General features: G+C 39.6%; 4 protein-coding genes across 5 annotated transcripts in view; 3 read left to right on the top strand and 1 right to left on the bottom strand.

Annotated features, from left to right (window-relative positions):
- Dad (Daughters against dpp) overlaps positions 1-8,926 on the top strand; it is a 154,323-nt gene extending 145,397 nt beyond the window's left edge. For both annotated transcript variants that reach the window (XM_071662948.1, XM_071662949.1), the window contains exons 4-5: positions 3,637-3,834; positions 5,000-8,926. In XM_071662948.1, the coding sequence (XP_071519049.1) occupies positions 3,637-3,834; positions 5,000-5,337 (536 nt within the window). In that variant the 3' untranslated portion in view covers positions 5,338-8,926. The remainder of the gene's footprint in view (positions 1-3,636; positions 3,835-4,999) is intronic.
- On the bottom strand, positions 8,892-36,044 carry LOC139748923 (proteasome assembly chaperone 2). The gene is made up of 6 exons (XM_071662285.1): positions 35,876-36,044; positions 31,868-31,939; positions 22,905-22,975; positions 17,806-17,934; positions 15,167-15,272; positions 8,892-9,405 (listed from the first exon to the last, which is right to left on the bottom strand). Exons 1-6 carry the CDS (start codon positions 35,936-35,938, stop codon positions 9,328-9,330), a joined length of 519 nt encoding a protein of 172 aa, XP_071518386.1. The 5' UTR covers positions 35,939-36,044; the 3' UTR covers positions 8,892-9,327.
- A 7,802-nt stretch (positions 36,045-43,846) lies between these two features.
- On the top strand, positions 43,847-48,144 carry LOC139749234 (uncharacterized). The gene is made up of 3 exons (XM_071662947.1): positions 43,847-43,946; positions 45,206-45,425; positions 45,984-48,144. Exons 1-3 carry the CDS (start codon positions 43,935-43,937, stop codon positions 46,310-46,312), a joined length of 561 nt encoding a protein of 186 aa, XP_071519048.1. The 5' UTR covers positions 43,847-43,934; the 3' UTR covers positions 46,313-48,144.
- Positions 48,145-60,986: 12,842 nt separating this feature from the next.
- On the top strand, positions 60,987-62,732 carry LOC139748956 (uncharacterized). The gene is made up of 2 exons (XM_071662306.1): positions 60,987-61,109; positions 62,040-62,732. The coding sequence occupies exons 1-2, from the start codon at positions 61,098-61,100 to the stop codon at positions 62,634-62,636; spliced, it is 609 nt and encodes a 202-aa protein (XP_071518407.1). The 5' UTR covers positions 60,987-61,097; the 3' UTR covers positions 62,637-62,732.
- The last annotated feature ends 9,357 nt before the right edge of the window (positions 62,733-72,089 follow it).

Raw genomic sequence — 72,089 nt, 5'->3', positions numbered from 1 at the left:
CTCTTAGAAGGTTGGCCTTGATGGGTTGGGGATTGGCTGAAGAGGGCGGGGTTTGCAGGAAGGATAAAGTGTCGGAGTTGACCCGGGGGGCGGTGCTAGGAAGGTGATTGGGAGCGAAGCAGGTGAGTGATACCTGCCAGGGGATGAGGGTGGAAGTTTGTGGCCATGGGGAGAAAAGGAGGATTACAGCAAGATAGGGGGCGCGGCAGAGGTTAGGACGGGGTTGACTTTAGAGTTTGGGGTGCTATATTGGTCTAGGGGTACAGGGTTAGGTATACCAGTTCCGGGGGGAGGGGTTGGCAGGGTGAGGCGACTCATTCATTAGGCCTTGAGTGAGCGGCGCCAGGGTGTCGGGGGAGGGAGATGGGGGGGGGGGGAGCTTGAGGCCGCCCCCTCCCCCGCCATTACAAAAGGTAGGTGGTTGTGGCAGCGGCTCTATCATTTGACGCTCGCCGACAGCCGGCGGCGGCCGCGGCGGCCGAGACAACACGGATCTGGTGTAGTTTTTGTTATCTTGGCTTTGCAATACCTGAAGCGAGCGCGCGCGCGCGCACACACATTATATATATATATATATATATATATATATATATATATATGGATAGGAATGCACAACGAAATATACTCTTGCGGCAAAAATCTCTCTGGAATCGGTTAACATGGCTGTCTCATCGACAAACAGAAATTGCTTTGCCTCCCACAACCCCTAACATATTGTAGACCCTCCCGTTCCTCGTTCTAAATACCATCGCATTGATCCACTTCACTAACCCGTACATGAATGAAATAGATAACCGAGATTACATCAATTTTTCAATGCAGGCCCGCATTCACCGGAAAGTCCCCCCCCCCCCCCCCCACCTCCTCTCTCTCTCGATCTACTGTTACAATTGCCTTATTCAGCTGGTAGAAGCTCCTCAGCATTCAGAAACTTTTTCATAATGCCTCATATGTTCCAAGCACTTTCCACAAGACATCTGTCATCTCTATCGTATACTTTTTCCACATCCATTGATAACTCTTACAAATCACTTTCTCTAAGTATTTCTAGCGCAAATAATATAAACATATGGTCCACGCACTCTTTACCTCTCTTGTAGCCACATCTCTCCTGTTTTATCAGATGCTCTGTGCTTGTCAGCGCCCTCTCAATTGCCACATTCTCGTATATCTTACCAAGTTTACTCAACAGTTTTATGCCTTTGTAATTCGAGCGTTCACAGTAGTCCCTTTTGCCTAATAGTGGCTCTGCACATACATTCTGCCAGTCCTTCGGCACCTTACCTTGGATCAAGCACAGGACGAACAGCGTAATTAGCCAATCAGGAATGCAGTCGTCTATATACAGGAGAAACTCAATTGTAATCCTATCCACTCCTTCCTCTTTGCCTCACTAAATGTTGCAAAAGGTTTACACTACCCTCTCTCTTTTCTCCATATCGTTCGTCATGGCTCGCTACCATGCCACCCCCACATCTGTATCCCTGTGTGTGTATAACCACAAGGATCCCTTATGTCTCTCTCTCTCTCTCTCTCTCTCTCTCTCTCTCTCTCTCTCTCTCTATATATATATATATATATATATATATATATATATATATATATATATATATATATATATATTCATTTATTTATTTAGTGTTATCGGCCAGCGACAGCTCAGGTTATTTGGCGAGGCAGTATCATTGAGAGTACAGTCTCGTCAAGGAACTTCTTACTCGAAAGGAGTCCCTCATCTATTTAAAAGGGGTCCCGTTATAATTAGAGATGAATAAAGATAACATAACTACATGCAAGGGGGTATATTCAGAGTAAGGTTGTAAGGACCGGTGGAGGATCATATAGACGAACAGGGGGGGAGGGGCTCCAGCACTCTTTTCATTCCCCTGGCCCTTAACTCTTTTCTATTTATGCAGTCATTGCTAAGCGTATACTATTTCTTTTTTAAAGGATAAGCTTGTTGAATGGATCGGCAGTATTGTAAAACCTCGTCGAGTGTTGTTGGCAGGACGAAAGTTTTGTTGTGACCGTAAAGTATGTCATAAGTGAAATCTTTTGAGACATGTAGTGATATCCTCGATAATGCTGTCTTTACTCATGCATATAGACGTTAATGAAAATGATAGTTTAGCAGTTTTCTTAATCTTGCATAATATTCTATGAGTGGTAGCAGTGAAGAGTTAAAGTTCCCATCAGGTTCTGTGAAGGATGTGGAGGGAGGCGAACAGGCGCTGGTTGCGTAGCGGCGACCTGTCTAGACCCCGCATGATTGACGCCTTGTTGATGGCGGGGCGACGCGGTGCATCCCGCCGGTGACTTACCCTGAGCAGCTTCCTGGCGGGTGATGTTGGTCCGCCCGGCAAGTTGGGAGGTGCAACGCTGGGCGGCGTTGGTCAGGCCGCTCATTAGGCCTTGAGGCGCGGCGCCGCTCAGGCGGGTGAGGAGGGCGTCGGGCCCGCCCCTCGGCCACCCGCTACACCAACATGTGGCAAGAGGCGCCCTGCCGGGTACACTGTCTGCACCTCCCGTACCGCCCTCTCTGGCGTCATACCTCGCTTTCTCTACCTCTTGTTTGTCAGTCAGTGCCCTTTCGTGGTCCTTATCGATGCCCTTGACCATTCTATCGGGTTCCTGTTGCTCCTGTGTATAATCGCATTCTCTCTCTCTCTCTTTCACCCCCCCCCCCCCCCCCACTGTGGAATACATAGACTACGGTTCTTGGTGGCGTCACACACCATTCTCAGTGGCTGTTGTCGGTGTCATTCACCGCGCTGGATCCTGCTGGAGTCAAACTTTGCCGGAGCCTAGGTGGCGTCATACACCGCTCACTTTTGCCATTGTTGCCGTCACCCACCGCTCACTCAAGACTCCTACTGACGTCATCATGGCTCTTCCATGAGCAGGACACCATCGTCACTTTCATTAGTACATGACTTGTATGAAGAAGTGATTACCAGGGTATTGCAGTGTTAGTACCGTAGAGTGAGCATGATATTCATGGTTGGTGTTTGATGTTTGCCTTGAGGGTAGGACGGCGATATGTTTAAGTGGTATACTCGGGATTGGTGCTTAAGAATTGCTTATGTGATGTTTATGGATTAAGAGTAATATGTATTAAAGATACATATTACTTCCGAATTAGGAATATCCCGTAAATTCATGTGAAATATAATCATCAAAACTAGAAATTTAAATGAACAAAGCACACATCTTTGCTAACCATTTTTCTTGAGTTATGGTTTGATATGAAGGGAAAAGGGCTTTATTAGAATAATTCAGTTTGAAGTCTGGGATAGTTATTCCTTTATAGTATACTGTTAAATTAATACAATTCATTCTTTATGAATAATGTATACGAAAAAGATATTACATATTGCACTGCAATGAAAGACCATATTTCCATGTTTTAATTGATTGGTTTTAAAGTTTTTGTCATAGTAATGGAATTTATAAGATTCACTGCCGTTAATGAATATATATTCACCTTATACAATTTTTTGTACATAGCTAAGGACAAAGATTATACATTTCCTTGCGAACTTGAAAAATGCTTTTGAATTTATTGAGGCTAGACTTTTAACAAGTTGAAAATCCTAGTGTGCACGGGTTTCTAATGGTACTCATTCTTCGTTGCAGGTTCAATTCCTTGGTGCCAAGTAGCATACTGGGAGGGGCGAGAACGGGTGGGTCGCCTTTTCCCAGTATGCACCCCTTCCCTCAACATTATGGGTGACACTCCCCATGGGGACGGCCTTTCTTTAGCTTCCCTTGCTGCCCATTCCCACACCTCTCCTTCTGAACAAGTCAAAAGAACCAGGGAAAAAATTGGCCTTGGTAAGTATAAATGATGGCAAATGCAAGGGAGATACGTACCTTACCTTCTTTTATTATCATTCCTGAAGGAATGCACTTGAAATGAATGTATTGTAGCTTAAAAGTTGGTTGGGCCATTAAAGAGAAAAAAGGAATTGCTGTTCGTGTATATATATATATATATATATATATATATATATATATATATATATATATATATATATAATATAAAACGAGAGGGGAGGATTTCCAGCCCCCCGCTCCCCCCCTTTTTTTTTTTCCCAAGGGAAGGAACAGAGAAGGGGGCCAGGTGAGGATATTCCCTCAAAGGCCCAGTCCTGTTCTTAACACTACCTTGCTAATGCGGTAAATGGCGAATAGTAAGAAAAAAAAAAAAAAAAAAAAATATATATATATATATATATATATATATATATATATATATATAATTTTTTTCTCATAATATCCAACTGTGCATATGATATTCATTTGCATTTTGTGGTTACAAAACTTTTGATGTATGTCTCGGTCACTGCAGATGCTTGAATTGTTGAATGCCTTAAATTTTTTTCATTAGTCTTAAGGGAAAAATGCTAAAACAAAAGTGTCACCTATCTGCTTAAGCTTTTTGTTCAGTAAAGCAAGTGATGCTGTAAAAAGGATAACAAAATTAAATGGCTTCACGAGGGGGGTCATTATTTGTGAAGGGATCCCAGGTTTTTGTAGGTTTTGCCAGGGGATCTAAAAGTAGTATCAAGGCCAGTCAACATGTAGCATGATGTTGCAGATAATTATCATAACATATGGTTGTAGCAGTCTGTGTACTTTAAGTACTTGCAAGATTGTTTGCATATACTCTGCATGAGGATAATCGTCATGAAGTCAAAAGGATGCAAAATGAGGCATATTTCTGTTTAAGTATATAATAATATGAACCAGTTATACTATTTGCATTGGTCAGCCGAATGCCTGTATGTGTATGATATTCCCAGGTGAGTGGAGGGTTAAAATATTGGATAGATAGATGGCAAATCTATTGTTTTCAGGTTATTAGAAATCACTGAGATTGAAGAACTCCAGTGCTAGGTTAAAAAGCCTAAATTTTATCATCCAATCCAAACCAATCTGATGAATAATCATGTGCTTTGTCAAAAAAGACCCACTTAATTCCTGTTCATGCTTTCAGGTTTGGTGCTGTATCAGGAGGGGGACAGAGTGTGGGTGTACAATCGGGCAGAAGTGCCACTCTTCATAAACTCTCCCACGTTAGATGGAGGACTTCACTCACGTTCACATTTCATCGTCCACAAGCTTCCTCCGGGACACATTCTTAACATCTTTGACTACGATAAAGCCCGTCTCTATCAGAAACTTCCTGTTCCCCCGGACTTATTGCACGAGGGGCCCATTGATCAGAACTCTGTGCGGGTGTCCTTTGCAAAAGGTTGGGGGCCTAACTACCACCGCCAAGTGATTACAGAGTGCCCCTGCTGGCTCGAAATCCTCTTAGTGCCTGCAAGATGATGGCATCACTGCCTGGTGCTCTCTCACTGCCCACTCAGTCTTGCCTACCTGCAGTTAGCTGCTGGCCGGTCCAGCAGTACTGATAGGGGGTACATGCAGCTCAGTCTGTAGGAGCAGCGGAAGCAACCCTCACATTGAATATGTGTTGTGGATGTGCTAAACCCACTTGTTGAAGCAGCAGGAAATAGCAGCAGCACAAAAATGGGCAGCTTAGATGTAGTGTTGACCCAGCCAAGGCTAGTGTGTAAAGTGTATGAAGACTGCTGTAACCCATATGGTGCACTACAGTCCTGAAAAATAAGCAATGGTAACAGGTCCTGTGCACTAGGAACTGCTTGACAGTGTTATGTTACAGTGCAAGATATTCAGTAATTCAGGGGTTGAGAGTTATTGCAACTGTCAGTGTGCAGAACAATGTAGGTGGGTGTGAATAATTAGTGCGAGATTATTTCAGATTGCTTTTAACGGGTCACAGTTTTGTTGGACATTTTTCTGTGGTTATCTTGCCAGTGAATTGGGGCACCATGTGGTAAAAGATTTTTCATGTAATGAAATCTAGTCTTTGTTATTTTTGTTACTGTCTCTTATCACTGTCTTTTAAATTTACTAATACAATATCCTCAATATCTGTTAAATATGCAAAATTTCAAAATGAAAGGTTGCCTTTGCAAAAGCTAGAATGCTTAGACGAAACAGAATGTCATGTTCAAATATTCCAATATTATGTAATGAGAAATTCTTTAAATATAGAGCATTACCTCTCTACCTTTTGTGAATGTGACCAGAATGGCTTTTGTCCCTCTTTACGACAGAAGATGGCGGCATCTTGCATAATGTGTAGGTGTACAGGCAAATGCTGAAATTATTTTTATATGAACAAAGTGTGACTGCGAAACACACTTTTTTGAAGTGTCTGACGCTTAGCATATATAATCCTGCCTCTTCTATGCATAAAGTTCTCTGTATGCAGTGTGTTCCAAGAGGCATTTGATGCTTTTAAGAATTGTAAACAGAAAGGTCAGACAAAACATTAAATGCTTGCCCTTTGGATCCAGTTCCATTTGCAGCAAAGTAATATGCTAGCTAGTCTGTGCTGACTGCATGTGGCATTACAGCCACACATGGACCTTAGCACACAAGAGTCCATGTCCTGAAGGTGCTACTTAGGAAAAAGGATCTTTCACTCTATTGAAGTACAAATGGCTTCCTTGCAAACCCTGGTGCCCTCATTTAGTGTTTTATACCAAACCCATTCTTTGGCATCCTGAAGCTTCACATCTTGGATAATTTCAGGAATATGGACTTTCTTAAAACTTTCTTTGCTTAGTTTCAACATTATTCAGCCTTTTCCTTTACGTACAATATTTACTGTGATGTGGACGAAGCAGACATGCAGTAATTCAAACTCCTCAAAGTGCCATTTAGTTTAACTATATTAATTAAGTACTTGGTTACAATTCCCATAAGTGTAAACTTTATCCTTAACAGCAGCACTTCTTACATTGTTTCTTTATTTATAAGCAAGTGTCTGTTGTCATTATCTTCAAATTTCCTTCATGTATATCATGATACTTAAGTGAACATGGTTTTCTATTTATACATTATTACCCTGAAGTCCTTTAATAGTTATCATGATACTTAATTTATATATTAAAATTTCAAGTGTTATCTTATAAGTACTGGCAGTAATTCCTTGTAATAATGTCATAAACAATAAAATGTACTATAATTTGAGGGTACCAAAGTTGGCCTAATATCAGTAAACTGTCTTTGCCAGGAAGTGCCTAAGCGTTTAGCAGGTTTTCAAATATGATTAATTAAAAGCCCTCCATTATTTTATATTAGAATAAATTTTGGGTGAAGTCAGATACAGCAATGGAAATATTTGCTTATTAGTGATATTTGTTTTCTCTAAATCAAGTTACATGACAATCAAAAGTCTTAATTGTTTTCTAAATAAATTTAAAGAAGTCTGGAATACAAACTAAGGATCTTAGTATTAGCAAACACCTACGTTTTCAGGTGATATATACTGTTATGAGAGAGTTGAACAAAACTCCTACAGTTTTGCAAGTAAATTTATGGTGTGACAGGAAGGCTTTTCAGAGTTGTGAGGAATGTTCTACTAAGATCAGCAAAGTTCAGTAAGCCTTAGCTGGAACATTAATGAGCCTTAATTTCCTCCTTTTGGAGTGGAAACGAATCTTTGAATGCTCTCACCAGGTGGGAAAATGGCTGACCCAGGACTGAATTCTCTTTGTACCATTTCTGTGATTTTTTTTGGTTGAATATTTGGTGTATGAGTAATATGATTTTTCCATAAGTTAAACATTATGTTTTCTTTCAAAATTTTGTTGGAAATTTCAACCATGTCAGAAAGCGAGTCCAGGTTGCTTGAGAATTTGGAGCCGGGTTACAGATAAATATTATGGGAAGGGATGGGACCAAAACATGCAGAAGTGCCTCATAAGGGATAATACAGGGTTATTTGAGGTAAGCTTTTGACCTTTAGCATGTAAAGTTTAACCTTAAATGTGAGTATAATGTGATACACTTCCAATGGTTATCTAGAGTTAAGCCATGGGAAAAAAGGAGTGTGTGATAGCTGATGGCATGGTTGTTATGAATGTTGTTTGGAAATTCAGTTAGTGTTATAGGGTAGAAGATAGGCAGATTTAGTGACACGACAAGTCTAGTGTGACTAGTAAATGTGAATATATTTCATGAGTTTGTATAGTTACAGTAAGACTCTTCCTTTTGCTATGAGGAAATGAGCCTTTTGTAAACTTATCTTCATGACTTCATATCACATTTGCAGTACTTCCTGCAAATGGAAGCAGGGGTAGAATCATCACATAGTTAACAAGGTATTTACAGAAAGGAAATTAGTGTGAACTATAGAATGATTCTGTCATTTAAGTTAATAGTATAAATGTGTTGGCATAGAATGACTGAAATGGGATTTGTATTTTTTTTTCAATATACTCCAGAGACAGAAGCAATTGCTTTTATTACGTGCCAGATTTCCTGGTTATCTGTGAGACTACTGCAGTGGCAAGCTTTACTCTTGAACTCCAATATGGCTCCTTTTTTAATAATGCGTGCAAGCTTGCAAAGAGAACCGTATTGAAGTGTGCCATTTGAGGCTATAAACGTGGTTGATCACATAATGCATTGTTTCTGTCTTTTGTCAGGATATTGTGCATTTACATGTGAACATCCCCTCTTGCTATCACAGCAGACTCCAGGATGGGCCAAACACATTTTGGCTAGCTGGTGTAGGCAAGAGGCAATACATGTCAGTTATTTACCGTGGCAACCTGACCCTTTAACCCACCTGAGAGTTTTGACTGGCTGTACAATGTATCCACGACTGTACATAATGTATATAAGAGGTTACTAAAGTTAATTTGGAGAAGCATAGGGTGGTTGCTATTTTAGAGGAAAGAACTTTCCTGCCTTATATTTTTGTTAACCTGGCAATGCTACCTACCACTGCTTCACCATAGCATACTATGTAATAAATACTATGGGTCGACCATGTTAAGAACATGTACATTTGATTTTTATTAAAAACTTTTAGATTACATTTGTGTCTCCTCATTTCCCGTTTGAATTTATTTGACATGTTTGTTGCCATTTCTTGCAGAAGTATTAGAAAAAAGGAAAAAAGCCAAAGGATATGTGTATACCATCTCAACACCTTCACATGGTGATGTCTTTAAATGTACCTGCTTTACAAATATGCTGATTACTTTTTTTTTTTAATTGTTGACAAATGAAGCAGCCACCATTTAACAAAAATGTCCTGAAGCAAAGAATGTGCTCTGCAACGAACAAAAGTCCTTTTTTTCACATGAACAAAATCCCTTGATAATTTTCAGCAAAGTGATATTTCAGTGAAATTCATTTTCCATTAACATTTTATGGCCACTAAAATAAAGGTAAACAAAATGTTACTTTCAAAAGAACCTGAATGCATGCAAACCATTAATATATAGTGTTGGGTGCTGGTCCTCCAAACATGTTCCTCCAAGAAAATGGTGCCTTCCAAGTGGGATTTGCACTCTGAAACAGAAAAAGAAAAATTTATTTTTGTTATTTGTTGTTGTTATTATTTTTTTATTTTGCTTTGTCGCTGTCTCCTGCGTTTGTGAGGTAGCGCAAGGAAACAGACGAAAGAAATGGCCCAACCCAACCCCACACACATGTATATACATACACGTCCACACACGCAAATATACATACCCATACATCTCAATGTACACATATATATACACACACAGACACATACATATACACACATGCACACAATTCACACTGTCTGCCTTTATTCATTCCTATCGCCACCTCACCACACATGGAATAACATCCTTCTCCCCCTCATGTGTGCGAGGTAGCGCTAGGAAAAGACAACAAAGGCCCCATTCGTTCACACTCAGTCTCTAGCTGTCATGCAATAATGCCCGAAACCACAGCTCCCTTTCCACATCCAGGCCCCACAGAACTTTCCATGGTTTACCCCAGATGCTTCATATGCCCTGATTCAATCCATTGACAGCACGTCGACCCTGGTATACCACATCGATCCAATTCACTCTATTCCTTGCCCGCCTTTCACCCTCCTGCATGTTCAGGCCCCGATCACTCAAAATCTTTTTCACTCCATCTTTCCACCTCCAATTTGGTCTCCCACTTCTCCTCGTTCCCTCCACCTCCGACACATATATCCTCTTGGTCAATCTTTCCTCACTCATTCTCTCCATATGCCCAAACCATTTCAAAACACCCTCTTCTGCTCTCTCAACCACGCTCTTTTTATTTCCACACATCTCTCTTACCCTTACATTACTTACTCGATCAAACCACCTCACACCACGTACTGTCCTCAAACATCTCATTTCCAGCACATCCACCCTCCTGCGCACAACTCTATCCATAGCCCACGCCTCGCAACCATACAACATTGTTGGAACCACTATTCCTTCAAACATAGCCATTTTTGCTAAAAAATTTGAGCATATATCCTGTACTTAATGGACTCATTATATAGCAACTAGATGATTATGCCCAAAATGGTCAATCAACTACTAGCTTGACACCAAGAATTTTGTGGATGAATACAGTATAAAACAAATTATACAACTCCACAAAAAAGAAAAGCAATTATAAGGATAATACATGCAGCTCCACTTAAGGGCTTCACTAACCTGAACGACTGTGTGATGTGTAATGCAGAAATCATCTTATATGAGAAAATGAGGTTGCATGACATGAAAAAATTAACTTATTAAATTTTTAACTATTTTGTAATGAAATATAATACTTACCACACATGCACAGTTAATAATATATACATAAGACTTTTAACAAAAGGATGCAACAACTTAGACATTAATCAGCACTGTTGCACTGTGACAAGATGGTGTGCTTCCTCAAAAAACAACCCCTCTCATTTTTAATGTGATACCAGAGAAAGTATGAGCAATGGAATGCCCTAATCATAGCCCCCTCATGTTCATTCCACATTATTATTAGTATACAATCCCTATATCTAAAGGGACTTTTGCAGGTTTAAGGCTATGCTAATTCCAGTTGTTGGGTAGTAAGGGATTCGTATGAAGTGATGAGACTGAACTCCTTTTCATCAGCAGACAATCATACACTCTTGCCAAAGATGAATTTTCACTTGTATAAATATAAACAGGTGGAGTCTAGAAACCATATACACAACACATACATACATAAATATACCCAATATTGGTCCAGTTACCTAATGATCTGACAGCAACAAGAGGGGGAGGAGGAAAAGCTTTGGCAAACCAACTGCCTTTCCCAGAATTCAAATCCGAATGGGCTCTTGTATATTTCATGGTCAGTAATGCTACCAACTATATTGGACTATGCTTATATACAACACATACTTTTTTTTATATTTTTTTAAAACTAGTTTGCTGTTTCCTGCCTTAAAGTCACATCAGGAACAGATGTTGCAGCCTTCAACAAAAAATCCCCTTTTAGTTCTTTCCTCAGTTCCTATCAGTCTACTTATCTTTCTCATGCCTGTTCCCTCTGGGAGCACCTATCAATGGGGTGGACATTGTAAAAGAGTCTCCACTTATCTATGTCCTTACATGCCTCCCTTGCATACACCATCCCATGCATTCTTCCCCAACTTCTTTCCCTCCAGTGCTCTTCCACTCTATTTCCAAAGGTCACAGGTGATCTCACACCAACCCTGTAACCATACTATCATACACTCTTCTTGTAAACTTCCTGTCTTGCATTCTTTCCACATGCCCAAACGACCTCAAAATATTGTTTCACCCACTCTACCACTCCACAGTTCATTTCCTTTGCATTACCTGCTATACCAAATCTTTCATATGCCCCCTCATTACTTTCTTCATTCCATCTAGTCTACCACTCCGCAGTTCATTCCCTTTGCATTACTGCTCTCCCAAATCTTTCATATACCCCCTCATTACTATATTCATTCCATCTAGTCATACCACATGCAACTCTCAAATACACCATTTTTACAAGCCTGGATTCTTGACCTTTGTGAATCATCCCATGCATAGGTTAAGGTCAGGAAGACTATGCGATCCCCTAATCCTTTCTTCACTTCCATTCTTACACCTCTACCCTTCATCTTTCTATTAAGGGCCCTCAGTCCTGCTTTTGGAAAGTAATAATTAAGGAAGGGGGGAATTTTATGGCCTCCCTCAACCCCTGCCACTTAGTTGCCTTTCTAGATATGTTGGTAGTATTCTTTCTCCTCTATCCCCAGGGATACTTGCAATTTATGATATATCTTAATGTGATAAATACTTCATCAACATAAGACAAAGTGAAAATGAGAGTATTTGTATATCAAGAGTTTTGATGCAGTAACTTTCAAATGGGAAAGCTATTGTCAAGACCAGAAGAATGTCTTCACTTACTGCCATACACACAAGACAAGAAAGCCTTTAACATACATTACTTTTACCATATCTAGTTGTGGATACATTACTAAAGAAATGTATTATGGAAGGCAAAGAGCTGAAACACCACTATAACACTGCACAAGCTAGGCTAAGAAGCAAATAACTATGTGAGCAGCTTTTCAATGTCTACCAAGATTGCTGGAAGGTATTTTTGATGTTATGCTACAAATGGCATAGCATTAGGTAGTAAGGTGTTGACAGCACCTGCCCAGGATGGTACCACCGTCCTGACTGAAGAGTGTTAAAGTGGTGCCCGGAACCATTTTACACTCTCCATGTCAGGCTTGCTGGTCTTACTTTCTGTCTAATCAAAATGGGACTACCAAACTAATGTAACCTTCTCCCTACACATACCATGCCCCTCCCATGACCTTTCCTTCTCTGTCAGACCTTCCTCTTTTACTATTCACAATACCAACATTCGCAGTTTCTCTAATAACCTCTCTTCTGTAGAACACCATTAGCCTAGTACCTCTCCTAATATCTACACTTTTCTCCAAGACACAGTTGTCCAATGATATTCTCACAAGTTCCTTTTTCATATCCAACAATAATCTCCACAAGCCAAAATTCTCTGCTTAAGGGATTTCAAAATTCAACGTAGAGAATGAATGAATTCCTCCAACTCAGATGGTGGATGGATTGAAGCCCTCACATTCTCCATCCTCAAAGATTTAGAGCAAATTATCTCCCACTCTACCCATAGTTCTAACCAATGTGACCACTTTCCTAATATTCTGGATCTGTTTTTCACCTCTAGTCCATCTGGCTGTATCTACACAATCTCATCCCAATTGGTTAATTTGATCATGCTCTTAAAACTGTATCTATTTTAATAGCACCCGTCCCTCCAGCAACCCCTTCTAAGTGTAAATATTGGCATCTCAACAAAGATGACTGGATTAACTTATGCAACTTTTTTCTGACTTTCCTTAGGTAAATTACTGTCTCTTATGGGGTGATGTTTCTGTCTCCGCCAAACCCATAGCAGAGGTTATTCTCGCAGGAATGGAAACATTTATCTTCTCTTCCACCAAAATGACCTCTTCTTCCAGTCCATTGGTGCAACCATTCCTGTGTTCAGGCCATTCAGGCGAGTGATCAGGCATATTAGGATTGGAAAATTCTCCTTACTCTGACTCCCATTTCTGTCGCTACCTGCAGTCACTGTAAGTACACTATCCATGAGGCAAAGCATTCCTTTATTCAAAAGAAGTGCAATAACCTATTCTTGTCAACCACTGATAGGTCAATTCGGTCTTTAGCTAAGGGTATTGTTAGCAACTTCTGTTGCTCTACCTTTCCTTCACTTTTCAGTTCTATCAGTACTATAACAGTCTCTCACATAGACAAAGCAACTATCTCTGGTTCCTGTTTCTCTTCTAACTCCATCTTGGATGACTCTAACACTCCTTTATCCTCACTCCTTTATCCTAAGTTTTTAAATTCCTCCCAAATTTGTAAATACTTTCTCATTTCTTTTTCCCTTCCATGATCCTCTATTAATTTTTTATCTTTAAAGGTGACTTTGATAAAAATTTTACTGATCTATGTGTTTTTTGTATTCTAAAACTTCTGATTGACACAAGCATGATGCAAGAATTTGAGATTTGTGATACAAGAGTACAGTATACTGTAATGGAGTATATTACCCAAGATTTTTTTCATCATTGTCAAAGTAGCCTCAACATGCAAGAAATAATGTGTAAGAAAGGACACCTTTAAAGTATCACCTACAACTGGTCAAGTTATGGCTTAGGAGCAGAGGTTATCTAGTCATTATGAAAGACAAACTTTGACAGGAGAGGTACTTTTAGGTTAACTCAGTAAACAACCAGCAGGTAATAAGCTGCCAGTTGTCAAGAAGGTAAATGCTCAATCCGGTCATGGGACTCCTGCTTTATGGGGTCCATACTGCCTAAAATAAATTTGATTATAGGCACTGGCTCCCTAGATACTGTCAAGCACAGAAAGGAAACCATACACAAAAACAAGAGAAACAGTAAACTAGGGTTTGCCTGTGATGCAAATCTATATTACATTCATATCCCTACCCAGCAATATGGATACCCATTTCTTAAGATCCTGCTAATATCAAAAAAAACATAAAACACTACACTGTCCACATCTCTGCCGAAGTTAACCCATGTTTACTAGATTGGCAAAAGTGAAACATACCCTATGTCACTGAAAAATATTTTAGTAAAGAACAAGTAATAATTCAAAACAAGGATAATGTCAGGTTCACTATATACTTACTTCTGAAAACAAAACCTTTAACAAAGGTACAATCTTGAATGAATCAACATAGCTTCTCAATCACTTTTACATACCAAGGGATGAAATTTTCTTAAAAAAAAAGGAAATTGGTAGAATGTAAGCACAAATACAGCTTCATGCAGTAGTAGATTATGACAATGCGGTGGTTTAACTATTCATCAAATGAGAACAAGGTGGGTGAAGTAAATGATATATCAAGAGCATAGTGAAGAGGATTTGGCAAGATTTTTAGATGTTACATGCAATGTAACAGTTAAATTTATAGGCATCTCCAGGAAAAACAAATCTCCATATGGAAAAACTATGGCCAAAGAGACATGGTTAGAACTGATGCAATTAGCAGTAAAGCCTATTCAGTTCTATATCTGCCAAACATGAATCTTTCTAAGTGGAGGAACTGTGTAAGGAAGCATGGTTCTGAAGCAAACAACAATACTAAAATAAATGCAATGTGCAGTGGGACTGGTTTCATGGAATTCTGGAATACTTAAAATACAAATGACAAAATAATGCAGGATTAATCTGCAATAAAAAGCATCAGTATATTAAAATCATACCTGTATGAGTTTCTTCCAGGCATTGAGGTAATTAACAAGGGCAACAGCATCTTGAGTATTGTCTCCCTCGTCAACAAACTTGAAGAGAGCAATCACTGGTAGGTCACTATGAAGGATTAAGAAAAAAAAATCATCAATCAACGAATTCTGGTGAAAAGTTCTGCACAGCAATACAGGCCACAACATATTTGATTTAATTCTATGTCAAACAAAGGCACATATCTGTCTTCAAAATGTTACATACCGAAAACCCAGCATAAATACTTTTGGACATTTTTTGGTAAATACTTCATGTGCTGTCAATGGACTGAACCAGGGCATGTGAAATCTTCAGTGTAAATCATGGAAAGGTCTCTGGGGCCCGGATGTAGATAGGGAGTTGTGGTATTTTGTTTTTTAGCTCGAAAAATTTTTTGTTTCAAAACTGAAACATGATATTCAAACGCTTCTATACATGAATTAATCATGGAAAATATATCATAATTCTCTAAATCACTTCAAAAAACAGCATAATTAAAGGTCATAAAGAGAACCAAATGACACATTAAGCCTAGATTTACATTCAGCTTGAAAAAATAATCCTTACAATGAGTTTTTAAAGGAAATCTATTTTTCTGAGAAAAATACCAAAAACTGCAAGGTATTTTTTGGCTCAAAAAATTTTTTGTGTCAAAATTGAATCATATGATATTCAAAAAATTCTATACTGGAATAAATCATGAAAAATATATCATAATGCTCTCAGTTACTGATAGATACCCAGGAAAAACGATGCAAATGATCAGAAAATACTTTAAAATTGATTTCACTAAACAGCATAATAAACTGTCATCAAGACAACCAAAAGATATTTTAAGCATAGATTTGTATTTAGCTTGAAAAATCTATCTAAAGAAAATCTATTTTTTTGAGAAAAATGCCAAACATGGCAGGTGACAGTTCAGGGTATTTTTTAGCTCAAAAACTTTTTGTTTCAAAATTGAATCAGATGATATTCAAACAATTCTACATTTGAATAAATTATGGAAAATAATTTTAGCTCAAAAAACTTTTTGTTTCAAAATTGAACCATTTGATGGTCAAACAGTTCTATACTTGAATAAATCATGGAAAATATACGATAATGCTCTCAGTTCCATGCAGCTAGAGAATGGATCTGAGCAGATGCAGCCTTCTTTCATCTGTTCTTGTCGCTACGTTGCTAACTTGGGAAATGGCGACTGAGTATGCAACTCCCCGTACCCATTGCTTTTTCAGAAGGAAAGATGCTGTTAACTATATAAAAAGAGCAGTAAAGAAAAATGAGGGATGTTAGATAAAATAAACACAAAATGGAAAGCTAAATGAGAGAAGCAAAAACACCTTGTCTTAACTTACCCCCTAATAAGGGGTATGTAGTGCTCAAGAAGACAAGCCACTGATTTCCCATGTAAGTCTTCATGGGGTGAGGGTTGGACAAATAGGTAAGTGTTTAACGTTTTCAGCAAATAAGTAAAATTTTAAGTATGAGAGGTCTTGTGATATATGGGAGGGCAAAAATAGGTATGTTTGAAGGAATAGTAGTCTCAATGATATTATATGGATGCGAGGCACAGGCTATAGACAAGGCTGTGCAGAGGAGAGTGGATGTGTTGGGAATAAAATGTCTGAGGACAATATGCAGTGTGAGGTGGTCAGAAGAGGGTTGGCTGAAATGGTTTAGACATATGGAGAGAATAACTGAGGAAATGTTAACAAAGAGGATATATATGACAGAAGTGGAGGAAACAAGAAGAGAGAGACCAAACTGGAGATGAAGGATGGAGTGAAAAAGATTTTGAGCTATCAGCACCTAAATATGCAGGAGGGTGAAAGGTGTGCACAGGATAGAGTAAATGGGAACAATGTGGTATACTCTGGCTGATGTGCAGTAAATGGACTGAACTAGGGCATGTGAAGCATCAGGGGTAAACCATGGAAAGTTCTGTGGAGCCTGGTTGTGGGTAGGGAGCTGTGGCTTGAGTGCATTACACATAGCAGCTGAAGAATGGATGTGAGCAGATGTGGCCTTTCTTCATCTGTTCCCAGTGCTATCTCACTAGTGAGGGAAACAACAATCAAGTAAAAAAAAAAATGCAAACTAGGGTGAGTTTTCAGATTAAATTACACCTCAGTCTGTCATGTTCAATCACTCATACAATAAAATTTCACTGAATACAATCTTCAGTCATTTCCTTATTATCGCCTCATATACTTTTATCCCCTATTCAATTTCTTATGATGTGTGTCTAGTCCTTTATTCCTTTAACAAAACTAAACTTTCTTTGTCAAACTATTTCTGCTGAAAATTCCTCAAGGTCTTACCATCTTCACTGGTTTTCGTCCATCTGCCTAATGATTTTTACCATTATACATTTTCCCCACATTCATTCTTTCCTATCAATTTTTCCTAATTCCTACGACATGAAACAAGTTATTCTTCTCTAGAAATTCAATTTTATAAGTTATTAAGTATCTGTACCAAAAATCTATGGTTTCATATTTATACAGAACAGAAGGTAAAAGAATTTCATCATGCAAGCTTTCTGCACACACCAAATTCGACTTCTACCAGCCACACAGATAAAAATGGACTTCCAAAACTCAGTCTTATGACTCACCAAACATCCATGAAATGTTTCACAAATCCTGCTCCAGATAGGAAACGATGTTTATTCCCAAAGTCATCAATGCGTTCCTCCAGTTCTGAGGATCCAATGGATCTGAAAGATATGATCTCTTTATACTCACTTTACATATCAAATCTTGATAAAAAAGAAAACAAGTATGCTTGAATTCTAAATACTATGTTAGCTAGGAGGCCATTCATTTGTCTCTACTCCAGGCACTAATTTGCTGATGCAAGAAATGGCAAACATGTATTATAAAAGAATGGAATGCCTATTGTGCATGACATAAGTGGGACTGAAATAAAGGTGCCTACCAAGGGTGTTCTTTTTCTTAGGTGTAGGCTCCAATTCTGATACAGTATACAAGACAGCCAAAAAGTGTATATGTGCAACTGATGTTTGTTTGTGGAAACGGAAATCAGGTACAGAAAAGAAAATAATTGCCATTTCTTTTTAATACGTTTACCTTTCTCTGCCTTTGCAAGGGAGTGTCAGGAACATATGACAGTTCTGTCTAGTGACGGTTTAGGAGAGTGCACAAATGAAGACAGCTGAGAGTATAAGTAAACAAAAGTGACATAATAAAGTGCAGTAGAGTAGAATGGAAGGCAAGACAGCTGAAGAGTAACTGTAAATAAGGTGGGTCTGGAGGAAGTGGAGTGTTTTGTTTACCTAGGACAGGAATGGCAGTGGATGTAACCATGGGGGATGAAGTGCACTGAAAGTACAGTAATCCCAACAATATCATATGGATAAGTCTCTGGCCTTGAATGTAAAACATGACAAGAGGATACATGTACATGGGAAGAGGGTGCATGTGCTTTAAATGAAATGTTTGAGGATATGTGGTGTGAGGCGAGTTGACTGTGTAAGGAGTGGCATTGTCAGAGTCATGGTAGTGCAGTCTGACTATAAGGGCCAAGCAAGGTATGGTGAAATGGTTCAAGCATAATGAGAGGATGAGTGAAAAAAGACTGACAAAGAGAATTTATATGTCAGAGGAAGTGGAAGCAAAAGAGAAGCAGAGACTGAGAAGGGATCGAAAGATGAACTGGAAGAGGCTTTCATGTATCATGGCCTGAACATTAAGGAGAGCGAGATGAATGCTGATTGATGTGGCATATGAATGATGTGCTGTTAATGGGCTGAACCAGCAAAAATAGAATGGTCTATGGAGCTTGGCTTTGGATGGTGGGCTCTAATCTTAAAGCATTATGCACACCTAGAGACTGGATATGCTCAAGTGAAGCCACTGTTCCTTTGTTCTCGTTAAGGTAGGAAGGAAAATTAGGAATAAAGAAGGTTACTTATTACAATTATCATTCTTTCATACTTGATTGCCATTTCCAGAGCTGGCAATGTAGTGCTAAGAACAAATGAAGAAAGGCCACCTCCACTCACATCCATTCTCTAGCTGTCACGTGTAATGAACTGAAACCACAGCTCTCTACTTACAACTAGGCCCCCCAGGTTTACCCCAGAAGCTTCACATGCCCTGGTTCAGCCCAATGACAACACATCAACTCAGGTGGTATGTGCATGCCTTTCAACCTCCTGCATGTTCAGGCTCTGATCACTCAATTTTTTTTTCTACTCCATCTTTCCGTCTCCAATTTGGTCTCCCCATTCTCCTTGTTCCCTCCACTTCTGACACATTTATCATCTTGGTCAATCTTTCCTCACTCATTCATTCCAAGCCATTTCAACACACCCTCTTCTGCTCTCTCAACTATACTCTTTTTATTACCCAACATCTCCCTTACTTTTTCATTACTTACTCATCAAACCAACTCAGACCACATACTGTCCTCAAACATTTCATTTGCAACACATCCACTCTCCTCCACAAAGCCTTCCCTATAGCAAATGCCTCATATCCATATAACAATGCTGGGGCTACTATTACTTCAAACATACCGGTTGTTACCCTTCCAGATAACGTTCTCTCTTTCTGCCTATTCTTCACCGCTCCCAGAACCTTTGCCCCCTCACCCACCTTAAGACTCACCCACTTACATGGTTCACTTCCTATTTTTCTCCATTCAAACACATGTCCCTCAACCCACTAAACCTAATAACCTTGATTCTATTCACATTCACTCACACCTTTCTCCTTACATACACTCTTCCAAACTCAGTCACTAATTTCTGCAGTTTCTCACTTGAATTAGCCACCAGTGCTGTATCATCAGCAAACAAGAACTAACTCCCTTCTTATGCCCTCTCATTCACCACAGACTGCATACTTGCCCCTCTCTCCAAAGTAAAAAGACAAAGGGGATAGAGGTGAGTGTTCAAACGACAGAGGCATAAGTGTATTGAGTATTCCTGGGAAATTACATGAGAAGGTATTGATTGAGAGGGTGAAGGTATGTACAAGGTGTTAGACTGGGGAGGAGCAGTGTGGTTTCAGAAGTGATAGAGGATGTGTGAAGCAGGTGTTTGCTTCGAAGAATGTGTGTGAGAAATACTCAGAAAAACAAATCGATTTGTATATAGCATTCATGGATGTGGAGATGGCATATGATAGGGTTGATATAGATGCTTTGTGGAAGGTGTTAAGAGTATATGGTGTGGGAGATAAGCTGCTAGAAGCAGTGAAAAGTTTTTATCAAGGAGGTAAGGCAGTGTGCAAGTAGGAAGAGAGGAGAGTGATTGGTTCTCAGTGAAGGTCGGTCTGCAGTAGGGGTGTGTGATGTCCCCATGGTTGTTTATTTTGTTTATGGATGAGGTGGTTAGGGAGGTAAGTGCTAGACTTTTGGAGAAGGGGGGGGGAGGCAATTATACAGTCTGTTGGGGATGAGAGGGCCTGAGAAGTGAGTCAGTTGTTGTCCGCTAATCATACAGGTCTGGTGGCTGATTCGAGTGAGAAACAGCAGAGGTTGGTGACTGAATTTGGAAAAGTGTGTGAAAGGAGAGAGTTGAGAGTAAATGTGAATAAGGGAAAGGTTATTAGGTTTAGCAGAGTTGAGGGACAAGTTAATTAGGAGGTAAGTTTGCATGGAGAAAAATTGGAGGAAGTGAAGTCTTTTAGATATTTAGATATTTAGCAGTGAATGGAAACATGGAAGTGGAAGTAAGTCACAGTGTGGGGAAGGGTGCAAAGATTCTGGAAGCAATGAAGAATGTGTGGAAGGAGAGAACATTATCTTGGAGAGCAAAAATGGATATGTTTGAAGGAGTAATAGTTCCAACAATTCATATGGTTGTGAGGCATGGGCTATAGATAGGGTCGTAGAGAGGAGGGTGGATGTGTTGGAAATGAAATGTTTGAGGACAATATGTGGTGTGAGGTGGTTTGATTAAGTAATGAAAGGGTAAGAGAGATGTGAGGAAATAAAAAGTGTGGCTGAGAGAGCAGAAGAGGGTATGTTAAGTTATTTGGACATATGGAGAGAATGAGTGAGGAAAGATTAACAAAGAGGATATATGTGTCAGAGGTAGAGGAAACAAGGAGAGGCCGGAGACCATATTGGAGGTGGAAGGATGGAGTGAATAAGATTTTGAGTGACTGGGGCCTGAACATAAAGGAGGGTGAGAAGCATGCATGGAATAGAGTGAATTGGAATGATGTGGTATACCAGGGTCAATGTGCTGTCAGTGGACTGAACCAAGGCCTGTGAAGTGTCTAGGGTAAACCTTGGAAAGGTTTGTGGGGCCTGGATGTGCATAGGGAGCTGTAGTTTCGGTGGACTGCACATGGCAGCTAGAGACTGAGTGTGAGTGAATGTGTCCTTTTTTGTCTGTTTTCCTGGTGCTACCTTGCTGAAGCAGGGGGTAGCAATTGCTGTTTCCTGTGGGGTAGGGTAGTGCCAGGAATGGATGAAGGCAAGCAAGTAAGAATATATACATGGGTATATATGTATGTCTGTGTATGTTTATGTATATGCGTGTGTGGTGGCATCTATGTACATACATGTATATGAGTGGATAGGCCATTCTTCGTCTGTTTCCTGGAGCTACCTCGCTGATGCTGGGGACGGTGATCACATATAATAATAAAAAACAAAATTATTACCATCATTCTAAAGAGAGGCAGAGGGTGGTGAAGGCCCGTGAAAATTTGTAGTTATTTAAGAAAAGAGGAAATGACATACATGTGAGAGAATTCAAGCAGCACCAGACCAATGAATGTCATGATCAACTTTGGTGGTGGAAGAAATCAGAAACTCATGAGTGTGTTGAGAGTGGAAAGACATACAGATGTTTCAGTGAGAAAAACCTGAAAACGTTTCTGCAGCTCAATAGAATTCATATTATAGCTTGCCTTCTCCTTTCTACTACTGACATATAAAACTCTGCACTTTCAGACATTAAACTTCATTTGCCACCAGTGAGTCTAGCCCATCATTTTGTATATGTCAGCATGAAACTGCAGCCATTCAATTTCTGTTCTACATATTTTTCCCAATTTAATATCATCTGCAAATTTTGATAATCTACAATGCAGCCCATCATCAATATCATTTACAAGTGGAATGTATGGCTGAATGGCGACAGAGGGGTTGGCATGCAGAAGAGTGTGGACCAGGTGTTTGCTCTGAAGCTTTAGAGTGAGAAAAACTTGGAGAAAGAGTAAGGAAGGTATATGGCACTTATGAATTTGGAAAAAGCATAAGATTCAGCTGAAAGAGGGGCCTTTTGGAAGGTGCTAAAAATATAAGGTAAATGGAGTTACTAAATGTAGTGAGGAATTTTACCAGAAGAGTAAGAGAAGTGTGCAAACAGTAAGAGATATGGGTGAGAAGTTTCTGGTGAACATGGGTCATGTTAAGAATGTGCAGTCACTATGATTGTTTAATATATTTAAAGATGGTGTTGTGAAGGAGGTAAATGCAAGGATCTTAGAGTAAAGGGCAGGTCTGTGGTATATTGGGAAAGAGCTGCATGGAAGATGAATCAGTTGCTGTTTGCTTATGACATACCTTTGGTGGCAGACTCCAGATACTGGTGATGGTGAAAAGAGAAAGATGAGGTACACATGAACAAAAGTAAGGTAATAAGATTCAACAAAGAGATGAGACACAATGGTATGTGTGTAAAGTAAGTTTGAAATGGAAGAACCTGGAAAAGTTGAGTGCTTTAGGTACCTGGGGATGGACTTAGCTTCCTTTTCCACCTTGATCCTTTCAATTTCCATGATTCCATACAATGCCAAGTCCTGGGTGCATTAAGGTGCATGTGGAGGTAGATTTTACAAATCATACAAAGATGGGTAGTCTCAACAGCATTGTACATATGCTATTCTTGGGTCTTGAATGCATTACAAAGGAAGAGAGTCAAAACATAAGGACTGACAGTGTCAGAGAAAGGTGAGGTAATAATTGCATTTTAATTGAGACAGCAGGGTGTGCTAAAATGGTTTAGACACAGTGTGAGGATGAACAATATGAACTGTTTATGGGGATCTATATGTCAAGATGGAGGTTACAAGAAAGAAAGGAAAACTGGGAAGGGGATGGAAGGACATAGTTCAGAAGATCTGAACCCTAAATATTCAAGGCAGTGAGAAACTGGTATAAGATAGAATGAAGTGGACTGATGTGATATATGAGGGCGCTATGCTATCAATGGGCACATGAAGCATGCAAGGTAATCCATGAAGCAGTCAGTGTGGCTTGGCTGTTGGATGAACAGTAAGCACTGGCTTCACTCCAAGTACAATATTCAATACAGCTAAAAAGTTCCAGGTTCCTCTCTTCAATCATACTACTTATCTTTCCTTCTCATCCTGCTTACTAACACACACATTCAGACACACCAGCCTGAGCCTAAAGGGTGGATGAGCACACCTTGTTCCTACGTTTAGAAACTGAAATGCAAGAGGGGGAGGCTCTAATTTCAGTGCAACAAACATGAAATGAGTGGATGTGAACAAATGAAGCTGTTCTTTGTTTGCTCCTCACACTACATCACTATGCAGAATTGGCAAATGAGTATAATAACAAAAAACAGTATCTGTAATATGGAATATGAAAATGTATGAAATAATAATTACCAGGGCATGTGAAGTGTCTGGGGTAAACCATGGAAAGGTCTGTTGGAAAGGGAGCTGTGGTTTTGGTGCATTACACATGACAGCTAGAGACTGAGTGTGAATGAATGTGGCCCTTTTTGTCTGTTTTCCAGGCACTACCTCGCTGAAGCAGAGGGTAGTGATGCTGTTTCCTATAGGGTGGGGTAGTGACAGGAATAGATGAAGGCAAGCAAGTATGAACATATACAAGTGTATGTATGTATATGTTTGTGTATGTGTACGTATATGTATGTATATGTGCGTATGTGGGCGTTTATACATATATACAAGTATATGAGTGGATGGGTCATTCTTCATCTGTTTCCTGGTGCTACATCCCTGATGCAGGAAATGGCGATTATGTATAATAAATGATTAATGAAATAATAATAATAATGACAATTAAAATAATAATATCCCTGGGGATAGGGGAGAAAGCATACATATTTCCTGCACGTCATAGAAGGTGACTACGAGGGGTGGAAGTGGGTGGCTGGAAATCTTCCCTTACTGTATTGCTTTCCAAAAGAACAAAGCAAAGAGCCATGTGAGGAATTTCCCTCTCAGGCTAATTTGTCTGTTCTTGATGCTACCGCACTCAAGTGGGAGTCCTCTATTCTTAACGCTACCTTGCTAAACCGGGAAATGGCAAATATGTATGAAAAAAGTAATAATCAGTGGTACCTCACGGAAGCAGGGGGTAGCACTGCTATTTCCTGTGGGGTGGGGTAGTGCCAGGAATGGATGAAGGCTAGCAAGTTTGAATATGTACATGTCTACATAAGTATATATCTATGTACGTCTATGTATGTGTATGCACATGTATGTATATGTGTATATGTTGATATGTATATGTATGTATAAGTGTATATGTTGATATGTATATGTATGTATAAGTGTATATGTTGATATGTATATGTATGTATAAGTGTATATGTTGATATGTATATGTATGTATAAGTGTATATGTTGATATGTATATGTATGTATAAGTGTATATGTTGATATGTATATGTATGTATAAGTGTATATGTTGATATGTATATGTATGTATAAGTGTATATGTTGATATGTATATGTATGTATAAGTGTATATGTTGATATGTATATGTATGTATAAGTGTATATGTTGATATGTATATGTATGTATAAGTGTATATGTTGATATGTATATGTATGTATAAGTGTATATGTTGATATGTATATGTATGTATAAGTGTATATGTTGATATGTATATGTATGTATAAGTGTATATGTTGATATGTATATGTATGTATAAGTGTATATGTTGATATGTATATGTATGTATAAGTGTATATGTTGATATGTATATGTATGTATAAGTGTATATGTTGATATGTATATGTATGTATAAGTGTATATGTTGATATGTATATGTATGTATAAGTGTATATGTTGATATGTATATGTATGTATAAGTGTATATGTTGATATGTATATGTATGTATAAGTGTATATGTTGATATGTATATGTATGTATAAGTGTATATGTTGATATGTATATGTATGTATAAGTGTATATGTTGATATGTATATGTATGTATAAGTGTATATGTTGATATGTATATGTATGTATAAGTGTATATGTTGATATGTATATGTATGTATAAGTGTATATGTTGATATGTATATGTATGTATAAGTGTATATGTTGATATGTATATGTATGTATAAGTGTATATGTTGATATGTATATGTATGTATAAGTGTATATGTTGATATGTATATGTATGTATAAGTGTATATGTTGATATGTATATGTATGTATAAGTGTATATGTTGATATGTATATGTATGTATAAGTGTATATGTTGATATGTATATGTATGTATAAGTGTATATGTTGATATGTATATGTATGTATAAGTGTATATGTTGATATGTATATGTATGTATAAGTGTATATGTTGATATGTATATGTATGTATAAGTGTATATGTTGATATGTATATGTATGTATAAGTGTATATGTTGATATGTATATGTATGTATAAGTGTATATGTTGATATGTATATGTATGTATAAGTGTATATGTTGATATGTATATGTATGTATAAGTGTATATGTTGATATGTATATGTATGTATAAGTGTATATGTTGATATGTATATGTATGTATAAGTGTATATGTTGATATGTATATGTATGTATAAGTGTATATGTTGATATGTATATGTATGTATAAGTGTATATGTTGATATGTATATGTATGTATAAGTGTATATGTTGATATGTATATGTATGTATAAGTGTATATGTTGATATGTATATGTATGTATAAGTGTATATGTTGATATGTATATGTATGTATAAGTGTATATGTTGATATGTATATGTATGTATAAGTGTATATGTTGATATGTATATGTATGTATAAGTGTATATGTTGATATGTATATGTATGTATAAGTGTATATGTTGATATGTATATGTATGTATAAGTGTATATGTTGATATGTATATGTATGTATAAGTGTATATGTTGATATGTATATGTATGTATAAGTGTATATGTTGATATGTATATGTATGTATAAGTGTATATGTTGATATGTATATGTATGTATAAGTGTATATGTTGATATGTATATGTATGTATAAGTGTATATGTTGATATGTATATGTATGTATAAGTGTATATGTTGATATGTATATGTATGTATAAGTGTATATGTTGATATGTATATGTATGTATAAGTGTATATGTTGATATGTATATGTATGTATAAGTGTATATGTTGATATGTATATGTATGTATAAGTGTATATGTTGATATGTATATGTATGTATAAGTGTATATGTTGATATGTATATGTATGTATAAGTGTATATGTTGATATGTATATGTATGTATAAGTGTATATGTTGATATGTATATGTATGTATAAGTGTATATGTTGATATGTATATGTATGTATAAGTGTATATGTTGATATGTATATGTATGTATAAGTGTATATGTTGATATGTATATGTATGTATAAGTGTATATGTTGATATGTATATGTATGTATAAGTGTATATGTTGATATGTATATGTATGTATATGTGTATATGTTGATATGTATATGTATGTATAAGTGTATATGTTGATATGTATATGTATGTATAAGTGTATATGTTGATATGTATATGTATGTATAAGTGTATATGTTGATATGTATATGTATGTATAAGTGTATATGTTGATATGTATATGTATGTATAAGTGTATATGTTGATATGTATATGTATGTATAAGTGTATATGTTGATATGTATATGTATGTATAAGTGTATATGTTGATATGTATATGTATGTATAAGTGTATATGTTGATATGTATATGTATGTATAAGTGTATATGTTGATATGTATATGTATGTATAAGTGTATATGTTGATATGTATATGTATGTATAAGTGTATATGTTGATATGTATATGTATGTATAAGTGTATATGTTGATATGTATATGTATGTATAAGTGTATATGTTGATATGTATATGTATGTATAAGTGTATATGTTGATATGTATATGTATGTATAAGTGTATATGTTGATATGTATATGTATGTATAAGTGTATATGTTGATATGTATATGTATGTATAAGTGTATATGTTGATATGTATATGTATGTATATGTTTGTGTATGTGTACGTATATGTATGTATAAGTGTATATGTTGATATGTATATGTATGTATAAGTGTATATGTTGATATGTATATGTATGTATAAGTGTATATGTTGATATGTATATGTATGTATAAGTGTATATGTTGATATGTATATGTATGTATAAGTGTATATGTTGATATGTATATGTATGTATAAGTGTATATGTTGATATGTATATGTATGTATAAGTGTATATGTTGATATGTATATGTATGTATAAGTGTATATGTTGATATGTATATGTATGTATAAGTGTATATGTTGATATGTATATGTATGTATAAGTGTATATGTTGATATGTATATGTATGTATAAGTGTATATGTTGATATGTATATGTATGTATAAGTGTATATGTTGATATGTATATGTATGTATAAGTGTATATGTTGATATGTATATGTATGTATAAGTGTATATGTTGATATGTATATGTATGTATAAGTGTATATGTTGATATGTATATGTATGTATAAGTGTATATGTTGATATGTATATGTATGTATAAGTGTATATGTTGATATGTATATGTATGTATAAGTGTATATGTTGATATGTATATGTATGTATAAGTGTATATGTTGATATGTATATGTATGTATAAGTGTATATGTTGATATGTATATGTATGTATAAGTGTATATGTTGATATGTATATGTATGTATAAGTGTATATGTTGATATGTATATGTATGTATAAGTGTATATGTTGATATGTATATGTATGTATAAGTGTATATGTTGATATGTATATGTATGTATATGTGTATATGTTGATATGTATATGTATGTATAAGTGTATATGTTGATATGTATATGTATGTATAAGTGTATATGTTGATATGTATATGTATGTATAAGTGTATATGTTGATATGTATATGTATGTATAAGTGTATATGTTGATATGTATATGTATGTATAAGTGTATATGTTGATATGTATATGTATGTATAAGTGTATATGTTGATATGTATATGTATGTATAAGTGTATATGTTGATATGTATATGTATGTATAAGTGTATATGTTGATATGTATATGTATGTATAAGTGTATATGTTGATATGTATATGTATGTATAAGTGTATATGTTGATATGTATATGTATGTATAAGTGTATATGTTGATATGTATATGTATGTATAAGTGTATATGTTGATATGTATATGTATGTATAAGTGTATATGTTGATATGTATATGTATGTATAAGTGTATATGTTGATATGTATATGTATGTATAAGTGTATATGTTGATATGTATATGTATGTATAAGTGTATATGTTGATATGTATATGTATGTATAAGTGTATATGTTGATATGTATATGTATGTATAAGTGTATATGTTGATATGTATATGTATGTATAAGTGTATATGTTGATATGTATATGTATGTATAAGTGTATATGTTGATATGTATATGTATGTATAAGTGTATATGTTGATATGTATATGTATGTATAAGTGTATATGTTGATATGTATATGTATGTATAAGTGTATATGTTGATATGTATATGTATGTATAAGTGTATATGTTGATATGTATATGTATGTATAAGTGTATATGTTGATATGTATATGTATGTATAAGTGTATATGTTGATATGTATATGTATGTATAAGTGTATATGTTGATATGTATATGTATGTATAAGTGTATATGTTGATATGTATATGTATGTATAAGTGTATATGTTGATATGTATATGTATGTATAAGTGTATATGTTGATATGTATATGTATGTATAAGTGTATATGTTGATATGTATATGTATGTATAAGTGTATATGTTGATATGTATATGTATGTATAAGTGTATATGTTGATATGTATATGTATGTATAAGTGTATATGTTGATATGTATATGTATGTATAAGTGTATATGTTGATATGTATATGTATGTATAAGTGTATATGTTGATATGTATATGTATGTATAAGTGTATATGTTGATATGTATATGTATGTATAAGTGTATATGTTGATATGTATATGTATGTACATATGCGTGTATGGGTATTTATGTATATATATGTGTATGTGAGTGGATGGGCCATTCTTCATCTGTTTCCTGGCACTACCTTGCTGACGTGGGAAATGGCAATCAAGTGTAATACATAAAATTATCAATAAATAATGATAATAATAATCATAATAATAATAATAACAACAATAATGATTTACTTCCAAATTTCTGGCATAAAACACAAAATGATCTCATATTCGAATAATCATAAGACAAGTCTCTTACAATCAAATGGGTTACTGTCAACTAAGACTGTAAATAAATGATAATAAACCATCATTCACAAATGGGATATTATTGGCACAATGCCTTTACCTAGGTACACTGGACTAACAAACATTACAAACTACTTAACAGTCCAGTATTAACCTAACATATTTCAGACTTGGAGAACCATAAATACAAAATCTAGTTAACCCTCCAACCTCACAAACAAGGTTTTGCTCCAAGCATGTACAATGCCTTTGCTTCTAGATGAAAAACGTTTTTAATCCTAAAAGTTAAACAATATATAAGTAAATTCAGCCTAGCAAAATCCACACATAAATAGCCGTGCCACAAGTATTACAGATAAAAGTGGACATTGTTGCCACCACACTTGTTTTAACAATCAAATTTTTGGGAGTGTCCAATGGCGGGCAACAAAAAGTGTACACCTGACATATAGGAGATCAGCTACGAGAAGCAAACACCCATAAAACTGCTCACATCTGAAGAAGGAAGAATAAGGGAAGGCATGACTACATATCTTAAGTTTCTGATTGAATGTGACAATTTCAGCATGAAGCAACTCCTTGAAACAAGGAGAAACCAAATAGCTTTAGGACACACAACAGAAAAGTGAAGGAAAGAATACTATAATCAAAAGATATAAACAAAACTTTCTACAGATATCAAGAAAGCATTAAACTGAAGCAGCTAAGTGAAGTAGTGAATGTGGTGAACGTATAGAAAATCAACAATCTGTAAAACTTCCTCCCTATACCGGTATGTGCAAATTGGTAATTCAAACAAATTCATTATTATTACTATTTTGCTTTGTCGCTGTCTCCCACTCCTACGAGGTAGCGCAAGGAAACAGACGAAAGAAATGGCCCAACCCACCCCCACACACATGCACACACACACACATCCACACATGCAAACATACACACCCACACATCCCAACGTACACACATATATACACACAGAGACACACACATATACACACATGCACACAATTCACACTGTCTGCCCCTACTCACCCCCACTGCCACCCAGCCACACACGAAATAACATCCCCCTCCCCCCTCATGTGCGCGAGGCAGCGCTAGGAAAAGACAACAAAGGCCCCATTCGCTCACACTCAGTCTCTAGCTGTCATGCAATAATGCCCGAAACCACAGCTCCCTTTCCACATCCAGGCCCCACAGAACTTTCCATGGTTTACCCCAGATGCTTCACATGCCCTGATTCAATCCACTGACAGCACATCGAACCCGGTATACCACATTGATCCAATTCACTCTATTCCTTGCCTGCCTTTCACCCTCCTGCATGTTCAGGCCCCGATCACTCAAAATCTTTTTCACTCCATCTTTCCACCTCCAATTTGGTCTCCCACTTCTCCTCATTCCCTCCACCTCCGACACATATATCCTCTTGGTCAATCTTTCCTCACTCATTCTCTCCATGTGCCCAAACCATTTCAAAACACCCTCTTCTGCTCTCTCAACCACGCTCTTTTTATTTCCACACATCTCTCTTACACTTACATTACTTACTCGATCAAACCACCTCACACCACATATTGTCCTCAAACATCTCATTTCCAGCACATCCACCCTCCTGCACACAACTCTATCCATAGCCCACGCCTCGCAACCATACAACATTGTTGGAACCACCATTCCTTCAAACATAGCCATTTTTGCTTTCGGAGATAATGTTCTCGACTTCCAAACATTCTTCAAGGCTCCAGGGATTTTCGCCCCCTCCGCCACCCTATGATTTACTTCCGCTTCCATGGTTCCATCTGCTGCCAGATCCACTCCCAGATATCTAAAACACTTTACTTCCTCCAGTTTTTCAAACAAATACGTATACATAAACACAATGAAAAATCACAGTTCTGGGCAGAGTAATCTGAACAAGAAACCACAAATGAAGTTGGAAAATATTTCTTAAACCATGTCATGAATGGCTGAAATACTGTACATCAAATATGGACAAACTGCATGTACTGAATTTTTGAAAATATATAAAATGCAAGATTCAGGTGTGGCATCAACAGTTAAACTCATATCTCGCACATGCAAACAGTTCAATAAATGAACATACCTTTTCTGTGGTTAAATTTGTGATGAGGAGGTCTACAGCAAGTTGACCCACATTTCCTACACTTACAGATGGCTGAAAAAATCAATTATTCTAAATCAATGACAATCCGAAAATAAGTTCTGGATGAATTGCTACTTAATAAATATCATGTCATAACATTCATTTGGCTGTTCATACTTTTGTTACTTCAGAACACTCAGTGAACATACTTGGCATTACTGTAACATTCACTCTATCTTGGAAACCCCACATTACAGACATAGCAAAGTCTGCCCCTAAGAAACTGGGAGTCTTGGTTAGCTGTCAAAATTTCCTATCTTCTAGACAGCTGCTCCATTTATGCAAAGAAATGATCTATCCCTGTATGGAGTAGTTCAAGCTCTACATCCTTACTTGCCAGAGTTGAGTCAGAAAGAGTCTAACATATAAACTCTCCCATGATAACTTCAAAACTTGACCTGCATACCGTACACCAAAATGTCGATTCAACTTCCCTCCTCCATAGGTATCAATTTGGTTTTTGCTCCTGAGAGTTGGCTGCTAGTGTGCTCGCACCACTAGCTAGACCAAGCAATATTCAACAAGCTATTGCACCATAAGATTACTGTGTGGCTATTGGCATATCAGGAGTGGCCTGTTTTGATAACTGCTTCTTTTCCTATATCACAAAGTTTTGGATCTCTATTCTCTAATGTTTTCCCAATAACTATGACCTGGCACACAAAAAAAAATAGGTCTTTCACTTCCTTCAAAATTCATAAATACTTTGCCTTACCTCTTCTTTTTCCCTTTCATTAACCTCTCTGTATCTCAGTTCTGGCCTAGCCTTGATGAGGACCTTCGTCCATGACCAGAGCCCCCAATGTAAAAATAAAAAGGGGAGAGGGGGTTCACACACTATTTCTTGTTGCAAACTAGCACTCTTCTTACTATAGTAAGTGTCTGCATCTCAAACAATTACTAGGGTTAGGTATGTTTGGTTGGGATTGTTTATCTTTTTGTGTGATTCTTCATACTATCCAATATCTACCTTTAGCTTCAGAGCTCTTCCAACTTTAGAGGGACTTACCCCTCAGTGGATAAACCTTGTTTTACATGATCAAGACACGTCTAACACAATTGCATTATGTGATGGGAATGATTACAATAAAATGATTTTTGCCAATTTCCCAAGTTAAGAGCAATAAAACACTAGTTTTACTCTGCAACCCTATCAGTTTTGGAATATGATCACTGTTTAGCAATAGCAGTGCAGTGTGTTGAGAAGAAAATTAGTGGCAATGCTTTCTTTTCTTTCTTTTCTTTCAAACTATTCGCCATTTCCCGCATTAGCGAGGTAGCGTTAAGAACAGAGGACTGGGCCTTTGAGGGAATACCCTCACCTGGCCCAATTCTCTGTTCCTTCTTTTGGAAAATTAAAAAAAACGAGAGGGGAGGATCTTGTCAGTGGCAATGCATGGTTCTATAATCTTTTCTTATTCTTTGATAATAATCAACCATATAATAAAAGGGGCTATGAAGCCCCAAGGAACTGATAAAAAGGAATTAAAAACTAATATGTCTTTGAATCAATAAAACCTACAAAAACCTTACCTTACTTCCCCTTCCAGCCCAGATTTAAGTTTTATTGTCATTGTAGAAATATACCATTAATTTTCTTGTCTGCTCCTAGTGGTTGCATGGCCATAAAGCATTTGTTGACATAATCATTCTGTGAAGAAAACAGAATACAGGCCTACGAAGAAAAGTGAAAATGAGGACTTATTATATAAAAGTAGCAGAAACAATCCTACAGTAACTTTACCAACTGTACCTTCCCTTGCACCTCAGATTATCTTTAGGTTCAGTAGGGTTGAGGGACAAGTTAATTGGGAGGTAAATTTGAATGGAGAAAAACTGGAGGAAGTGAAGTGTTTCAGATATCAGGGAGTGGACTTAGCAGCGGATGGAACCATGAAAGCAGATGTGAGTCACAGGGTGGGGGAGGGGGCGAAGGTTCTGGGAGCGTTGAAGAATGTGCGGAAGGCAAGAACATTATCTAGGAGCAAAAGTGGGTATGTTTGAAGGAATAGTGGCTCCAACAATGTTGTACGGTTGCGAGGCATGGGCTATAGATAAGGTTGTGCAGAGGAGGGTGGACATGTTGGAAATGAAATGTTTGAGGACAATATGCGGTGTGAGGTGGTCTGATCAAGTATGTAATGAAAGGGTAAGAAAAATGTGGTAATAAAAAGAGTGTGGTTGAAACAGCAGAAAAGGTTGTGTTGAAATGGTTTGGACATATCTCCGAGGAAAACTGACAAAGAGGATATATGTGTCAGAGGTGGAGAGAACAAAGAGAAGCGGGAGACCAAATTGGAGGTGGAAGGATGGAGTGAAAAAGATTTTGAGCGATCAGGGCCTCAACATACAGGGGAGGTGAGAGGTGTGCAAGGAATAAAGTGAATTGGAACAATGTGGTATACCAGGGTCAATGTGCTGTCAATGGATTGAACCAGGGTATGTAAAGTGTCTGGGGTAAACCATGGAAAGGCTTGTGGGGCCTGGGTGTGTAAAGGGAGCTGTGGTTTCAGTGCATTACACATGACAGCTAAAGACTGAGTGTGAATGAATGTGACCTTTTTTTGTCTTTTCCTGGCACTATCTCGCTGGAGGGGGGATGCTATTTCATGTGTAGCAGGGTGGCGACGGAAATGGATGAAGGCAGCAGACATGAATATGTACATGTGTATATATGTATATATCTATGTATGTATAAGCTAAAATGTATATGTATGTATATGTGCGTGTATGGGCGTTTATGTACATACATGAGTATGTGGGTGGGTTGGGCCATTTCTCGTCTGTTTCCTTGCACTACCTTGCTGACGCAGGAGACGGCAATTAATTATAATAAATAAATGAATAAATAAATATGAAATACCATTTACTCTTAGGCCACATGGTGAAGTAAGTTTAATGGTATCATGTTCACCGATGGTTTTATGTTTTGTGTTTACACAAAAGCACACACTGCCAAGGATGTATATGTAGATGCTGCACTCATACTGTTTTTCAACTTAAAACCGAGGTAAATATTGGCTGCCAGAGAAAGCTAAGAAGAGTTTTCCTAAGTTTTGATGGTCCATAGGTGTTTCACCTCATTTTAGTTTTTCTGACCTCACATTTTCCCTGAGTATTATAGCCCTTCCTACTATCAAGTCATCTGCTATCGCACGGTAAGAAATATTGCTTCATATTATGCTCTATTTCTCTAATTAAATTCTCCACACACAGCATTACCACTGTAAAATCATATGTCAAAGGCAAGGAAATGGTGGAGTTATCAATTACCCGTTTGGGGATTTCTCAGAAATAACTTACGGATTTGGGAGACATGCTTATCAGTGCAGTCCTTATACTCTGTTAAAGTGATTTAGACTGAGGAAATGTACGAAGGAGAATTGTCATTTACCCTTCAGTAACAGATAATGATGGTAGGGAGGGCTGTGATGATCAAGGAAAATATCCAAATGTACCAGTTGCATGTGGCTGGAGGAAGTTAATGCATTCAGTTAAGCAAGATTTGCATAGGTTTTACTGATTTCTAGTGGCGTTCCCCTAAATTTTACTTTATATTTTCATAACTATCATTAATCACTGATGAATCATGAAAAGCTCCGAGTCACGTTCTCACAGTCTACATCATATCTACTAGAAAAAGTAGTTTAGTGATGGGCGTGTTTTCCCTAAATACACGGTATTTTAATGTACCAGACAACGGGCACACATTGTTCTGCCTCTGGCTCAGGGGTCTTCGATTTACTTATGAGTCATTGTTTGGTATATAGTATAAAAAAGAAACTATGGATGCAGTTTTTAAAGTATCATCAATACTTCTAAGCATTCAGTCCTACATAAGCAAAGGTCATAACCCATTATGTTGGGTTATATGATGGGTTGCCTCAGATCTTCTCACATCATATGGGTTTTAGGACCCCAGAGAACACTTTACAGAACTGAACTTACCAAAATTAAAGTGTAGCCAGCGAGATTCCGATGATCACCCCTGTTCTTCGGAACAAAGAGCATTTTATGTATTTCTAGTCTTCTTTATATCAGACAGAAGTGGACAACAGACGAATGACAAGTTTGTTTTGGGAGAGTCTGAGGGATAGTCAAGCAACGGAGCAAATAGATTGAAAAACCTTCAGCTGGATTTTTCAGTTGTTGCATTAAGCAAATATGAAAGCAATGTTTAGACTAGAAATAAATAAATGCTACTAACCGTATTTCACTGCTCCCCATTTTTGAAAGCAAGTGCGGTATTTTACTTATTATCTGCATGCTGATTCTTTCCTCAATCATCAATAGGAAGGATAAGAAAATTTGAAATTAAGGTTTTATGTGAGATAACCAAAAGTCCACATCAAAAACTACCCCCATACATCATTTTCATTAGAATAAGCTTTCCTTAATAATGTATTATAAGTAATTTGAGTGGTGCGATCCAGAAGTACTGTTTACCGTGGTCGACATCCAAAATTTGTCAGTTTATATGGCATTACCTTAATGATAATAATAAGTTATCATCAACACACACAATATCAGGCTCCCTGGTATCAAAAGTTACATGGCAATCATTTTCTGTACAGCAAAGAAATATGGAAGACGTAATTATCTTATAGTCATGTGAGAAATACTTGGAGAAACAGATGGATTTGTATGTGACATTTATGGATCTGGAGAAAACATATGATAGGGTTGATAGAGTTGCTCTGTGGAACGTCTTAAGAATGTATGGTATGGGAAGAACGCTGCTAGAAGTTTTTTTTTTTTCATTTCATCAAGGTTATAATGCATATATGTGTACCAGTAGGAGAAGAGTACAGTGAATTGTTCCAAGAGAGAGTTGGTCTACTGCAGAGATATGTGATTCCACCATGGTTGTTGAATTTATGAGTGGGGTGGTGAGGGAGGCAAATGCGAGAGCCTTGGAGATAGGGGTAAGTATGCAGTCAGTGCGAGATGGGAAGGTCAGTGAGTCAGCTATTGTTTGTTGATGATACTACACTTGAGGCAGATTCAAATGAGAAACTGCAGAAGTTGGTGCTCGAACTCGGAAGAGTGTGCGTAAGAAGGAAGCTGAGAGTTAATGTGAGTAAAAGCAAGGTTATTAGGTTTAGCAGGGTTGAGGGACAGGTTAGTTAGAGTGTGAGTTTCAGTTGAGATCAAATGGAGGAATTGAAATCTTTTAGATACCAGGGAGTGGATATGGCAGCGAATGGAAGTATGGAAGAGGAAGTGTCATAGGGTAGGTGAGGGGCGAAGGTTCAGGCAGCGCTGAAGAATATGTGGAAAGAGTTAACATTACCTGGGACGGTAAAAATGGTTATGTTTGAAGGTATAGTTGTCCCTTTAATATTATATGGATGCGAGGCATGGGCTACAGATAAGGGTGTGTGGAGGTGGATGTGTCACAAATTAAATGTTTGAGGACAACATGTGCAAGGCTGTTTGATCGAGTAAGTAATGAAAGGGTAAGAGAGAGGCGTGGTAATAAAAAGCGTGTGGCTGAGAAAGCAGAAGAGGGTACGCTGAAATGGTGTGAACATATGGAAAGAATTAGTGAGGAAAGGTTGACCAAGAGGATGTATGTGTCAGAAGTGAAGGGAACAGGGACAAAGAGGAGAACAAATTGGAGATGGGAGGATAGAGTGTGAAAGTTTGTGACTGGAACCTGAACATGCAGGATGGTGAAAGGCGTGCACGGGATAGAGTGAAAGGGAACGATATGGTGTACTGGGGTCCATGCGTTACCACTGGACTGAATCACGGCACGTGAAACGTCCGTGGTAAACCATGGAGAGGTCTGTGGGGCCTGTTCGGGGATAGAGAGCAATGGTTTCAGTGCATTACACATGGCTCGTGGGCGGATGCGGCCTTTCTTCGTCTGTTCCAGGTGCTACCCCGCTAAAGCGGGAAAGAGGCAATCAAATTCTCTCTCTCTCTCTCTCTCTCTCTCTCTCTCTCTCTCTCTCTCTCTCTCTCTCTCTCTCTCTCTCTCTCTCTCTCTCTCTCTCTCCATACATAGGCCTATGGAGGTCAGGAAGGTCACCGTGTACTGATGTTCGGCCTTGGAGCACGAGTGAGTCACGTGGGCAACATCACGTCCGTCGGCACCTGGTCACCTGTCATGCTGACTCGCCCAGCTGGGACTGGGAGCTGTGCCGAACTGGCTGCCATAATGGTTGCAAGGCGAGTGCTTAATTGCTGTAAACAAGGTCACGTTGTAATTGGATTTCAAATGTGAAATTCATGAGGAAGGTGGTGATATAGCAACAGCATTCATCAACCCTACCAGTTCCTTCCCGTTCTTTGAGCTAATGGACGAGTATTGTGATGCAGAGGACCTCCTCCCACAGGACACTGGATCAAGCCTTTCCTGAACAAGACAAGTGGCGGTCGTCTGCCGCAGGCTGGTGCCCACCTCCTGGCTCGTCCACTTCCTGCTCCCTATGCCAAGCTCCTCCCTTGAGAACATCATCCCACAGGGACCCCAATCACAGCTGCTCACCTTGCCGCGCCCATCTCACTCCCTTGTTTACTCCCCACGGAGGGAAGACTCACCTACATGGTGACTTGTCCTAAACTGAGCCAACTAGAGAGGTTAACTTGCCTGATATTCAGCGAAGTGAATGATTTAAACTGTACACAAACGACCACTCAGACGCTAGACCATGGACCATGATCCCTCAGATCAGACAGTTAACATCTGAGGCCATGTCATCCTTCTTGCGTCAATATGGCGTGAGACTAAATCGAATGTCTTGACGAAGCAGATGTTCTTGCTATATTGCCAGTGAGACACCAACAACTGCTCCAACAGATTTAGTCTTGTGAGCACAAAGGTACAATCCTTGAGAACGACTGTGCAATCCTTGAGCACATTGGTGCCATCCCTGAGCACAACGGTACGATCCTTGAGCACGACGGTACGATCCTTGAACACGACGCGTCGGTACGGACCTGGAGCACGAAGATACTACACTCGCGTATGATGGTTAGGCCTTTGACTTGACCCTTTGGGGTCAGGTCAAGGGTTAGGCTCTCATACCTAAGGTTCATATCGTGGTGCTTAATGGGATAGGAACTTAGGTCCTCAGAAACATATCGACCCGGTCGACCTAGGAACCACAGAAGCCGATATAAAAAGTATCTCAAATTCCTGTTTGAGTTCGGCCCCGGACTTCAGTAAAAAGCATAGGACATGAAAGCGACAGACAGTTATTCGAACACTTAATTCATCCCCGATTCTGCGACTACTGAACACTGAGAAGGTCCTCAGGATGAAGGGATAGATAAACATCTGGTGGAGAGGAGGAGGGAGGAGGAGGGTGTTGTCACTGGGCTGAACCAAGGCATTTGGAGCGGTCAGGGATACCATGAAATGGTCTTTAGGGCTTGGCTATGGGATCATTTTGCTGCATTATACACGACAGCTAGAGAGTGGATGTGAGTAAAGGAGGCGGTTTTCCCAGCTTATCTGGCGCTATCTCGCTTGGCAGGAAACGAGGAATAAGTACAGAAAAAGAATTGAGAAAAAATAAGGAGAGTGCAAAGACGGGAGGTAAAAACAAGGAGGACAGGCATATGATTTATGTAAGGAGGGAGAAGATATTCAGTCAGATTTCTTAGCTAATGTAGCACAAATGACTGCTACTGAACAACGGGAAATCACGTTTTGGTGTTTCTCAATTAGCGCTAAAATTCAGGCCTCTCATCAGTCAGGACCATCAAGGCTCCTGCAAATAATTAGGGCGTTCAATATATATACAATTTGACAGTAAAGTTTCAAGCGTATAACTGCGCGATATAGGCCGCTGCTTCACAGCCTAATGAGATGCCGAGGCCAACCTGCTCCCGTTTCAGCGAAGTGGCTGCTTCATCTACGGTGCCGCCTCTGACAGCCACCGTGGTCACCAGGCGGTAATGGTTAGTACCGACAACATGAGTCTGGCACCCCCGCTCCCCCCACCTTTTGAATGAACAGTAGGGGAAACACTGAAGAATAGGGGCCTCATGAGAGTATATGGTCTTAAAACGATCTTAAACACCTGAAAAAGGAGTTTCATTTCCACTCCTGGTTTCAAAACGAAGTTGTCAGGTCTAATGACTCTAGCAGGCCTGAAATCGAAGGAACCAATCGTCCACTAACTTTAATTACAACTACTACACATGCAGTAAGTAGTTGTATGGTCTTAAAATTATTTTGAACACTTAAAAGTATTATATGATATCGATTGATTTTTATAACTTGATACTGATGACCTAAAGCTCAAATAACCAACCACCAGTACTGAATGCTTAATCAAGAACTTTCATTCAACATTGCTCATGCTTAGAGTTCCCTCATTGTTCCCTTTGATCAGTTTCCTAATTCTATGTGCACATCTCAACAGCATACACACACACAGAAGCTTTCCGAAATCGGACCGAAAGGTTTGGCCCCGGTCTATTTGCATACATTACCGAGCGGCGTCACTTTTACTTTAGTTACCCATCCACTTCATTCTTCCCTTTGTACACACTCAACATCGTTATATTAGTACTAATAAATCCTTCACATTATGAGAGCTTAAATTGATATTCTATATCATTGTTCTTCTTCTGTAGAGCACCTTCTGTACCATGCATAACAGAGCGGTGAGAAATCTGTTTCACATTATGTGACCTTCAATAACTAGCCAGGTACTGAACACAGATTCCGGGGTTACGTCACCTGTACGGGACCCGCTCACCTTGCTGGGATACAGATGTGGCTGGTTGCCAGGGATACAGTAATGACATCCTTTTGATACCTAAAATTACAAAAACGTTTTTTTCCTTATAATCTTGCCTTAAATTTCGTAACAATTACAGCACTGTATGCAGGTTAGAGTATTAGATTTAACATAATCATTTGTCGTTTCCAAGAAGGCATTTAAAAACAGGATCTATATATACCTTAAAAAAGACAAAATAAAAAAAAAAAGAAAAAATGAGGGCAATGTGTTGTGTGAGTTGGTTTCATCGAATGAGTAATATAAGAGAGAGGTCTAGTAATGAAAAGAGTGTGGTAGAGAGACTTGAAGAAGATGTGTTGAAATGGTTTGGACATATGTAGAGAGTGAGCGAGGAGAGGTTGATGGATAGGAAGTTGATAAAGTAGAGGGGACAAGGAAGACGTGGGACACTAAACTGGAGATGGAAGGATGAAGTGAAAGAGATTTTGAATAATCGGGGCTTGAACATGCGGGAGGGTGAAAGGCGTGCATGGGATAGAGCAAAGTGGAATAATGGGGTATACAAGGGCCGACGTGCTATCAGTGGACTGAACCAGGGCATGTGAAGCGTCCGGGGTAAACCATGGAAAGGTCTGAGTGGCCTGGTTGTGGAGAGGGAGCAAGTAAATGGATGTGAGCAAAGACGGCATTTCTTCGTCTGTTCCCAGGCGCTACATTGCTAACGCAGGAAACGGATATCAAGCATGAAATTCATACGCATGGAGCACCTGTGTTAACATCGTTTTCACTCTTTATTTCCTCTGCATTCCATTTTCCTAATCTTTAAGATTTTTCTGTTCATTCTTTTTCCATACCTTTCAGTTTGTTAAGTGGGACAAATGTTCTTCCGTCTCTACATTACTTACCCTGAGACTTTTGACTTCTTCTTTTCTTCTCTTTTCTTAGCTTTGTCTTCCTCACATCACTCTGTAGAAAAGAACCCTCGCAACAAACCCGTCAAAACGTTTCCCTCCAATCAGAAACAAAAAGAGATTTTCGTGGCTTTATTTCCAGCTATCAGCCAAGAATAGTTATGCAGGCGGTAAATTTTGTTTGATATCCCAATGTTTACTCGCGCGGAACGAAAAGTAAACTTGCCAGTTACTGACCACCAACACAGGGAATGATATTACATGACGTGGTGAGAGGATGCAAATCATATGATTCGTCGAGGAGTTCTGATTTGTTCTTTTCTATCATGATTATATTATACTTGTACCAGTGTGTTAAAGTAGCTCCTCGAGCAACAACTGGAAACACTGGAATTTACAACCTTTCATTTTCATGCGTTTAAAGGTTTAAAGATAAGTAAATTTATCAGTCACATTGACCACATATGTAACAGATGTATAATTCGTTGTTAACAATTAAGACGTGAAAATAAAACAATCTTATTCTTTTTAGATCTTAGGAAAGTTAGAGTTTTGGGAGAGAGTGATTATGTCCACTGACCTTACAGCATCAGTCGCCTACGATACAGAACACATCATTCTTTTGAGGCACATTGAGGAATTAGACACGGGAAATTTCTACTTTTGATATTGTAAATGTTAAACGTTTGTGAGAGGTTTGGTAGATTAACAATCTGTTCAGGCAAACAAACGTATGAGGGAAAAGCAGACAGATGCTTTGATTAATGTTAGCAATACTACTTTATGGTATCTTGATGTGCCACACACCATCCAAAGGTAACCTACCTGTTTGATCTTAGATGAACTTTAACCCGACGGTTCCTTTTTTTCTGCTATTAGCTCGGCAGCTGCTGATTAACGAAATGCTATGACCTGCTCAGGTAGAAGAAACATAAATTAATGGCGGACAGGATTCCATGACATTTTAAAACTGGCTTTACATACTTATACTTCCTCCTTTTTCTGACATGACCTTTCACATTATAGGATGTGAATATCTACAAATTAACGTCAAGTTTATATTAACAACATTCTTCTTTGGAAAGAATATCATGCAATAACATCGTTACGTGGGAAGAAAAAGGTTATGTACATACATGGAATTTACGGTTTAAAACGTAAATCAGAAGATCATCGTGGGATTGGCTTCGGCATCTAAAAACAACAGTTGACGCCTGAACTCAGCGTCCTGTGACATCATACGCAAAAGCGTCACCTTAGAGAAGCATTGGTCACTATTTGCTCAGCCTAAAGCATAAAGTACATAACGCAAGTTGGACTAACCACAGCATCAAAGTCTTTTCTAGAAGTGAAGACTCTCAGTTTAGTAAGTCCCGAAAGTGGAGAAACAAAGCCGGGACTCCACCCCGGGGTCGGGGTTACCTTACCTCGCCCCACAAGGTCAGTCTGAAGCCGCCATCACGACCACACTGACCACATATTGTACCAAAAGTTTTATTTCCTAAAGATTCAGCCATGGCACTGATCATTCATTCTTTTTTCTGGGGGATGAAGGAATTCGTCACTTCTCACACGACACACACACACATGCACGCAAAATAGCCAAGTAAAGTACAAATACACACGGGCCACCTTGTGCCAGTAATGGCATACTGAAGAACGGGCTGTCACTGGAGAATCTTTACACACACAAAGATAACCTCAGCTGACCTCTCCTCCCTCAACTCTGGGGATAAAGTGAGATTCTCTTCGCTGTATACAAACACCATCAGCTGCTAGTGATTAACTTGAGCTGTATTCTGTGAGCTTTCTGAAGCCATGTAAGGTCTAAGGCAGAACGTGAATAATTTTTCTTTTTTTTAGATATATGTAGTTGGCTGTCAATGGTAGTGAGCATATAGACATGGGTCTCAAGCACTAGGGTAGCATCCGAGGAAACTTAATAGAGAACATCTATTAACAGAAAGGATCAGTCTATTTGCAAATGCGCAAAAACTCAGGAAATCAGTAGATCCTCACAGGTGAGCAGGATCTGGGCCAAGTCAACCTTCAACTACCTGTGTAGATTACATTCACACTTTCCTTCCCGTCAGAAACAAAAAGTTAATCGTAATACAATGTAATTATAATGCTCAACTGTGGCGTGAGATTCTTTTGATAAGTCACTGTAGTCGTCCAGCACCAGACAACCTTCACAAGAATCATACGTAGAATAATCAAAATAACGTACTGGTGCCATCTGATTGGTTGCAGTTATTATTTAGGGAAGCAAACCATCTCTAAACAATTCATCACCCGGCAACTGCAACAAGGTCGGTCGGTTCTGGGAGGTTTATAAGGCGGCCGCTCCACAAAGAGGTCTGTCAGTGGAGCAAGAAACAACATACCATCATGAGGACTTTGGTGGGTAGCTCTCATAGTGCACACTAGTTAAGCTCTAGTTTTAAGTGACCTTTATTAACATTTGATGTGATTGTTCTACTTTAGATCCAGAGTCTTCACGTGCTTACCAAGATTTTTAAGATTTCATTAAAATATTTTGACGGTTGATTTCAAGTGAAAGATTTGGCATTTTGAGGATTCATTACAGTGTCACAATTTCGAAGTTCATACCCCAATCGTTAAGGCACTCGGAGGCCAATATACTTTATTTCAAGTTCTGTGTTGCAACCATTCATTTGTTACTGTCAAGCAAAAATTGCCAAGTGTATCTATTTTAAGTCGTTCTGGACGTGGGAATATGTATGAGTTTTCATGTTTCAGGTTATATATATCGTTAAATATTTGTGACATTCAACGTTCAGCTCGCCTAAGAAGTAGTAAAACTCACGTAGTCCCCGCTTGAAGGTGACAAGGAGAAATACCTGTGCTCAGTGACAAATGTGGTCGGCAGCCAAGTGCCCTTTCCTGACGGTGGATTTGAACGAAATGTCGGGAGAAAAGGTCTCCTGTCTCCAGCGTGCGACTCAAGGCCAGCCAGCATTGTCTTGTGCCGTTTCGATCCCGTGTGTTTTTCGTGTTGGTACGAGTCTTCGACACCTCATCCGTATGGCAATATTTGCCACGAGTGTTTCATTTTATTTCTTTCTGTATGTGACTTTTTATCCGCGTGCGTGCATCAAACATATGTGATTTATGATGTAAGTGACGCTAACGACTGGTCAAATTATCCACTTAAGTGTAAGTAACAGGAGCGACGTGACATACAACCAGTTGCTTAATAGTGACGGTTATGGCATTTTTTTTTGACGATCTCGTATTCTTTATGAATTTTCTAGGACTTTATTTTCTTGTGTGTAAAACTTAGAGGAGTTGATAATGAGAGAATTTGAAAAGAGGAGAAAATTCAGGAATCGTCATACGTGGAAGGGGTTTAGTTATTCTATCAAAATCGTCAACACCCGTAACAGATTTTCCCACCTACCCACCATTTCAAGTAGTACGGTTCTGAATATAAACTTAGAATTAAGTTTTGCTTTTCTTTGATTGTTGATTTGCAAAACATTGTATTTCCTTTTTCAATGTAATTTGATAAATACCTTCAACTGATTTGGATCATATATTTACAATTCAGCACACTACATAGCAGTAACTGACTTTCACGGGAACATTAAGTTATAGATTAGGCTACGTGCGTTACAAAGACATTTTTTCCTGAACAGATTCTGCTGTGTGTGGTGGCGGCTGCCTGTGCCCAGTACGAGGCTGGCTTTGTTAAGATCATACAGGACAAGAGGTACCAAGATGGAGCCACCTTCGGCAATTTCCGTGATCAGGAAGATGGCACCAAGTACTTCGAGGAGACAGACGCCGAGGGCATCCGACGTGGCTACTGGGAATACGTGGGTGAAGGTGGTCAGGTCCTCCGTACTGAATTCGAGGGTAAGTTTCCGTTTGCTTTCTTCAGGTCGTTGAAGCGAGTAATCTTCACGTTTATAGGTTTTCTTTAGACGTAGTGTCTATGGTCCCACCTTCCTCAAAGTGAGAATTGCTTGTGTGCATCTCTTTTACGTAAGGCCTCGAATAATTTGGCGATGTTATCCTCTGTCAACTACAAAGTTCTGGTCCTCTATTCAAGATTACGACCATGTGCCTTGATTCTAGTTCTCTGTGATTCTCAAGTGGAAAGGGAATTCCATATAATGTTTATGGTAATCAAATAACGTAGTAAACCTGAAATGTATCATTGGGAGATCTAATATCACTGAAAAAGACGAAATTTCTCTTCTAATTATGGCAATCTCATCATGAGCATGAGTTCAATAGATCCCACTTTATATATATATATATATATATATATATATATATATATATATATATATATATATATATATATATATATATATATATATATATATATATATATATATATATATATATATATATATATATATATATATATATAATCGTAATTTTGACTTTTGTGTGTGTCTCCTCCAGCTGGTCCTGGTATTGGCTTCAGGATCACCAAGTCTAACCACCAGGACGCCACTCCTGTAGCTGCGCCCCAGCCCCAGTACCAGCCACAGCCTGCACCCCAGCCTATCCCTCAGCCTGCACCCCAGCCTATCCCTCAGCCTCCACCCACGCCCCGGTACAGGCCACGACCCGTCCCTATCCCAACACTTGCCCCCGCTCCCATTCCAGTGGTCAGAGCCAACCCAGCCTTCACAACAACTGAAGGACCCCAGAATCTCTTCGACTATCCCGGCAACCTTGAGTTTTCTCGCTCCAACCAAGGGCATCGCTTTAAGTTCACCGCTGTCTAAGGATTTTTGTTTACATTAGCCCCTCTGTTTTCAGTCTAAATTATTTTCTAAACGTCTTGTAGTTGCTGGTAGAATATACCAACTCTACTCGTCTCTTTTACTTTCTCTCGTCATGGGAAGATTCTCGTAGCTGTCATAACCCAATCTTTTTATATCTTGAAGTGTGTTCTAGTCTTCTTGTCTCCTATCAAAAGACAAAGATTGCAGTAACGAGATACTTCCCTCCTTTAATCCTTCACTCTAATTCCCTCTTTCGTGAATTCTCATTTTCTTTGTCTTTTTCTAAAAGTTTTCTTTATGAAAATAGTTTACTCTCAGTTCCATCTCTACTTCATTTATTTCTTATCAACTTTGCTTCTTTTTGCCCTTCATTGTTCCGTCTGCCTACTTGAATGACCCCCGCCTACCACCACCATACTACTCCAGCAGCAGAAGAGGTCGACCTAAGCACCGTCGAAGCCTCCCTCAGGTCTCCTGCTCCACTTTTTGCTCCTTAGCTGACGTGAGATTGTGGCTATGTCTTCCGATCGCCTCTGACGCCGTCGTCTCAAAACCGACGTGCTACTGTGATTCTAGTTAAATCTAGTCCGTGAAAAACAGATAACATTGCTCTGAAGTTCTAAGTTTTGTAACTGTTCGAAACAAAATTTTTCTCTGTTAAAGTTCTGGGAGATTCGGTTTTCTTAATTTCTTCATTATTCTTATTTCCGTCAATGCCAGGACGACGGAATATCTTCCCTTTGCATCTTCATCGATGAAAAGACGGATACGTGGGCATTCTTAGTATATATTCCCATTACAAAGAAAATCCTCATTGAAATTATCATCCTTAGTTTCATGAGCTAAATGTCACATAACAGATCCAACGCCGAAAACCTACAAAAAAAGATTCAAGTGAAAGTGAAAGTAATAAGTAAAATGTATAAAAAGTTTAAAGAATTATAAAATATTGAAATTGCATTGGGCAATCGAACATATGGTGTCTTGTCAACGGAATTGCATTCAAGTTTAAAAAAGGTCATCAAAAATTTACGTCACGTCTACATTTTCATTGCCATAAAGACATCTTTATTCAACTGGAATTTGTCATGACTTTTACATCTATCTTGTTTAGCATTAAGATTCCTTTGCTCTATACAAACTCAGCCAATACGATGTAATTTTTCAAGAAAAAAAAAATATAAACGTGAATATTTCCTTCGCGATAAAAAAATGAAGAATTACCAAAAATATATATGTAATAAAGTATTACATATAGTAATAAGAATATAAAAAAATGATTCTGATTTGTATGTTTTGATGTATTTTACGGATTATGGCTTGAATACCTTTAGGTGTTGATAGCCATCAAGTCCAATCACATACATTCAAACATATAAAAAGAAAAAAGAAATATAGATCTTCTTTCTTTATATGTGTCCACCACAGTCACTGTAAATTTCTATACTTCTTATACTTTCCAATACTGTAAGATTAATCTGTTTATCATTAATACGAGCAGTTACAAAACTATATCATTCAGAACGTCTTAGAAATACTTAGGAATCAGTTATATTATTGGTTGAGATTAACTCTGTTTAACTTTGATTCTACTACACTGATGATGATATCATCTGTTGTAATGTCGGTATGTGTCACAGAGGAGAGTGAGTTGTGTTCCACCCATCTTGCCACATTGCTGTTCATGCTAGGAGCCTCTAGGTTGATTTTCTGTCTATGACCGACAGTAGTTCAACCACAGGACGCCACAACCTGATAACCCATTCCGGGTAATGGTGTGTGTGTGTATATTTTTGTATAGATGAATGCGTTGAATAAATTATTAAAATAAACCATGATTCTTGCTTTCCCTTGAATATATCAGAGTGGATAAGTGCCATGTTATATATATATATATATATATATATATATATATATATATATATATATATATATATATATATATATATATATATATATATATATATATATATGTAAGACATCTGGCGTTTCACACAAATTTTTCACTTTGGTTCAGTACACACAAAATTTGCCACTTCAAGACCACACCTACGACCTGTGCCAGTAATGACACCCTTGGAACGGGCTGTCATTGATAACATTCTATGTCAGGTTTAGTGCTGGCGAATCTTTTACACACACACACATCTTCGTTGACGTTAAATCACACACAGATCCGCCCAGGTTCGAATCCTGAGCGGGGCAGTCGTTCCCATAGCCAGCCCACCTGTCCATCCGCCCTTGAGGGCTGGTCAGTAAATGGTAATTTGGCTTAGGCTGGTGTGTGTTTATGTGTGTGTGTGTGTGTGTGTGTGTGTGTGTGTGTGTGTGTACATAAGAATAAAGACATAGACAATATACAATGTTAAGAGACGGGGGGTAACATGAGCGTAAATTTCACTGCCCATGATACATAAATGGTTATCACAAACAGTTATATCTAACGACCCTGGGATTATGACCTTTCGCTGTGGATGGCTATTGAATCCAACAACATGTATACGTAAATACAAGGAAGGTTTGAGGCTCACTTTTCTTTGTACCAATTCAAACCACCTTATGTTTCAGAAATCAAATGAAGTTTTTTTTATGATGTTTTACTTTTTGAAATACAACACAAGCGTAAAGGAACTGTGCACTATGGTTTTCATTAGATATGTCGCTCAGGTAAAAAGACAAAAGAAAACTATCATTCGTTCAACAAATACATTCCAAAACATCAAATAGCTAGTATTCAAGCTCAAAAACAGAAACCACAGATAAAATTTTCAATGGCTTCTTCTCTGCAGTTTTGAATGTAATGATCCTGCCTACAGTCTTTTCTTGATAATAATGTTATAACAAACATCACAACTGCATATCGCAAATGCTACGTTTGTCCAAAAATCCCATCAAATTTGCACCGCTGGATCAACAGTGTATGGAACGTATACACAGAAGGAAAAAGTCACACCCAGGTTACACCACTTAGCAAACCTAACTAGTAAGGTTCATGATAATGACCATAAGTTTAAAATGACAGATATCAAAACATATGAACAGGATACATTACCTTCATTCTGTAATTTCTTGCTTTCCCTTGGAGGTAAATTCAGTCCATCTTCCCGCATGCCATTGCTTATATTCATTGGTGTAGTTTTTCATTACGAATGACTCAACAATACAATCTCGCATTCACTGACGATGAATGACAAAGGTCTGGGTGTGAATGACGTGATCAGCAATTGCTTAAGATGCTGCTATAAAAACAGAGTACTTATGTCGAAATATTTTTCCTCAGACTTTTGGCTGCAATGTATTTCACTGAACATTTAAGATGGACTCTCTCCCTCACACACATACACATGCAGACACACACTCTAGGCCCCCGTGGTTTAGTGGTTAACGTTAATGACAATGAATCAGCACCACTGCATGGGTTCGAATCCTGGGCGTGGCAGTCGGCCTACGTCGAACCCAGGTGTTCATCCTCTCCTCGAGGCTGGTCGATAAATGAATACGCATCTTAGGCTGGGGATTAAGTGTATGCTAGTCATACATAGGCGTTAAGGAATGACACAAATATACTTAGTGTTTTCAAAGAGCTTCATATATAATTTCACTCGATGAAAATCTCTTACATTATTAATATTTTTTTTTGATAATAATAATGATAATAATAATAATAATAATAATGATAATGATAATAATGATAATAATAATAATAATAATAATAGTAATACTAATAATGATAATGATTATAATAATAATAGTAATAATAATGATGATAATAATAATAGTAATAATAATGATGATAATAATAATAATAATGATAGTAATAACAATGATAATAATAATAATAATAATAATGAGAGTAATAATAACTGTAATGATAATGATAATGATAATAATGATAAATATCAGATCAGGACATTAGAAATGTAGCAGTATATTCACCTTTATATCCTCGATTTTATGTGACTTTCTAATATCCCACTCTTTGGAATATTCTCTGATTTTCGTAATGATAATCAGGATATCATTATCATTATTTTATGAGTGCATGAAGGCAACACTTGGTGCGGGAACATAGCACTTATGTGACTGCTCGATGTAAGTCTTGCGAAGCAGTCGTCAGTCAGTCTCCATTGGCCTTCAGATCGCTGGTAAAAAAAAAAAATAAAAGATTGATGGAATGCAGTTAGAGCCCTGAGGAACTCCAAAGCAAATGGCACTTATACACACGAAAAGATTTACTAGAATATCACTTCTGTTTCGGGTCACAATAAGGGCGAATGTTGCAGGTAAATCCTGGTTATCTGGAGCCCCACCCTTTTTGTCATCGGCAGATGGTCGATTGTCTCTTACAGGATAATTTATTCCTAACTGTACTTTCATTAAGGCTGAGTTATCAGCGGAGTTTGACATGTAATTAACAACTTCGTAGCCTGGCCTATAAGGCTGATTAGGAATTAAGTATGATCTATGGAAATGTGAGTGTTATGTATTCGACGTGCGATGTGTATGAATTTGCATCAATACTAATTGTCTTGCTTATGTGGGTTCAGATGAAATCCAGCGAGGCACAGTTTACCTGTAGAATTCAGATCATCACTGGCATAACAGCTCATACAGGTGATGACTCCGTATGAAATGGAAGCTCTTTCGTATTCCAGAGCGGCAAGGTGGTGTAGTTGGTGTAGTCATTAGCTAATCACTGCACTACAGAAGCCCTCAGATGGCTTTGTATTTGTGTTTGTGTCTCTTGTGTGTTTTTATGGGTATTTGTGTTTGTGTGTTTATGTCTCTTTTCTGCCATGACTGCCAACGATCTTGCCTCTTGTCTTTAGATCTCCGTTACTTATATCAGTACACAGACCAATACACGTTAGATCTAATTCAACATTGGCAATAACTCTTTAGATCTATCAAAGACTTATGTGCTCTTCCCTGGAAAAGCAGAGTCGGAACATGAAACTCATGTTTCCTTTACTGAAGTCGGACTAAAAAGTGGAACTAATTCCCAAATCTTAACCCTGAGAACTAACTGACGGGTTGGCTAATAACACGCCATCAACGTCGAACGGGAAACTACAAAAAATTGATGGTATACATTCTTACATTCATAACCTTCAAATGGCCGAGGTAAGTCGTTCCGGACGTTACTAACCGATGTATCTTCATCTAATTACTTGCTTCATCATGTGGCACAGTGTGCGCAACACCACACTCCTACATTCTCATGTTGAGGTTCACAAGTGAGGAAACAAACTGAGCAAAGTCTTGCTTTCTGTGCGTCTCACACACATTCGTTATGCCTTCAGACAACATCTTATGGTTATTTGCTTCCTATCACTTTAGAAGATATTTTGATATACATCTTAACGAAGATTTTATCATTTCATTTTACAATATTAAGGCAAAATGTTTTTCAATCAAAATGCACCCTGAATTATTACTACCCACAATCTAAGTCATTTTTCTTAATGAATTTGATTATATTCAGATTATTATCAAATTTTTCAAATAGAATAAGATTCTGGAGTTCTAATTTTGATTTGGTACTCTATTCAACTCCGACAAGAAGCTTTGCAATAGGTATAAGTTGGATTTATTTCATGATTGTTCACTACCTGTCACACATGAGAAGCATGTTAGGAGGCAGTGGCTTAATATCGAAGGTGAGATATCCTCTGGTTAGGATGTATTATAATTTTCAAAGAAAATGTTGTTTGAAGTGAAAATAACCTGAATTCTCCCTGTATTTTTGGAAATTTATTTCAAAGAATTAGAGTTTACATGAAATCTCAAAACAGGTAATATTTTTCATACTGAATGGGGTTCTGGGATTCTTGACCACATGAAAACAGAGCTCAGTCAGTTCCCACTGAAGGAACAACAACCGACCAACCCTAACAAGCAGTAGCAGCAACATCATTGCGATCAACAACTAATCATCATCATCATCACCACCACCAGCAGCAGCAGCAGCAGCAGCAGCAATAGCAGTAGGCAGGTAGTCGTACGGTCGTGGCGGGCGAGGCAGTGGACGATGTCAACCGGTCCGACAACTTTCACGGGGTCTCCCAAGGTCGCTATCTGGATCGCCCCCAAACCCCAGCCTCACTACTGATGCTCCTTACTTTTACTTACCCTATCCTTGCCCAAACTCTCACCTACCCTCGACCAAACTCTCACCTATCCTCGCCCAAACTCTCACCTACCATCGCCCAAACTCTCATCTATCTTTGCCCAAACTCTCACCAATCCATGCCCAAACTCTCATCTACTCATGCCCAAACTCTCACCTACCCATACCCAAACTCTCACCTACCTTTACCCCATTCTTACTCATCCTGTGCATTGTTTTATTCAACTTTCCCTATCTCTATCATATCTAATAGTCACCCACCTTAACTCAAACTTGTCTCACACTAACAAATATATGTTACTTATACTGTCCTTACCTATCCACTTATATTCGTTCATCGACACTCCAACTCGTTGTTTTACCCATGTGGCTCATCCTCCCCTGCATCCTTACTCACCTTGACCCACGCTTATCCATCCTGTCCCTCTTTAAAGCCCTTCCTCACATCCCTTCCCACCTATTCTCCATTCCAGCTCATCCTTTCCCAGTTCTAATGAGATTATTCGCCATGTTTTTCGTCCTGCCTTATACGCAATCGTTTCCTCCGCACTCTTACTTAGTCCTCCCTCCTCTTACTTATCCTTACTCATGATCATCATTCCTCAGTCTCTGACCTTCTCTGGATTCACCATTTCCTCACAAGATCCATTCCTTCATTCCTCTCTTCATATGAACTGTATTTCGTCACATAGTTACTGACCTTTTCTCTGTCAGTTTCCTTTTGTATTCCCTGCCTGACCGCTGTTTTCCCCGCTCGAAAGAACAGCTTCACATCGATGTCTTCCCTTGTTTTCTTCTTCTCCAGTATGACTAAGATTTTGACAATCAAAAATTTCCTTTTGCTTCTCTGTAACTAGGGTGGCCAAGTTCATAATGTTCTTTTTCATTTATTCTTTTTTCCAAGCGTCATCTTATACCTATATCTGGAGGTAATTTCATACAGACCAGCACGTTGTAGAATTCCGTTATAACTCTCCAAAAATTGTTTCTTGGTGACGTCCAGATTTTTGCCTCAGGTCGTCACCTTCTCTCATGGTTAGAGTTTAATGATTTACTCCTCCTCACCAGACGATTATCATCGCCCCGCCTCGGTTTTCTGCCGCTTCACTTCGGTACTTTGCACTTCCTTGGCTCCCATCGCAGGGGCCTTGAATGCTCTATATTTCTATAGCTCATTTTATCCCTAAACATATTCAGGAATGATTCAGGTACCCCTGGCAAGTCATCTACACAGATCAGCAATAACAGCAGACTGAACCGAGTCAATGGTTCATGCATTCTATCATCATACATTCGCCACTCGTGCTCATCACCGACGTCATCTCCCTGTCATTAACAGACAGCTTCCATATCACCTCCTGAGGTCGTGTACAGCTCCATCATTCCTCTCACTTTTGCACTTGTCTCTATGGTCTCGTCTGTCTGACCTCCTGACAACCCCCCCCCCCCTCTCTCTCTCTCTCTCTCTCTCTCTCTCTCTCTCTCTCTCTCTCTCTCACCTCCGCTTCGTCATTCACTCGCCTCATACCCGTAATATATGACCTTTCACTCTCAATGTTTCTGGTGGTCGCCTGCGTTTGACCCACCCACTTCCCGCTCGTCCCGCACTCTGCCTCCTGCAAGCATCAACATTCATTTTACTACGTTTGTGTGATTTTGTTTGTGTTGTTATATCTAATTGCGAAAGTGTGTTTGTATGTTTGGATTTGTTTATGGTGAGTGTATGATTGTGTACACACACACACACACACACACACACACACACACACACATCCTCCTGTTCCTTTCCACAACTTCTCTGTGGAGTCAGGCACACGCGAGTGATCGTACAGCTCCGTCTTCAGTTTAAGTGTTGAGGTTATGTCTGTCTGGCCTTCTTGATGGTCGACTCATTGGCAAACATTGTGGCATTCCTCGTGTGTCCCTGATTCTACACAGTGACGAACTGAAGGAAATCACTTCATCCAACTAGCTCACAGCGGAAACATTTCCTTTAAATACACTGCACTTGATTCAACTGACTGTCGGTAGCCATGATTGGCCTTCCAACTTAATCTTAGAAAAAAGGTTTACGAAATAGTATTTTTTTCGTTTTCTTTTGTTTAACTAATGATAATGGAAATGAAATATATTTTCTATACTAGCGTATTCTACCACCGTCGCGTCCACCCCTGTAGACCTCCTCACACGACACACAGTCAGTGAGAACCAGCATAAACCACGTCTTGTATAGCTTCTCCCACATGCAGTTCATAGAGATGTCAGCCACGTCTGAGACTGCCTTCGCCTGGCTTGCATAGCATCTCAGAGTATCACTAAATTCGCAAACAAAGCATCAACTGTGTGTGTGTGTGTGTGTGTGTGTGTGTGTGTGTGTTTGCAATGAGACTGTTTGGGTACATGAAGACAGTAATACGTTGTCCAGTAAGACATTATTTGCTGATAAAGACATGCTAAATTGAACGACATCGACGGTGCGGTAGAGTTGACGCCTCGCCACTAGGCGGTGGTTCGTCTTGTTCCTGGTTTGGTTGTCAGCGCCACAACGTCATAACAGGGCAGCTGGCAAGGTTAAACTTTGACTTACAAATTTTGTGATGTTTTTCTCCACCAATAGGTCAAGTTCGCGGGGCGTGTCGGGCAGGGCTGGGCGTGGGAAAACAGTTTGGTCGTGGGCTCGTAAACAATTACGCTCCCTAACCAGCGGCAGATGTCAATTCGAGACTTCCTTTACGGGGGCGTTTTTGTGTTGGTTCTTCTCGTCCGGGCGATGGTTTCATGACTGCTGAGTTCTGCAGGTTCTGTTGCAATTGCCTCATGGCACAATGATGCATCTCAAGGTCTGTTCAACTAGAGATGAACACTCTCATGGCTACCGAACACTGCAGGTTTGATTCAGCAACTTGGTGTACATAAAGTGAAGTAGAAATGCCAGTGTAAGTGTGGAGGTCCATGTCTCACCCATAATATCTCGTTTACTGACACTTGTAGCGAGGTGAGAAGGGGGGGCTTCTAGGGTAGCGCTCAACCCTCCCTCCACCGTGGTTTTCTCTAGATAACTGAGGCTGAGGCTTCTGGGTATTTCTGAATGTTAATTACAGTTGCAGGTGACATCTGGCGTCTGTACGTGCCTCTCGTCAGCAGAGGAACGATTCATTTCTTCAAATTTCAGTAACAACATTCACAACGCACGTCGTAGCCTTCAAAGGAAAACTATAACTCGGCTCCTCACTCACCACAACACAGTCATCATAACTCGACTGAAAACATACTGTAAACGTAGTTAAAGACGTGTTCTGTTCTTGATGGTAAACACCTACTTTTCTTGTGTTCAAACCAACCCAGACCTTAACGAGGAGAGGAGAAAAACGAGCAGATTTCTGTAGAAGTTTTTCCTTCAACAATGCAGGATCACACTCAGCTCCGTCCGCCAGGCTGGCGTGGACGCTGAAGCGCGATGTTCATCCAGTCTGTTCTTACCCGTAATGGTGTGACATTTATCCCCACATTGTGACAAAGGGAAAATAATTGTATATTTCAAACGTTTTATTTTTTAATGACGTAAAAAAAGATACACACCAATGAAAAATATGCAACTGGTTTTTGAAGGCGTCTCATGGTCTGGTCTAGTGGCATTAGGCCAACACCATCACTGGATGACTCACTCCAAACCTTCCCACCAGCAACTGTTGCCGCTACATAATGACATTTTCCAAAGGGTGTTGCACTGCCACCTAGTGCATGAAATCATCAACTGATACACCTGAGATCTGGTATAATATATATATATATATATATATATATATATATATATATATATATACATATATATATATATATATATATATATATATATATATATATATACATTAACCCATTAAACACAATGGTACGAAACCTTGGGTTATGCTGGCCTGGTCTTTGATATGATCTTGAAAGATTTGGTCAAAGACCAGGTCGTCACATACTTTCGTGGTCGTATTCTCAGGCTTGAGGGTCGAATCGTCCTGTTCAAGGGGTTCGGATCCTACTGGAGCTACAGGATGAAGAAGTAGTTGGTTCGAGTCTTTCGATGTTATATTTTAATCACTTACCATATCTTTTCAGCCTGACGCTTGATATACACTTAGTTAACAACTATATCTGAGTGCGGTACATCCTTACGCGAGCGATATACTGGCACGTTCATTACATTATTAACCTGAACACTACAACGCTCTTCTCCTTGAATGTAAGGACATAACTAGATGGCAGCTACACCATCCTTTGAATACAGATCTCACTAATTCGGGGACGTATTTACTCTTCTTGTTAAGATGATCAGCTCCTGTGTTTAAAGTCGACAGCTATACATGTTCATTCCTTGAAACAGATGAGGCGAAGTAAACCAAAGGGACGGAAAGGCACACCTTATAACATGAAATGACTTGGTTCGAGTCCCATTTTAAATACAAGCGAAGCCCAAGTATCTACTCTAAGCTATATAGATAGAGATGGTATCATAAAGCAGATGGTTCCTCCCAACGCATCAGGATAGACGGAGACAGGATCATAAAACAGAAGGCCTCTCCTCCTTCTCTGCCATCACTCCATTTGGCACATAAGCCAGCAGGAAAATACCTATGATGGAACGCCGGGTACACGTGAGAGAGTATACTGACATGGACATTCTATAGTAAAGGATGCATAAAGAAAAAACAAAAACAAAATATCATTACCGTTGCTGGACACCCAGAGGAGGAAGTCGTTTAAGTATTGATATGCAAAGCAAAAAGATGGAACACCTGCATATTACATCAACAAAATAAGAGCGGGTACCTCGGTTCGTTTCCTCCCAAGGACAAAAACTAACCCTTAATGCCTAAGTTTAAGTCTTACGTAGGGACCGTGGTGACCCGTTATGCCTGGGTTTTTAAGCCTTACCTTTAGGCACAGGCAGAACCTAAATGCTAAATGCTAAAGGCTTATGTACATAGCCACATATCAAAAGATGTACAATATTCGTACACCACTTTTCGACTCAAAAGGGCAAAGTATGCAAAGGTCATATTCTAGAACATACCCTCTTGAGAAAGATGGTGTGACCCATGGGTATGTTGACCCCTAAAGGTCAGATCAGAGAGACCAGTCCATCAAAAAGGTCACACCTCGTGCTGAAGGGTCTCCACCAATCATGATTAAGATATTAAGTATTTCAGCTGTTTCCACGGCTGCTGCTGCTGCTGGAGACGAAAGCCCCAGATCGTCACAATCACAGAATGTCCAGGTGTCGTCCACGCCTCCTCATTAGTTCTCATTATGACGAATTCCAACTGTGATGACGAGAGAGGGAGTCGTCGTTGTCTTCCTCAGAACTAAACAAGCAATCTGACATTCTGACACCAAATATGTGATATACTCGCATGTCGGCTCTGTAGCCTTGGGGGTCGGTGATATTTAACAATTAAAGTTTGCCTCTACTGTTCTACGACCACGGCAGATAGAAATACCAGTTAGATGTCTTATAGACTTAGCAGTCGCCGAGTTTAACACTATTTTAAGCTCACGGCCGAGTCCTCAACGCCTCACATTTCGTGAAGTTCAGAAGTAGTCATGCACCACACGTTAACCTCTGGATCAACGAAAAGTTCAAACGACTGGAAAGTCTTGTCGGATCCAGCCCCTCCCTTCCCTCATACACACACACACACACACACACACACACACACGTTCCATATCCGTCGATCGAGAATGTGAATGTGCATTGCCGGCATTATAAACAGTTCGTGATAAGAAGCTTGGGTTTTAATGGCCTAGTTCATTTAGAGGAAAGAGACAGGGTCGCCCCGCCCGTCTAGGTGGCAGCACTTCCAGCAGCCAGACGGTCTTCCTGGATCCCCGTGTGGGACCTACAACCCGTTTTCTGTTGCACGTGATCACTCAGTCGCTCCTGCTCGCGTATCTAAGTTTCTTTTTTATTTTCCCCTTCTCAAACAGACCCATCGTTCCCAGTCAGATCTTATTACAAGTGAAACAAATGGGACAGAGGTATACTTCTGTGTGAGAGAAACATTGAACAATATCTGGTTTTACTCGTTTAAGTTTAAGCTACAGAAAAAATATCAAGCTAGAACAGGACGGAGCAAAGCAACCTTGAGAAGTGACCCCAGGTCCTCGCTCTGTCTGGATGTACTGGCTATGAAGAACATCAAGTCTGAGGACCTTTTACCATCATCCTTTACTTCTCTTTTTCCTTTACTTACTCATCTTAATGGCACACCCAAGAGCTCACCATCGAAATCATCCCACCAAAGTTTTAAACTCGTAAAACTTTTGCATCAGATTAACAAAACGAGATGTTATTTTTTTTCCCGTGGCTCAGTCTCCAGCCAACAACAGACTGGTGATAGAGGGAAAGTTAGCGTGTTGAGGTGATGGCAGGGTGGGTTATAGACAGGGAGGAGGAGAAGACGTAGGATGAACAGTTGGCAGGTGACAGTGCTCCATGACGACGTTATCTGCTGGACGGTGTAAACAGTAAGGGAAGAGCCAGCCTTCTGACAGATGTGAAAAGTCTGGCCGTCGCCCTCATCAATAATTCTCTTTGAAAAATGTATGATAATCAAACTGGAAGACTTTATTGTTCTTCATGTTTCAAAATGTCTTTGACAGCTTTTTTTTTTTTTCTCTCTAAACACATTGCAACACTTTACGCCAAAATAGGTAGTGATGTTCTTTTTATCAAATAACACCGTTTATGATTAATGCATTCATGACTTTCTCACAATCGCAGCCATAAATGAAAACCAGAACACGCAAAGAGAATCACGAGGAGAGGACACAATAGGAGAAGTAACACAGGGAACTAAACGCCAACTATCCAGTGAAAGGACGATTAAAAATGGATTTACGGATTGAGGAGGGTCACGGCCAGCAGTCACTTGGAAGGAACCTTCTCTCCACCGTCCTACCTAACCCCAAGCCCTTCCCTCCTCCCCACCCTGACCCCTGAACCCCCCTCCCTCCCTCCCCAGCGGAAGAACGTAGGTGAAGGCCTCTCACTCCGTGGTCGGTCCTCGTTACAGGCCAAGGTCACGTATGTTAGTTTCACCTTCAGTTTGCTCTTGTAATGGATGCCTGCGGGTGATTCTGATGCCTTTGTAATGGCCAATAACGTGATCATCACCTGTATCGCCATCCACAATGACGACGACGACCCCAGCATCAACTTCATCACCATCATCATCAATTACTTACATAATTCTTTTATCTATTTCATTCTCTCATTTACATTATGTCATCAACCTTAAGTTCTTAATCATTAAGGTTCAACCCTTGAAAACGACGTTACGACCTTTGGTTACGACGGCTTGGTCTTTGATTTGACCTACAAGGGTCTAAGGTTAAAGGCCAGGAAATCATGGGTCGCACCATTATGCCCAAGGGTTCGAACCGTCTTGTTCAAGGATTCGAACTGTCGTGCTCAAGACTTCAGGTGTCCAGTCGTCTCCACTACCAAATATCCTTCACTTGTAACCACTGGGATCAAATGTAACAATATAGAAGCCACTGGTAATTCCAGTTAGAGAAGTCCCACTTGCAGGACTGAAGGACGTTTGGTATCAGGCCAAGCATAGAACCAGCGACTGAAGACCCATGAGAGACTTCATGTACGAAACTGCTTTCCACACAATTACACTTTGATCTATAATGTATCAGCCTCACTACGATATCATAACTCTCAGAGAAGACCACAGGAAAATATATGTAGTCACGCCATCAATCTGTTACCTTACCACAGACACTCCAGCTTCGACCTACATTCCCCACAAACATTTCATAACACTATACAACATCTAGGATGACCTCTAGACTATAACACAGTACTAGCCAACACACGTCTTCACTGTCTTTCTAACAATCATAACATATCTCACAACACATGATGAACGGAGCCTCAGGAGCTGCCAATGGTGGGGGAAGTTATGGAGTTCACAAGACTTTTGGGCAATATGAGCACAGATCTTACTTCATTGGTTCTGAATTCTAAGAATTGATAGTTATGTAAATACTATTACTACTACTACTATTACTACTACTACTAGTACTACTACTACTACTAGTGCAGCTATTACTTTAACTGCTACTGCTATTACTCCTACTACGTAAAACAAGAACAGCTCCTTCTACTATGATATACTACAAATCCCGTGGACAGACTGTGCAGGTATGGCTCATCGAGTCAGTGACGGTAGATACAATGAATATATGACGAAACAAAAAGACAAAGAAAACGACCAGAGGACCTCTGTCATCAGCCATAAGGCTGGCATCAAACAAGATCATCAACCAAAGCTGACGAAACATTAACTATGTCAACCTCGCTAGAATGATAGGAAATCTTGATGGCCGTTAGAAAATGCTATGACTTTTATTTCTCTACGGATTCTGATGGTCGATATTCTTAACACATCGTTATGATAAATAGTCCTTCAACTCGCTCTAATTTTCTGCTCAGGCAGGATTTAGTTTGCCTTACGGCCGGCAGGGTTAGACCGACTGGGGTATCCTTGGCCAACCCGTTCACCATGACGTCACCTACACCCGGGTATAAAAGGGCCGCGCAGGTGAGGTACACAGCATCAACAGTCGGAGCAGAAAGACGAGAACACCAAAATGAGACAGCTTGTAAGTTTACGTTCCTTCGTATATCTACCATCATAATGTCGCTACTCCTCAAGTGTTTACTTCAGCTTAATTATACCTGACACGAGTGGAACACAAATTTTGCCAAAAAGCAGTTCTTGAGTTTGTGTTTGGATATTGTGTTAAGTGTTTAGCTGATGTTTGCATATAATTTTGATGTTCAACAAACGTTCGGATCTTATTTTGATAATTAAATGTTTGGATATTTTGATGTTTAATGAATGTTCAGATATATCATCGTGATTAGTGACAAAAAAATGTATATATATATATATATATATATATATATATATATATATATATATATATATATATATATATATATATATATATATATATATATATATATATAAACACCGTTACTTTGTATCCATGTCCCTCTGCATATGCTCACTTTGCTCTCCTTTATGACAACACTCTTCTGGACACTTTGAACAACAAATATAAGGATGACTATGATTCTTCTCCCATCTTATCCTATTTGCCTAACACATTCATAGTTCAGATATTCCAAATTGGTTCCCTGATGCTTATGTTTCCCGCCACAGTCTTTCTTCATGATACTGTCATCATTTACCATCACTTCCACCATCTTCCTTGGTCCAGACATCACCCCACTTGACCCGTGTAACTCCTATCATCACTGGCCCTTCTTCCCTCACTCTCTCTTCTCCAATACTCTCTCTGCTCTCACACCTACCTCTCCCAGCACTACTTACCTAACCTCTTCTACACTTGTCTCTCTTCCCAGACCACAGGCACAACCTAAATGAAATATATTTGACCTATAATCTATGCACACCGTCCACCGCTCCTTTGTATCTGCGATCGCTATAGGCGTTTGTATTTCATTTTGTTGTTTGGTTTTTGTTGGCCATCTAACCCCTGCACGGTCTTGTCTCCCTCTTGCAGGCAGTGATCGTGGCTTTCGTCGGCGCGGCCTTGGCTATGCCGCAGCTCGGCCAGGACAACACTTTCACCAAGATTCTCTCATTCGAGTCGTACCAGGATGGTCATAACTTCGGCCACGAGCTCTTCCAGGAGGATGGAACCACCTCAGGCCAGAAGTTTGGACCCGACGGTCTTCTCTATGGTTTCTACTCGTACATCCAGCAGGACGGAAACCGGGTTAAGGTTCTGTGGAGGGCGGGTGAGGGCGTCGGCTACGAAGTCATTGGTGTCGAGGGTCTGAACGAGGAGGGACTGGGTAACCTCAGAGCTCTTGGTACCGGTACCCCAACCCAAGCCCCTGTCCAGCGACAACGTGCACCACCCTCAGCTGCCCCCGTCGTGCCACACGTACCCCGCGTGCCATCTCCTGCCCCTGCCCCAGTTTCACATGCACCCACTCGTGGTCGCTTCATCCCCACTGCTTCCCCAGTAGCACCCTCTCACGCCCCAATCTTGCCCCAGGAGCCAACCCCGGCACCACATAGGTTCGACTATCCTGCTGTTCTCAACTTGGAGAGAACAGGTTCAGGGTTCGTGTCTTCCTTGCAGGCGGTGTAAATAAGGCGTCGGAGTGTTTGTATAGTCAATCCATTATAAAATATTTTGCCTCTTGTAGAGTCTTAATGATTTAATAAAAGGTCCCCTTTTTGTAAATTTGTTTCACTGCCTAAGATCAAAAGTTTCCAAAAATGAAAACAAATGAATATTGTTACATACAAAGGAAAGATGAGACAAAAGAAGTTATACTCAGAAATTGCAAAACTAGGTGTTGATAAGAGCTGTCTAGGGTGATGAACAAGAAGTAGGAACTAATGTCTGTCACTAGGAGCCTGACCAGCCAGGCAGGTAACGGCAGATCAACAAAAATACACCAGACCCTCGCCTGCAGGTACCACACAAGGTCATCTAGAACGCCTGGTTACTGGGGGCAAACATACCTTACACACTCCCTCCATAGGACTGATTTTACTATGATATCACACCCACGTCTGTCCTCTCCCTCTCCCGGCGAACCTTTCAAAAGGTTCTCCTCGTGTTCAGACTGACCAAGACACACACACACACACACACACACACACACACACACACACACTAGATTCCCTCACGTGGTCATTGCCTAATCAGGAGAACCACTCCCAGTTCGGGGCGGCCTTGGCTCATGTCTAGCATGCAATACCTCACGACAGGTACACTTCACTTGACCTCGAGCTCCTCCGAGGCAAACCCAAAGATCCTGTTTGCATGTATGAATAGTATCATTCATCCCCGTCTCTTTCTTTCTGTCCCTGAGGCTCGCCATATAGACAGGACCAACTGTCCTCTAAGCAAAACGGCTGCACCTTATAAGATGCAGACGCCTCCTCCATAACATTAAGCGGTCACGAGACAGTCGCCAGACCTTCAGACAGTACTCTGTCTCTCAAGACTGAGACAGAATAATGATGTGCGGACTTTACCTACTGTCTCCACCCTCCAGACGCATGAGGACCAAAGCAACCTCACGACACTCACCCACCCAGCCAACTACCCAGCCATCCACCAAGCCAACTAGCCAGCCAACTAACCAGCCAATAGCTAACCAACTAGCCAGCCAGCCATCAGGCCAGCCAGCTTCCTAACCTACCCAGCACCACGGGAGAGTCGGTTCCTCGAGATATAGGCCACGTCCCCGCCGACGGCGGCGATGAAGGAAGCAGCGAGACAAATGTCAAGGTCGTCCACTACTGTGCTGGACGAGGAAATGGTTAAACGTGATCCGCTTTTTCTTACGCCCCCTTTTTTTCTCTCTCCCCCCGCACCCCACCCCCTTCCACCTTTACTGTATCTGATTAAGGCGTTGTTGGCGGGGCCGGTCCACGGAGAGCAGGCGGGGTTCGACCCGATGGTGGAGTCGAGAAAAGTTGTATTTAACGGCTTTTGCTCCGGGATGCTGAAGCACCCGCGGTGAAAGGTCACCTTTGGCGAGGCTGGACCACTGTGGCGAGTGGCGAGAGAGTTCAGTTGCGGCAGAGGACTTCTCGCTTCAGAGGAATCGATCCTATCCATGCTACTGAATGTAGCGCAGTCTTGAAACTGCAGGAGCCTCTGGGAAAAGGGTCTTGGGTACATGCATAGAATTTTCATGAGTTATTGGTTTTGCCACATTCTTAATGTGGATGTGTCACTGACTCTGTTAAGACAAAGAGACTGGACTGATGATGGAAAGTATTACTAATGAATCAACCTACTGATAACGACGCCCATTTGATAACACCCGTGTAAGTATACTGACGGAGGTATGCAATGTACTGATAACAATGTAGCAATGTACTGATAACAATGTAGCAATGTACTGATAACAATGGAGCAATGTACTGATAATGATGTAGCAATGCACTGATAACAATGTAGCAATGTACTGATAACAATGTAGCAATGTACTGATAACAATAGAGCAATGTACTGATAATAATGTAGCAATGTACTGATAACAATGGAGCAATGTAATGATATCTAAGTCGGTGTATTGGTGATGTTTTAGGCAGGGAGATGAAGCTTCATTGTGTACTACGATGGCGGGATGATAAGCAAAAGATCGTATTTCCTTTATCTCTAAAGGCAGGTGGTGGGAAAGACCATGGACACTTGTGTTATATGGCAGAGGTAAGGGCGTGGTGCTGCTGCCGGAGGGCATTACATGGGAAACATGAGACAAAAAGGACTCCCGGTGGATCATGACCAGATTCTCTTCTGAGGGACGGTAATTGTATCGTAAACTCCTTACCTCTGTGGGTGGAGACAGGGCAGTAACTGAGAAGGCTCCTGCCACCATAGATGGAGATACGATAGTGAGGGAGTAGACTCCTTCTCACCCACTATTGCCCCGAGTGCATCAGCCGGCAAGGGGAAAAAACTATGAGGAAACACCATGAAGCATAGATAGAGTATGCTGACATGGAAGTTCTATACGAAAGGATGATATAAAACCAATTTTTTATCTCCTTGCAGCCGCTGGACGATAAGTAAGATGTATGTTTGCATCTAAACAGATCTAAAAAAAATATATATATATATATATCATAGTGTCATTTGAACAGGCTTATTCGTGGATCACCGATATCATAAGCGTATTTGTCGAGTTGTGATTTGAATGTATTGTTATTTCTCTCCCTGATAACATCCGTTGGTACATATCCGTTCTTTCGTGTTTTATAGTTTTCCTGCTGAGAAAAATGCCTATGTTAGTACTGCCTTCTCTTTCACTCCATATTGTAATATTTCGTCATTTTACATCTTTCTCAGGTGAAAAGATTGTCTTGATTTATATGGTCGAAATTATCATTCATTTTGAAATCTATCAGATCTCCTCGGAGGCTGTGCTTTTTCAGAAAACATAACTTTAGATCGCACACGCTTCCTTCACCAAGTTTCTTTCTGACTGATGAAATTGGCTTTGTTCCTCTGCTCTGCATTCATTCTAGTTTTTCTACTTTTTGACAAACTTTGATTAGGAATGAGCGTATGTTAACTGTGGTTTCGAAACAACGTTGTCAACAACTTTGTATCGATGGTTTATGATTCTTGGTACAAGAATCTGTCAGCCAAGCAATGCACTGCGTATTGTTGGTCACTACTGCTCATCAGCCCAAGGCCTGTGTCTTCTTATGCTTCGGCTAACGGCACACCAAGCATTGGATATTTGTCTTTAATATTTCTATCGTGAAAATGTATCATATGTGTCATAAAAGTGTGCCATAATGGAGGACCAGATGTGGTAGCGTGGGTGTGGTGGTGTGGGCGCGGTGGCGTGGGCGTGGAAAAATTGGTGTGGGCGTGGGGGGTGTGGGCATGGGGTGTGTGGGCGTGGGAAGGCGAGGAAGGTGGGCTGCGCATGTCAGCCTTGAGGTTCAGTTAGGTGGTGGGTTACACAATGTGATATTGCTCTTCACTTTACCTTGAGGATGAGTTCACTTGTCCAGGTCTTGAGTTGTGTGTGTGTGTGTATGTGTGTGTGTGTGTGTGTGTGTGTGTGTGTGTGTGTGTGCGTGTGTGTGTGTGTGTGTGTATATCTTTCCTCTTCTAGCTTCTACCAGAACCAAGTTTCTAAATGTCAACATCTAAAACTCTATCTTTCAAACTTCTGCAAAAAACGAATATCATTATTCCTTGACGAGGCTTGTACTATCTCCAGCTTACACGTAGCACTAGGAATGAGAGCCACCTGGCTCCATGCAAGACCCCAGTGCAGGATGTTGAAGGCAACTGGACCACTCGCTGGTCCTGGACGTTGAGTGCAGGTGAAATTAAGGAGCAATAATTCTGAGGTCGATTTCTTAGTATTTCCAGTCCAATGTAAGGGTAAGAACCTGCCTTTTGCTTCTGGTCATTATCACCCGGAACTCTCACTATCACCACACAATCAACGGACGAGTATAACGCCACACACTATATAGTTGGCTCTGGAGACTTTCATCACTATATAACATCATCACTATCATGCCACTGTACTGACGTCATCTCACCATAAAAACGACACAATTACTTGCAAGTAATACAGTCCACTTTCTATCACCTTACTCTCATCAGCCTCTTAACTACCAACCACAACTACTACCACTATCAAAATCACCATCACCATTCCCTATAATCTATCACCATCACTACACTCACTCACTGCCAGACACCACCATCACTCCTTTATAGTCTATCACCATCAGTACACACTATCACCTCATTGTCACTCCAGACCTCGTCGGAAAGTAGAAGCATATATCATGCATACGGTCATTTACATTAATATAGGCCGAGTTTACTCGAAGGTAAACAAGAACATAGTGATACCTTGCTTTGATGGCTTAAGTAAAGCGAAACCTTCAGGACTGTTGGCACCTCATAACACCAAGCTGGGGGAGTCTCCCTCACATGCTGGAGCAACATGAACAGCTGCGGTCACCGCGATGGGACTAAGGTAAATCCTTGTAAACTACGAAGGTGTGTCTGTGGATACCCGCTAACGGTTTACCAAACTAACTGCAGCAAAGGCTGAAAGCTTAAACAAAATACAAACAACGTAAAAACTTGGACTATAAGAGCTAAGGTTGGAAGGGTATGTTAATCAGGGTCGTTAAACACATGCTGGGGTAGTTCGTATATAATCTACTTATTGATGATGATGTTCACAGTGGCTAGGATGAAGCTGCTCTTGTAGCGGTCTGTGCCAGCTGGGATGGGCTCGATGTGGTTGTGGTGTCGAACTGCAACTCGAGGAAGAGGGGTTTCCGGTAGCAGGAGATGACGGTGGCAAGGTTGGTGTAGAAGCTTCTTCCAAAACTTTTGGATGAGGCCCAGGTCATGGTTGAGGAGACGTAGGAAGATTAGTGTGTTGAACGCCTCTTTGCTGAGAGCTACGACAGGGAGCGAGGATGTCTTTTATGTCCTTTTGTTTGATGGTTGAGAATGAAAACAATCATCACAAGTGTACGACAAACCTCGAGACAATAGCTGGATGATCTGATGATACTAAAGTGTTCCCTCTAGTTTAATTCATCGTCCAGAGTGACACCGAGAAGCTGTGTGGACTGAAGCACCTGAAGGTGACTGGGACCTTGTGAGGCAGGCAGTAAGGGGTGGGGCGTGGGGGCAAGGTTGACGTGATCGGCTACGATTTTGCTTTATCTGATGGTGACATGGTTGGCGATGGTCCAGTTCTGGAGTTTGACCAAGGTGTTCTGGAGGGCGATTGAGAGAGATCTGATGACAATGCTGATACCAGAAGTGGAGTCACTGACGTGCTACCATCGACCAGGTGCATCTATCAGAGAATCACTAATGAGGATGAAGAAACAAAAGGGCCCGCGGCCAGTGGGACGCCAGAAGTGAGGGACTGGAAGGTGGAGATGGCTCCTCAGATGCGAGCAACCTGACTACGCTCATTGAAGAAATGTGTGTGTGTGTGTGTGTGTGTGTGTGTGTGTTTGAATGAGACGTATGTATCTACCTATGTTTATCTATCTATCTGGATCAACTGTGTTCCCACAGTAAGTTTATTCTCCGTCTTCGCTGTATCTGGCAATATCTTTTATCTGATCATCAGACACTTGTCTTTTCAATCTTGCCAACACCCTTGAGCCTGAACCTAAGTAAGTTACGTTAGTCTTTTGTTACATTTTACTTTTCTTTTGTCTTATCATTAATGTCTCTTGCAACAGTTTCTTCTTAAGGTCTGACGTTACGACCTATAGTCTATCAGTGTGTTCGATTGTTGTGTTCTGTTGTTCCAGGAAGGTTCTCAGACGGCTTCTGGAAACTGCTGCTTATTAACTTCTCATGTCTCAAGATTCTTCAGCACTTCGTCCGTTCTGTTCTTCAGTTATGATTCTCTGCGCCAAGTTTACCGACGCGCGTTAATGATATGAACACGCCCACATCTACATAAACACACCCACGTTAATGATATGAACACGTCCACATCTATATAAACACACCCACGTTAATGATATAAACACGCCTACATCTATATACACACCCACGTCGACATGAACACACCCTCCTCAATATCAGACGCCCATACGTCTCCATGAAGACACTCAAGTCAGAACGAACACATCCATTTCAACTGTTTCATTACCTCACCTTGAACTTTAAGTGGAATGTTATGGTCTGTATCGCTTCCTCGGCCGCCATTAAGTATAATTATCCTTCCTTCATCCTAGAAGAAGAATTTTCAAGAATTTTGGATTGGTTTTTGTGTCTTGACATTTATGGCTTTAACGACCGTGCCTTCTAATAGGCTACCTAGGTACGACCAATCAACCGTTTTCATGGAGGTCTTGAGTTAAACACAGGGAGAGTTACGGTTCCCCCTTTCGTTTTCTCTGATAATCTCCTCCCAAATTTTCTAACTCCCAAAACTTTTACTTCCAACCAACAATCAAGAGTTTAACTTGGCTTCATCTCAGGCTATACTTACAAAGAAATAGATAACCCTTCCTGACACGTCGTATATCTAAGGTTCAATTATATATATAAGAAAATTATAACTAAGGCCTTAATGATTCTGCCACAAGATTTAAAGGTTTGATGATATATGTAAGTAAAAGAAACTAATGATAAGAAGGCCTTAATGACTCTACCACAAGAGATGACTAAATTCTAAATAACTACACAATCTTGTTCTTTACTGACCTTGTTTCCCGCAATTCCTTTGTTTCCTGCTGTGTCCATCTGGTCCTGCAGCCCATCATCCCAGGCACAAGGTGGAGGAGGAAATGAAGTCTCTTCCAAGACTCTAGAGAACCGCATTCTGCTCCAGAGACATTGAGAAACAATCATCTGCTCAGCAGAAGAAAAAAGTTTATCAAAATTCTGTCACATTTGTCGAACAAAAAGAAGAAATTCAAGATTTTATCATCGTGCATCATGCTAGTTCTCTCAAACAGCTCTTGGGCCGCTTTACCCAACCTACCTTCTGAGTTTGATGCACTTAATTCCACACTTACTATTTACGTCAACACTTTCTACTTACTTCCAACCACACATTTAGTCACCACCTTCCCGTTGCCCTCCACTCTCACCTTCAGACAGGTGTTCATCACCACCCTGTTCTAGAAGACCATAAACTTGCTGTGGCCTTTGCAAGACCACGTACAGCCGCCACGCCGCCCTGGCTGGCCTATCATCTCGATGACCTCGACAACAAAGGCTTTCCTGGGGTTTCACTCGTGTTTTATTTTCATATTATCGCTTTTTACGTCAGATTCCGTCCACGTCATGGCCTCTCTCTCTCTCTCTCTCTCTCTCTCTCTCTCTCTCTCTCTCTCTCTCTCTCTCTCTCTCTCTCTCTCTCTCTCTCTCTCTCTCTCTCTCTCTCTCCTACGTGTGGGCAGACCGTCGACGGCTCTTCCTTATTTCCTTCCTGATCCTTTATGCAGGTGTTCACTCGCCCATCCTGTCTTCCATAGTTCTTCCCTGTAGCAGCAGTTCGATAATCATGAGCGTCCGCTAGTTTACCCGAACTTTACCTGATACATAACTTAACTCTTCCTCATCTCATTGACGTGTGTCAGGATGATCCTAGAACCTTACTTTTACCCGCTTTCAGCTTACGTTCTGTCGATCATTATCAATCCTGTTAGAGTTCCACGAGTCATTTGGCTGTGTCTGCATCTTCAAAGTCGCTTCTATTGTCTTAACACACCGGTCGAGTCTTCCACGTCTTCTTGGTTTGTCTGTCTTTATCATCACTCTGATTGTTGTGTCTTATTCTTCATTCAGTTACGTCATATAATTCGTGACTGCATTAATTCTGCAACAATATCCTTAACCTGAGCATCAGTGACATTACGGTATTCACCCATCTCCACGATTGGCCAATCCAAGTTTGTATGGTGTTCCCGTCAATGCACAGTACTGCAGGATGGAGTGTATTACAAATATTTTCATTCAAGTACGTATTCGTTGTTGGAATTCAAGAGCATCAACTACTTAAGGTCAATCTGCTCGAATTCGAATGAAGTCATCCACGTATGTTAACATTTGCTAACTTTCGGAAAGCAAATATATTATCGTTTCAGTTTCAGTAAGTCTCATCGTAAGCCAAATGACCATCGACTATAAGCACATAATTGAGTAGTTATTTGCACTTTAGGGTCATGAACTGTAAAGTCGTTAAGTTATAACCACCAACGGAGAATCTCATACATCTTCAGGCGTTGAGTCTAACTCCAAGACCTTACTGTCATAACCTATATAATCCTTGCATAGAAACTTGTTGGTTGTTTGCACAAGCTTTAGGCCTATCATCTGGAAGTGTCAGTAAGACTCAGTGTTAAGTCAGATCCACTAAACGATTGATCTTAAACACTTTCCGATGATGAGGATGTTTTTCCAACCACACACACACACACACACACACACACACACACACACACACACACACTGGTTGGTTGTGTGGGCTTTAGGCCTCTCAACTGCCGGGGTCATTAAGGTCGTCAACGTAATCTACATCCACCAACCTAAAAATCTTTAACACGTTCTTCATGAGGCGAAGATAATTCTAAGACCACATACACTCTATGCATGTGACCCCATGAGACCGTACATGTAACCTGGAGTTTGTGTATTTCAACTTATTCTCAATTGAGAACCTTAGGGTTTACAGGAAGATGCGCTGGTAAGGTGTTCAAGTGTCTCTGAGAAGTTCTGGTGGACATCCGGGGTTCAGGAAGAATTTGGAGGACATAGACGATCAGATATGCATGTATACATGCTGGCCACAATGCGGAAAAACTGATAATAGATCTAAAATCATACTGAGTAAAAGCGACGTGGCACAACCCTGAGAAGCTATAAAAATTCTTTGAATATTCAACTGCTCAAACAGTGTCTGAAAACTAAGACATGCTAGTATTAACCCATTAGATTAACAGTTCCCCTTCAAATCAATATCTAACCAAGCCCAACCATTAACTAAATCGATCATTGACAAATAAATCATTTCATAACCAAGTGAGAATCTACTACACAGAAATTATATCCCTTATGCTCTTGATTTCTGTGCATCGACTTTCAAAGGAAAGAAGCTCGTAATTTATGAAAGTAACTCAAGTAACAAAGAGAGTAAGGCTCCTCCTTCCACTGTACACGAAAAGTAGTTTCCTTGACATTATATCAAATTAATATTTTTTCCCCCAGCAACAATGCAGTGACAGTCGTGAGACCAGACCATCCGTGTTTACTAATGCTTACCGATCTTGAACTTTTGGTGAAGGGGTCACATATATTTTTCATCATGGTAGGTTTGAGTTTCTCTAGCCATCTGAATTCTAAAACTCACTTTTATTCTTGTGTGAAACGTAATTCTAAATTTCTTGTTATCTTTTCCGTTTTCTTTTTACTTTTCTGTTTTTTAAAGTAATTTTTGGTTTTCTACTGCTGCTGCTACGCTCGTTCACATGTTATCCTTTTTGTCTCTTCTAGTTTTCACTCAAGTGATTTTTCCTGTTTTTCTTTCTTCATCTCTCTCTCTCTCTC

Source organism: Panulirus ornatus, chromosome 6 (assembly GCF_036320965.1).
Source record: "Panulirus ornatus isolate Po-2019 chromosome 6, ASM3632096v1, whole genome shotgun sequence".
NCBI lineage: Eukaryota > Metazoa > Arthropoda > Malacostraca > Decapoda > Palinuridae > Panulirus > Panulirus ornatus.
The sequence above is the reverse complement of the archived record's forward strand: the minus strand, read 5'-3'. Positions and strand labels throughout refer to the sequence as shown.

Coding starts and splice junctions, on each gene's coding strand:
- LOC139748923 (XM_071662285.1), bottom strand. CDS start 35,938: ATGCTCTTTGTTCCGAAGAACAGGGGTGATCATCGGAATCTCGCTGGC. Junction 17,935..22,904: donor GAAGCTAAGTCCATCCCCAG/GTACCTAAAGCA, acceptor TGATATGTAAAG/TGAGTATAAAGAGATCATAT. Junction 9,406..15,166: donor CCTGGAAGAAACTCATACAG/GTATGATTTTAA, acceptor TTTCTGTTTCAG/AGTGCAAATCCCACTTGGAA.
- LOC139749234 (XM_071662947.1), top strand. Junction 45,426..45,983: donor CCTCCGTACTGAATTCGAGG/GTAAGTTTCCGT, acceptor TGTCTCCTCCAG/CTGGTCCTGGTATTGGCTTC.